The sequence below is a fragment of the Xenopus laevis genome, chromosome 1S (genome assembly GCF_017654675.1).
Source record: "Xenopus laevis strain J_2021 chromosome 1S, Xenopus_laevis_v10.1, whole genome shotgun sequence".
Taxonomy (NCBI): domain Eukaryota; kingdom Metazoa; phylum Chordata; class Amphibia; order Anura; family Pipidae; genus Xenopus; species Xenopus laevis.
In genome coordinates this window covers 173,919,289-173,980,236 of record NC_054372.1, presented here as the reverse complement: position 1 = coordinate 173,980,236, position 60,948 = coordinate 173,919,289, and the positions used below count along the sequence as shown (strand labels likewise).

At 40.6% G+C, this 60,948-nt stretch overlaps 2 protein-coding genes across 3 annotated transcripts in view; one reads left to right on the top strand and one right to left on the bottom strand.

The window, feature by feature from the left end:
• Positions 1-1,742: 1,742 nt before the first annotated feature.
• Positions 1,743-40,908, bottom strand: scamp1.S (secretory carrier membrane protein 1 S homeolog). Its single transcript, XM_018244454.2, has 9 exons — positions 40,616-40,908; positions 19,959-20,036; positions 14,693-14,794; positions 13,716-13,827; positions 11,476-11,604; positions 9,350-9,509; positions 8,027-8,128; positions 5,774-5,891; positions 1,743-4,276 (listed from the first exon to the last, which is right to left on the bottom strand). The coding sequence occupies exons 1-9, from the start codon at positions 40,670-40,672 to the stop codon at positions 4,124-4,126; spliced, it is 1,011 nt and encodes a 336-aa protein (XP_018099943.1). The 5' UTR covers positions 40,673-40,908; the 3' UTR covers positions 1,743-4,123.
• An 11,571-nt stretch (positions 40,909-52,479) lies between these two features.
• The window catches only part of ap3b2.S (adaptor related protein complex 3 subunit beta 2 S homeolog), a 146,437-nt gene continuing 137,968 nt past the window's right edge, over positions 52,480-60,948 (top strand). The window contains exon 1 of one of the 2 annotated variants that reach the window (XR_005965106.1): positions 52,480-52,816. Coding sequence is in view for 1 of the 2 variants with exons in the window: in XM_018244452.2 (XP_018099941.1) it covers positions 52,650-52,816 (167 nt within the window). In the remaining variant the exon portion in view is untranslated. The remainder of the gene's footprint in view (positions 52,817-60,948) is intronic. The other variant, XM_018244452.2, reaches the window with a different exon arrangement.

The following is a 60,948-nucleotide window of genomic DNA, read 5'->3' as shown; positions in this document are numbered from 1 at the left end:
TCCCTAATATGCATTAATAGGAATACGGAACAAATGTATGTCGTGCGTTCAGAAGCTACAGAAGCTGAAGGTGGAATTTTGGAATTTAGTGAATGGCCCCTGCTGTGGGGTGTGATGTTCTTCTGCAGGACACTGCCAGCCGCACATGTAGATTATAGGGCAGTCAGAACTGCCAGTTCATTTTGCACCATATTTAGCATTGCATTACTGATGTTATTGCACCGTATAAGTCAGTTGTAGAATATAACACAGAGGGATGTTATATTTATTGCACAAGTGTTGAAATACACATATAAATGAAATAATAGGAATAAAAACTGTCAGTTGAGAATGAGCTGGATGGAAATTAGCCTGGTCAGTATAAGCATCGATCTGATTGGCAGAGAGCATTTACTGAGATTCATAATCAATGGCATGCGGCAAATCCACTGAATTCCACAGCTTCAGCCTATGGCTTTGCACGTATTGCAGAACTACAACTCTAAGCTCAGCCACAGCTGGAGAGCCACAAGCACATGGTCTGTACATCACAGGTGCGGCTTCCGATTCGCTTTGCTAAAGGCATTTTGCATAGTAATTAACCATTTAGTGACACCTGTTAAGAAGGTAATGAAGTCTCTCCGGAGTGGGAGTTTGGGCTGAGAAATGGCCAGAGAACGTTGTGTCGCGCACGCCCCATACACGGGGGGATCTTTCTGTCCAGGAGAGGCCATTGTCCTGTAGCACAAATCCAAAATAAAACACTTCATCAGGTAGTGTTAAAGGAAAAGTTCTACTCATGCCCACAGGTGTTTCACGCTACAGCTGTGCCATGTGAGTGAGGTAAGTGAGGTTGGATGGTGGTTGCAGCCCAGGCCTGGCAGTTGTGACTAACCGCCAGCCTGTATGTGAGGCAGCCATACTGTATGTACTAGGTCTGTAGGTCTGTATGGCAGCTGTAATTAGGCAACAGTTTCACCATCATCCTTCACTTTTGGACATTTATAGTCAGTTTTAAATAAATTGTTCAGTATAAAAATAAAAACTGGGTAAATAGATTGGCTGTGCAAATTAAAATGTTTCTAATATAGTTAGTTAGCCAAAAATGTAATGTATAAAGGCTGGAGTGACCGGATGTCTAACATAATAGCCAGAACACTACTTCCTTCTTTGCAGCTCTCTTGGTTTCCACTGATTGGTTACCAGGCAGTAACCAATCAGTAACTTGTCCCATGTGCCCCCCCCCTTAAAGTCACTGGGGCTCATTTATCAACACTGGGCAAATTTGCTCATGGGCAGTTACCTATAGCAACCAATCAGTGATTAGCTTTTTGAAGTCAGCTGCAAGTAGAATGAATGCAGCAATTTGATTGGTTGCCATAAGTTACTGCCCATGGGCAAATTTGCCCAGTGTTGATAAATGACCCCCACTGACTAACTCAGAGTTAGAGAGCTGAAAAGCAGGAAGTAGTGTTCTGGCTATTATGTTAGACATCCAGTCACTCCAGCCTTTATACATTACATTTTTGGCTAACTAACTATATTAGAAACATTTTTTTATTTTGCACAGCCTATTTATTTATCTAGTTTTTATTTTTACACTGAACTGTTCCTTTAATAGGAAACCTGCTGCCAGCCGTAGATTGTGATACCCATGGGTACGATGCCATGATAAGAAAGCACAAATCAATCTGTAACATTCCACATTTGTGTTGGGATTTCCAATGTGTAACTATATAATGGCAATCTAAGTAAAGAAAAGAAATAAACTGTCTTATTGGTAAATACTGTGTCTTCCTCCTACGAAGGCTTCACTTGTATGCACCTAACTGTCATATTTATATTTTACATAAATGCCAGCAGCTTCTATTGAAGTGACCACTAGGAGTGCTGTTCTAATGAAACCTACAGACACCGCCCCTGCTGGAGAAGGTTAGAGATCAGAGGAATTGTTCCATACACATAATGGAAAACAGGCCATTGTGAGTAAGATGTGCAGCACAATTCAATCCTTTGCAGCAGCAGCAGCAGCAAGGACATGGTGTTTCATCTGCAAGGATTGGCTGATTCGATTATTATTTTAATCAGATAGGGTCTGGAAACCCTGTCTGAATTGCCAAAGAATGAAAGTCACTGAACCCCTCCTTCACCTTGTTCCATTGTCAATTAACGGGTTCTTCAACATGAAACAAGTTGAGGGAGAGGTTAAATGACTCTGCTAGCCTAAGGTGGGGTGGAAAATGATCCATGTAAGTCAGAGGCAGACTAACTAACTAATGGAGCCCAATGAAATGAGCTCATGTCAGAATGGGGGTTATATATCACTTAAAACAAACAGTAAAACCAAAAAAAGTGTTTTAAAGTTATTGCAATATATTGCAGTGTTGCCCTGCACTGGTACAACTGGTGTGTTTGCTTCAGAAACACTATTATTGTTTATATTAAACACTCAAAGTCAAAAAAGGATTGGGCCGCTCCAAACTCACCCCTTGTGTGTGTTCTCCTTAGTGCAGCTCCATTTATATCCCAGGTGCTCCACCACCAGCGTTCCCACTGTAATTAGACTTGCTCAGAGAAAAAGAAGGCGGCACTCTGGATTAAAAGGATGGCGGTTTATTGCAACAGATCCCAGACCGTCACCTGACGCGTTTTGGGAGCAACTCCCTTAATCATAGACTGTGTAGCCATGGAGGCAGTCATTCAAAGGAGAAAAGGCTCAGGTCACATGACAGAAGCTCTGTAGGATATAATGGTGTTCTACAGAGCTTATCTGGTATCTGCTATTTAACCTGTGCCATTTGCCCTATTTCAATTGCCCGCGTGGCTACACAGCAGCTTATTTATATAAACTATAGTAGCTTTTCTGATGCAAACACACTAGTTTTACCAAAGTGGCCAACACTTTTATTTTCATTCATTTAAACCACTTTCATTTGTTGGTGTCATGGCCTGGGCTATTGAATTTAGAAGAAGGTGCTCAGTGGAGAAATGAGTATTGGTTTACAGAAGAGAACAGGTTCCCTTGATTATTGGATCTTACTGGCCCATGGATGAGGTCTGACTGATATCTGGCCCAAAACTGGGCAGGTTTGAATATCCCATAGAGGAGGAATTCATTAACTCGTCGGTTGATACAGGACTCCATAGGCTTATATATGATTTGATTGTTGGCCCCTGGGCCAGTGTATTTGGCATTAGTTTAATACACGGGCAACCTCAGCAAGCGGGCAGAAGCCAACGTGTGTGGGCAGCTTTAGTGTCTTCACTGCTGTAACAGACAAGCACAGGGCAAAGAACAATTGACCAGCGGAAAACAAAAAGTGCATCATGTGAAAACAAGTTTCTAAGCACACAAAGATTAATAACACTGCATTAAATAAACCGGCAAATAGGACGTGTGCAAAGAAAGAGCACAAACACACAGGCAAAGAGAAAAGAAATCAGCAAATACAATGCCACGGGTTCCCTTTCAGAAGCTCTAGTGAAACTGTACATTGCATTAGACATTCTACAGAATGTACCAACAATTCTATCCACACACACACACAGGGATCAGGCTAAATGCAATAAGGAGCAAACCCCATTGAAAGTACAAGCCGTGCTCGTATCCTGACGAGGAGTCTGTTAAATTATGCACAACTAAAAATATAATAATTATAAAAAAAAACAAAAAACAATTGTAACGTAACGAAAGTGACTAAAAATTCACAGAGCATTTCATCAGCTGCTGGAACGGAAAAAAACATAAGAATCCCACTACAATCTACCAGTAAATTTAAAATGGATGTAGCGCTAACAAAACCACTTCTCTGAAAAATAGAAAATGCCTGCTCGTTATGGGGGGAAATAGGCAAATACTGTCACAATTTAAAAAATCTTTTTAGTTAAAACCCCTGTAGCCTACAGTTCGGATCAATGCAAATTAGTGGGTCGATGGAGTTTGTAGTGGCTTTAGGGATTCAGCCCATGCACAATTAACAACCCCTTTAAGTACCTGGGGGTCTTTGGGAAACTAACTTGTTGTTGGGCATAATGTAGCAAATACACAAGGCAAGTGCAATTTATAAGTCCTTTGTCGGAAGTGTAAAAACAAATGAAAGAAGAGAGCATGACAGTAATAGGGGTTGCTTGCCGATGGATTCTCCTACATCTGGTTGCCCTTAAAGGCATTCTGGGCAGCTGAAGAGGCGGCATTTGCTGCGGCAGTCTGCACGGTCTTGTTGGACATCACTCCCGTAGCGAACTCTTGCTGAGCTTTCTCAAAGCTAGCCCCCGTTGTCCTGTACAGCCCATGCACCTGGATAACATCAAGCACAAGTTAAAACCCCAGAGCTATGTCTTTTGGGTCTAGTAGATGAGCTAATCCCCCAAAACTGCTCCAGGAACTTAAAGGGATTCTGTCATGATTTTTATGATGTCGTTTTTATTTCTAAATGACACTGTTTACACTGCAAATAATTCACTCTACAATATAAAATTTCATTCCTGAACCAGCAAGTGTATTATTTTTAGTTGTAATATTGGTGTGTAGGTGCATCTCAGGTCATTTTGTCTGGTCATGTGCTTTCAGAAAGTGCAGTTTTTGAATAAATGAATCACTGAACAAGAAATTGGTTCTTCAGAGTCAGATCTAAGATTTGTGAAAGTTTGAAGGTCTGGCGGTGCCTTACTCTGAGGGTGAACCACATACTACTGAATAACAAAAGGATCACATCATCCATAAGAATCAATCGCCTATTCTGCGGGGAGACTACTCTCCCCGAACTGCCGAATAGAATCTAAATCACCGGCAGGATGGCTCTCTGAGAGCTTCCTCGTGAGGCAACTTCGGAAAACGAAGCGCACCGATTGCCATCCCGCCAGCGATTTACATTTTAGCCGGCGGGAAGGCAGTTTGGGGAGATTAGTTGCCCCGAAGAAAAAGAGATTTGTCACTGGGCGACTGTCACTCACCGAATCTGCCTGTGTGCCCTAACCTAAAGATTAAGATCTTAGTGTGATAGAGATAAGAGGATGGAGGTCCCTGACCTGCAGAGCTAACAATCTAAACTTGCTGCTACTCTGCTGGCAGAGCAAACACCTGGTGTGCCACTGGCCTAAGACTTGGTCAGTTTAAATCTGGGTGCACAGAATATTCAGTGAATATTCTTTAGTGAATTCGTATCAGGAGAGATTTAGTCGCCGGCGATAAATCTCTCTTCATCGGGGAGACTACTCTCCCGAACTGCCAGATAGAATCTTAATCGCCGGTGGGATGGCACTCAGAGACCTTCCTCGTGAGGCGACTTCTGAAAACGAATCGCACCGATTGCCATCTCTCCAGCGATTTACATTCTAGCCGGCGGAGGCAGTTTGGGGAGATTAGTCGCCCGAACAAGAGGAGATTTGTCGCCTGGCAACTAATCTCCCTGAATCTGAGAGTGTGTCTCTGACCTAAGACACCACTTGCCTGTATGGGACAATAAAAAAATAGCTTCAGTCCTGGGAAAACAGGTACATAAAATTGGGGAACTACTGTGGGCTTCTAGTGTTCTAGTGTGTAGTAGAGTATGATGTATAGTTTAGACACGGGAGCTGGCACAAATACAGTAGAATCCCCATTTTACATCCCCTGATTTTAAGTTTTCCTTTATTTTACATTGTTATTTTGTGGTCCCACCTACAGTATACATTATGCAGAATACATTTCCCTGATTTTACACCATTTTTTTCAGGTCCCCTCAAAAACGTAAAATGGGGGTTGTACTGTATATTAATTATGTAACAACTAAATGTACATTTCAGAATCACATACCTTTTTAAACATCACTAGTGAGATGACAGCAGAGGCAGTGAAGAGTGCAGCTATTATGACCATCATTATTCCAACTGGAATGCTCTGGTTCAGCCCAGTCAGTGCAGAAATCCACCCGCTGGAAGAAATGAACAGCATGAAATGAAGCAATTGTTTTACCACTCATCATCATCACACACACACAACACTTGCCCTATAGTCAGCCATATTGGTCATAACAGGTTACAGTAACACCAAGTATATGTCAATTTATGTTATAACATATAATTCAAATGTGTAAAGATAGAGGGTACAGATTTTCAATTATCTGTACTACTTTTAGCAGCTATCGGCTTCTGATACATTTATAAGTATACAATAAAAGGGTAACTTAGAGGGGTGGTTCACCTTTAAAGGGATACTGTGATGGGAAAACATTTTTTTTTCAAAACGCATCAGTTAATAGTGCTGCTCCAGCAGAATTCTGCACTGAAATCCATTTCTCAAAAGAGCAAACAGATTTTTTTATATTCAATTTTGATATCTGACATGGGGCTAGACATTTTGTCAATTTCCCAGCTGCCCCTGGTCATGTGACTTGTGGCTGCACTTTAGGAGAGAAATGCTTTCTGGCAGGCTGCTGTTTTTCCTTCTCAATGTAACTGAATGTGTCTCAGTGAGACATGGGTTTTTACTATTGAGTGTTGTTCTTAGATCTACCAGGCAGCTGTTATCTTGTGTTAGGGAGCGGTTATCTGGTTACCTTCCCATTGTTCTTTTGTTTGGCTGCTGGGGGGAAAAGGGAGGGGTGATATCACTCCAACTTGCAGTACAGCAGTAAAGAGTGATTGAAGTTTACCAGAGCACAAGTCACATGACCAGGGGCAGCTGGGAAATTGACAATATATCTAGCCCCATGTCAGATTTCAAAATTGAATATAAAAAAATCTGTTTGCTCTTTTGAGAAATGGATACAGTGCAGAATTCTGCTGGAGCAGCACTATTAACTGATTCATTTTGGAAAAAAAGTTTTTTCCCATGACAGTATCCCTTTAAGGTAACGTTTAGTGTATGGCCAATTCTAAGCAACTTTTAAATTGGGTTTTCATTATTTATTTTATGTAGTTTTATAGTTATTGGCTTTTTCTTCTGACTCTTTGCAGCTTTCAAATGACCAGTAATTTCTACCTTCTGATTGGTTGCTATGTGTTACTGCTCCTGGGCAAACGTAGTGCCTTTTATTACATAACCCCCTAAGAGCCTATTTATCCCCCTTTGTTTGGATTATTTTTTGTTATAATGCACAGTACCTAGAGCAAATCACCAGAACAGTGTCCTCCTTTGCCAAGGAAAATGTTTCTTTAAGAAGAATTTTAAAAACACTGAAAATCAACTGTAGTTAATACATTAAAGGGATACTGTCATGGGAAAAAAAATTTTTTTCAAAATGAATCAGTTAATAGTGCTGCTCCAGCAGAATTCTGCACTGAAATCCATTTCTCAAAAGAGCAAACAGATTTTTTTATATTCAATTTTGAAATCTGACACGGGGCTAGACATTTTGTCAATTTCCCAGCTGCCCCATGTCATGTGACTTGTGCCTGCACTTCAGGAGAGTAATGCTTTTTGGCAGGCTGCTGTTTCTCCTTCTCAATGTAACTGAAGGAGTCTCAGTGGGACATGGGTTTTTACGATTGAGTGTTGTTCTTAGATCTACCAGGCAGCTGTTATCTTGTGTTAGGGAGCTGTTATCTGGTTACCTTCCCATTGTTCTTTTGTTTGGCTGCTGGGGGGGAAAAGGGAGGGGAGTGATATCACTCCAACTTGCAGTACAGCAGTAAAGAGTGATTGAAGTTTATCAGAGCACAAGTCACATGACATGGGGCAGCTGGGAAATTGACAAAATGTCTAGCCCCATGTCAGATTTCAAAATTGAATATAAAAAAATCTGTTTGCTCTTTTGAGAAATGGATTTCAGTGCAGAATTCTGCTGGAGCAGCACTATTAACTGATTCATTTTGAAAAAAATTTTTTTTCCCATGACAGTATCCCTTTAAAGAAAGTTGGATACCCTTCAAAATATGGTTAGAGCACATGGGGAACAGGAGTACCCACATACATATTTGAAGGCTTGTGTAGGGCTTAGGTCAAATGCACTGAAGACCATGCGGAGGCCTGGGTAGGTAATACATCAGCTTTCAAGCATACGGCTTTAGGCCCAATTATTTACAGCAGCAATAGCCTGGGTTTTGTTTTTAATACAGTCTGACTCACCAGTTTCCCCATCCCTGAAAACCTGCAGCCTGGAGCACATGCACGCCAAACTGGCAGATATAGACAAAGAAGAATACAAAGAACCTGAAGGAACTGTCACTCCTGGAAAGAAACAGAATGTTAATTGAGTGGATTTGCTTTTCTAATTGTGTATTAAAAGGTAAAGAGAAGCATGCACGGCTACTGAATGGTCAGGGGTATAAGGCCAGGAATCTATAGTAACAGTTCCATTTACTAAAGGTATTTTAAAGCTACAGTTTGACACTGTAAGAGAGGCTGAGACATGCTCAGTTCTCTGCACAAGCCAAGGCTGTATTAGAAAGGCTGATAGTTATAGAGTTATAGCCCTGCAGCACAGAGGGTCGGCTATGCCTGTTCTGAGACCCACAATGTTTCCAGCCATTTTAATAGAGCATATCGACATTTGTTTTCCGAAGTTGCCCGAAGTTTCCTCGTGAGGCAACTTTGGAAAACGAAGTGCCGCATGTGCCTTAGATTATCGCTGGGGCGACTAATCTCCCCGAATCTGCTCGTGTGGCCAGACCCTAAAGGGGAACTATCGCAAAAATAAAAAATTTTATATAAGCTTCAGCATACTAAAATAAGATACTTTCTAAATACAATCAATTAAAAGTTCTGCATTGTTTCTAAAATAATCAAGTTTATCTTCACTATTCCTCTCTCAGCATCTGTTTCTCCTCATTCTGTCTTCATGCAGGAGTTGGGCGTCAGATATTTATTGACAGTTAGATCCAATATATCTTATAGGGGGGCTCCTTTAGCCTAGGAGATGTATTAGAGCTCACTCTATTAAAATCACCAGACATCATGTCTCTCTACATGCAGATTTTGTGCAAAAGGCAGTTATTTTGTTAGATTTTGTTTGTACTGGAATCAGTTATTTGAATGAGCTCTAATTTATCTGCTAGGAAAGGGAACCCCCTGTAAGATATATTGGATCTAACTGTCAATGAATATCTGACACCCAACTGCTGCATGAAGTCAGAATGAAGAGAAACGGATGCTGAGAGAGGAATCGTGAATATAAACTTAATTATTTGGGAAACAGTACAGAATATTTAATTGATTGTATGGAGAAAGTTTCTTAGTTCAGTATGATAAAGCTTATATTAACTTTTCATTTTCGCGATAGTTCCCCCTAAATTTCTTGTCTTGGGCCAGTTTCGGTCCATCAGTGAACATATCTCTTCAAATTACATGTTCTATACAGACAAAGTGGTTGCTAAGCGCCTAGCTGCCCTTTATTTTTAACACAGGGCATCTTAAAGGGCTTTTATATACAATCAAATATTCCAAGCATACCTGAAGGCTCCATAGAGTGGTCTGTACCAGCAAACAAACGAACATGGCGTGAAGAGCAGAAACCACAGGATTGCCAATCCAAAATCAACTCCTCGTCCTGTATCAACGCAGAACCAGGCCAAGCAGCCAAAGATATTTACAAACAAGGTGATGGTATGGACTGTAGAAGAAAGGAGAAAAGCTTAAAAGCTGGGTAGGTGCTAGTCACATAGAGCCCATCAGTTTTAAAGGAACAGTTCAGTGTGAAAATAAAAACTGAGTAAATAAATAGGCTGTGCAAAATAAAAAATGTTCCTCATATAGTTAGTTAGGCAAAAATGTAATGTATAAAGGCTGGAGTGAACAGATGTCTAAAATAATAGCCAGAACACTACTTCCTGCTTTTCAGCTTTCTAACTCTGAGTTAGTCAGTGACTTGAAGGAGGGCCACATGGGACATAACTGTTCAGTGAGTTTGTAATTGATCCTCAGTATTCAGCCCAGATTTAAAAGCAAACAGTTATGGCCCATGTGCCCCCGTCAAGTCACTGATTGGTTACTTTCTAATAACCAATCAGTGGAAAGCAAGAGGGCTGCAAAGCAGGAAGTAGTTCTGTTCTGTTAGACATCCGCTCACTCCAGACTTTATATATTACATTTTTGGCTAACTAACTATATTAGAAACATTTATTTTGCACAGCCTATCAATTTACACAGTTTTTATTTTTATACTTAACACTTCCTTTAAAAGCATTAACAGCATATACTGGAAGCCTTTGTGTGACACCTTGTAAATACTCATTGTGCTTTTAAACCCAAGAGATGAGCATATTCTTAAAGGGCATTCCAGAATACTGTGATGTTGCTGAACCACTGAGAGCCACTAGTGGGAGCTGTTTATCATCAATTGAAAAGCCACGGGTTGGACAGAACACATCTTGTTATAGGTGTTTAATTTAGTCTTTGTGACAGTTTACTGTATGTAAGTTAACCATTCTTTATCGACATATCAGAATTTAATTAAAATAAACAGAATTACGACGCCGACTTCTCCAGGTCAGCAGGTTTGACATTTTTCATAAACTATTAAAAAACACAATACAGAATGCTTTCAGAAAAACAATGGAGGATGTCCGTGCCTATGAAAGCAGTACGGCATTTAATCTGCAGAACCACTGATTTTCGGTTTGCATTTCTTGCTATTTTTGTATATGAAACACAGCAAATAGGGGGCCTCCAAGTAAATCTGAGCTCTGCAGCCGGTGTCAGAATCCTGCAATCTTTTTATTTTTAACACATTCTTTAGTGCAGAAACAAAATCCTCATGTGTAAGCCGGTTTAATGAAATCCTAAGAGATACTTTTTACAGACAGAAATGTGTGTGCTGGGACCTCAGCATTAGCATTGAGCAAATGAGAAGTCCTACACTGACCAGAGCAGGATTAAAGGAACAGTAACACCAAAAAACAAAAGTTTTTTAAAGCAATGAAAATAAAATGTATTTTTGCCCTGCACTGGTAAATTTATTGCAAAGGTGAACAACCCCTTTAAAGTTGAATCAACACTTGTTTTACAGGTACCACAGGCAGTCTCAGGCTTGCATAAGTCACCTTCAGTCTAAGAGTCTCTGGCCTTCATTTATTTCTTAAGCTGGCCATAGACTCAAAGATTCGCTTGTCTGGCGACATCGCCAAATTAGCAGATCTTTCCCCGATATGCCACTAACGGCATGGCTGTATCGGGGGTAATTCAAACGTTTGGCCGTACGGCCGAACGATCGAATTATGATACGCCAAGGGGCTCCGACGGGTCGGTCGGTTAAAAATCCAACCTTCCCGATTGATATCGTGGTCAGATATCGATCGGGAAAACCCGTCGGAAGCCTCCATACATGGGCAGATAAGCTGTCAAATTGGTCTAAACGACCGATATCGTCAGCTTTATCTGCCCGTGTGTGGCCAACTTTAACCTGGAGTGTCATTACACATAAGTAGGCAGAGAGGCACTAAAATGAAGGTAATGGGATTATATAGACTTATTTGTAGCAGATGTTACCCCACACATTTGCTCACATCCATTACATCGTATGTTAACCAATGTATTTCCTGGACTAAAGCAGAGAATAGGTAATGTTTGCAGAAACTCACACATCCATAGGTAATACATAATCTTTACAGTCTTTTGAAATTCAACTGGGATATCCACTGAGAAATCTTGATAGAAACAAGGCCCAACGGGGAAGTTTCCAGGGAGGGGAGGCCAGTTATTCTTCCTTCCTGGAAAAACAAGTTCAGAAACAATCGTTTGAGAAAAAAGTGGAAGAGTATACAAGATGCAAACAAAAACATATTTTCTTCTTATTTTATCTCCCATCTGGTAAGGGCAATAGCACATGGATTATTTTTGAGAGCTTTGGAGCCCATGGGTTTTAGTAGCTACAGGTGGCAACAAACAGCTTTCTGGCATGATAGCCAACTGAAAGCACTAGTGTAAATGAATGTCAATTAAAGGGGAACTCCAAACCAAAATGTAATAAAGAGGCCCACATAACACAGCAACCCCTAATATACCCATCACAGTTACCGGTTTCTTAAAAAAATATGAATAAATGCCATTTTCTATGCTGAAATCCAGCTGTTTAACAGTTTTTCTCTTTCTGTATCATTTGAAATCCTGGCAGGGAAGGAGGGACTAAACACTGATGTTACAAATTGTAACAACTTCTCCACAGCTTACAGACAGCATGCAGGAACTACATAACCCACAATGCATTGCACTGTAATGTTCCTTTCCTTATTGAAATCATGTGTGCAGGGAATTGTGGGGTTTGGAGGATGCAGGGTAAGAACAGATATCTGTTGATACAAAGTAACAGTAGTCAGCCAGCTCAGCAAAGTAGTCAGAAAGATTAGGGGGGCTAGGCTTAGGGAACTGTCAGAAACCATTAAAAATCATGAAAAGTCTGCATATTTTTTAACTGATGTATATTGCAAAGTTGCTTGAAATTCTGTTTACTTTTCAAAAAGTTTAAGTTGGGTTTGTGTGGCGTTCCCCTTCAAAAACCATTGTTCGCGAGACTGCTCTATGTGCTACGTCACATGGCGAGATCTGTTCGTTTTGTGAGGTCACCATACAAGTAGATCTCTGACTGACACAAATTTGTCTGATCCAATCATTGGCCTGAGGACCACAATGGATCATACAGTTGGACATACCCAGAGGAGGGGGACCACATCAACATGTCAATGCAGTCCTTAAAGGGGAACTATCAAGAAAATTCAAATTTAATACAAGCTTCAGTATACTGATATATGAAACTTTCTAAATATAATCAATTAAATATTCTGCATTGTTTCTGGAATAATCAAGTTTATCTTCACTATTCCTCTCTCAGCCTCTGTTTCTCTTCATTCTGTCTTCATGCAGCTGTTGGGTGTCAGATATTCATTGATGGTTAGATCCAATATACCTTATAGGGGGAGCTTCCTTTCCTAGCAGATGTATTATAGCTCATTCAAATAACTGATTCTAGTAAAAACAAAATCTAACAAAACAACTGCCTTTTGCACAAATTCTGCATGCAGAGAAACATGATGTCTGGTGATTTTAATAGAGTGAGCTCTAATACATTGTCTAGGCAAAAGGAGCCCCCCTATAAGATATATTGGACCTAACTGTCAATGAATATCTGACACCCAACTGCTGCATGAAAAGAAATAGATGCTGATAGAGGGATAGTGAAAATAAACTTGATTATTTCAGAAACAAAACAAATTTAATTGATTATATTTAGAAAACGTCTTATTTCAGTATGCTGATGCTTATATAAAATTTTCATTTTCGCCATAGTTCCCTTTAAGCAATAGAATTTTTAAACATGCCCAATAGATAATAATAATAATTTTCAAACCTGCCCAATAAGCAATTATCAGACAGATATTGGTTGGGCAAGCCCTTAAAAAGGACCCTATAAGCAGCATCTGTGACTTCGTTATAAGGGGCCAATCCAGCAGCTATAACAGAAGGCCTTTGCAGAGAGATCTCCAGCAGGTGGCAGGGTAAAACAATAGTAACGGTAATGACATGGACGGGAAATTCCAATTGTTTTAATTACTAAGCTGGAAAAGGCTCTGTCATATACTTAACAGAGGAGCAGCACTGGGGTTTGTTCTACAGAGGGGTTTAAAGCAAGCAATGAACATGTACCCTCAGGACAGTCAGCCATACATCGGATTATAACTACATTTAATTGTCACAGGAAAGCACCTTGTCAACAGCATTAGAAAAACATCTCAGTCCAGATATTCAATGGATAATCTATTGGCCTTAATCAAATACAATTATTACTAGTCGCATTTGGCTTTGAAATAAACAATGATCTGCTTACCTCCAGCTTGGTTGAGACTTTGCATCTCTCGTTCCCTGCGATCAAGCTCTGCCGCTTTCTTCTCTAACTCTTCCTGCCGTCTCAGGAGCTCAGCCTGGGCTATAGCATGTTCCTGACAAAGAAATCCCAACAAATGATCAGGAGAAATAAAAATCACCATCCACCTAACCCTAAAGAACGACTATATGGGTGTGATTGTGACAGGGGCAGGAACTGATGTGAAGGATGTATAATCTCTGTATTGGTATACATAAATATGTTGGAACTACGTACATACCAAATAAAAAATACTCCTTTATTGACGTAACTTTTTTACCAATTCACGGGGAGGCCCATTTATCAAAGTCCGAATTTATCTCAATATTTTCTGAAAAGAACTCCGACCATATCCGCACAGGTTTTTTTCTCCTTATTGACTAATACACACACCTGAAAATTTTTTCAGACTTTTTTTCAGACTTTTCCCTGAAAACCACAAAATCTTATATTATATTATAATATAATATTGCACAACGACATGTTTGAAAAGATGTTTGAAAGAAGTGTGAATGAGGCCATTTATGCTAAAGTGGAAAAAACCATCCCTGAACAGAGAAGGGGGCCTGCAACACCGTTTGTCATCAACCTACTTGTTCCACCCCTCAATAAAAGGGAACTTTATCATACTTGTCATGATTTATTGTCAGATAATTGCTCTTCTGTTTTGACTCCGTTAGCATCCTTATTATACTTTTTGGGTTTTTTTGGCATTTGGAGTTTAATAAATAACCCCCATAGTGTAGCATCCAGTCAGGCCATTACAGCGTCTATTTCAAAAGTCATTGTCTGGTATATGAGATAATGGCGGTTTGGTAATATTTAAATGTGTATTGCAGCAACCTCAAGGTAATTGCATTTTTATCTAGAATAACAGCATTCTCTCTTTGTGTGATTTATTCCTGACTGCATTGAGTGGGGAAGAAAGAAAGGCTGCTCACTTTAGCTATTTCATTGTAGGCTGATGGCTCTTCTGTTGGGTTCATGATCGCTGGCTGTGTGCTTGGTGCTGCTGTCGGAGCTTTGACTTTTGCTGGTTGTGGCTGAGAAAATAGGAGAAAGGATCAGTACATTGAAATGCAATAGATGAAGGTGAAACACAAACAGGTCATGTGATTTAGAAAAAAGCCTTTTTCTTGAATGGTATACAGTTTTGATAACATCATGCCATTGTATCGAATGCAACACATTTTCTTCGTCTGCTTAACATTTGCTGTCATTCTGATTTCATTTGTTTAATATGAAAATCAAATGAAACATTTTAAAAATAAAATAAATAGAAAAAAGCCTTATAGATGAAGGGGGCTATCAGCAGGTGAGGGTGAAACTCACCCAAACTGTGTATGCGGGGGATGGGGCCTACATGAAACAAATTACATTAAATGAACAGTAATGCCAAAAGCTGAACGTGTATCAAATTAATTAAAATATAATGTACTGTTGCCCTGGTAAAACTGGTGTGTTTGCTTCAGAAAGACAACTATAATTATATAAATAAGCTGCTGTGTAGCCATGGGGGCAACCATTCAAGCTGGAAAAAAGGAGAAAAGGCACAGGTTATATAGCAGATACAGATCAGCCCTGTAGAATACAAAGTCAAATCAAAGTAAACTTTATTGTCATCTCAGCAGTATACGGATACACAGTGAGACGAGACGACGTGGCTCCAGCTAGTACATATCACAAAAAGGCACTTAAAAATACACAATAAATATGTTAACATGAAATGTGCAATATATTGGCAGAAATTGGATATATACATGTGTAAACCTTTAGAATTGTGCAAATAAATTAACAGTTCACAAAGTTAAGTTCACAGTTCAGGTGTGTCTGGAATGTAGTGGGAGGACAGGCAGTGAGTTGAGGAGTCTGATCGCTTGCGGAAAAAAGCGTCTGCCGGATGGGAGCAACGTGAACAGTCCGTGTGAGGGGTGTGTGGAATCCAGTGCAATGCGCCTTTCTTACACAGCGCTTGTTGAAGATGTCCTGCAGTGATGGAAGAGCCACTCCAATGATGTTGCCAGCTGTAGACAGCCCGCTGTAGACATTTCCGGTCAGCAGAGCTGGCACTACTGTACCAGATGGAGATGCAGCTCATCAGGACGCTCTCTATGGTGCCCCTGTAGAACACTGTGAGGGTGGCAGGCGGAAGGCTGGCCCGTTTCAGTCGTCTTAGGAAGTGAAGACGCTGCGGAGCCTTTTTGGTGATGGAGGCGGTGTTGGTGGTCCAGGTGAGGTCATCAGAGATGTGGACTCTACTATGATGCCGTTGATGTTGAGTGGTGTGTGAGTAGGGCGAGTTCTCCTGAAGTCAATGATCATCTCTTTCGTTTTATCCACATTCAGTGACCGGTTGTTCTCACTGCACCAGACTGCCAGCTGCTGAACCTCATCTCTGTACGCCGACTCGTCGTTGTGGCTGATGAGCCCCCACCACAGTTGTGTCATCCGCAAACTTGATGATGTGGTTTGAGCTGTGTCTAGCTATGCAGTCTTGTGTCAGCAATGTGTCAACGGGCTGAGAACACATCCTTGAGGAGTTTCCCACTCAGCTTTTGAGGGATGATGGTATTGAATGCTGAGCTAAAGTCTAGAAACAGCATTCTCACATAACTGTCTTTCTTGTCCAGATGAGTTAGTGAGGTGGAGTACAGAAGATATGGCATCCTCAGTTGACCTGTTTGGCCGTTATGCAAATTGTAGTGGGTCCAGTGAGCGGGGGAGGGTGCTCTTGATGTGTGCCATCACAAGTCTCTCAAAGCATTTCATGATGACCGGGGTGAGTGCAACAGGGCGGTAGTCATTCAGGCAGGTTACTGAAGATTTCTTTGGCACTGGAATGATGGTCGTGGACTTGAAGCATGTGGGGATGATCATCTGGCTTAGCGATGTGTTGAAAATGTCAGTGAAGACGTCATCCAGCTGATCAGCACAGTCTCTGAGCACACGACCAGGAATGTTGTCCGGTCCGGCAGCCTTTCGTGGATTGACCTTGGTTAAGGTTTGCCGCATGTCGGCCGTGGGTAGACAGATGACTTGGTCGGTGAGAGGCTGCGAGGCTTTCCTCACAGGCTCTTTGTTTAGCGCGTCAAACCGTGTGTAGAACTTGTTCACTTCCTCTGGGAATGTGGCGTCTTCGTCACTGCTGCTCCGCTTGTACTGTGCGACAGCCTGAATGCCTTGCCATAAGTCTTTTGAGTTGTCAAAATGATTTTGAATCTTCAGTGTGTACTCCTGCTTTGCTTGTCTGATGGTTCGAGAGTAGGGATGGGCGAATTTTTACCCGTTTCGTTAAAAATTTGCCGCAGACGAAATGTCGCAGACGCCCATTAAAGTCTATGGGCATCAAAAAAAAATGTTGTTGCGCGGCGAAATTGTTTTGATGCGCGTCTTTTCTTTTTTACACACGCCATACAAGTCTATGGGCGTAATTTTTTGGGCGAAACGAGGCGAAAAAATTCGCACATCCCTAGTCGAGAGAGGTTGGCCCTGACTATTTTAAGAGCAACTCTGTCCCCTGATCGGAAAGCGGCATCTCTCTCTCTTACAATGATGTTTTATCTGTTATCTGCTGTGTATCTTGTGTTTTTTTCCCAGCATGAATAGCTGCCCCCATGGCTACACAGCAGCTTATTTAAATAAACTATAGTAGGCTTTTTAATTAAGCAACACACAGCTTTTAGGGCAAGGGCACACGGCTGATTCAGGGAGATTTAGTCACCTGGCAACTAATCGCCTCTTCTTTGGGGCGACAATCTCCCTGAACTGCCTTCCGCCTGCTATAATGAGAAAACGTGAGCCAAGAAAACATGAGCCAATAAGCTGTCGACACAGCAGAGAATCAACACGAAAGCACAGCTTTAGGCTGCAAGTAGTAAAATTATCAAATGAGCCTTTTACTCTTTTCATTTCATGAAATGTATAATACTGATACCAGCATACATATTCTTCGGCACACCACTTACTTTTCCTTTTTTCTTTAGGGTGCATTCAACTCCTCCAGCTACTTCCAAGCCTGGTTTTCATACAACGATTCCCATAGAGAGGAAGCACACACTTCCTCTCTATGGGAATCGATGTATAATACTGAGCCATGGAGAACTAAAAAGGCTGTTAATAAGTCTAGCCCTCCAGGGGGAGTACAGCTAGCAGGTGGAATACCTTTATTAACTGTGGCGCTGGGCCTGGGGAGCTGGGGGAAAAGATTTTTTTAATCTATAACCCTAATGCTGCTGGACTTCAGTCCAAAAATTACTTAAAGGGGACATATAGCATTAAAAATATCACACTTTATGTAGGCAATTACAAGACAGGAGCTGCTTTATCACAAGAAAAAGTGACCCAGTACAATTAAATAGGTCACATCTCACTGCTCCATAAGATAAAGTCTGAGTGGAGTTGACAGAAAATGGTGAGCCCTAAATGAGTTCCTGCAAAGTAGTCAAAAAGAAGAAACCCAAAACTAAACCCAAAACTAAAATGGAGGCAAAGACAAGCTCATTACAGCCCCTTGCCAAAATCTGTATCAATTCCATTCCAAACCCATTACTGTTACTGCAGCAATCATGGTGATGTTCATTTATTGTATGAGGATTGTGGCTGCCATATGGGTGACTCAGTCGTATATTGTCCATAGGAATTTAGGGTCACTGAAGATGCTCACACCACCTGTACCCTACGTGCACACGATTTCTGATGAGGTACACAAGTAAGGTAAGTCTGACTGGGAGAGCAGCCTATAGCTGGATGTGACATTAGCCAAATCAAAAAGTTGGATTGCTGTAGTGCTGCTGGGAAAGTATGAGTATATGTGTCACATGGGTAAATCAGTATGCACACTGCTCCTTATACCCTAACACATGGCTAAGGATCATGCGGAGGGTTTCCATGTCCTTTAACCTCCTTCAGAGAGAACATTAATTGCCAATTCAGGGGAACAGCATCCTAGATTCATCTTCTGGATAGTGCAGTAAAGGCTTTATTACTAACATTCCATAGTTAGAGGAGAACTAACGAAGTAGGGTAGAAATGTTGTACATTATGTTTTGTGCTTCTGTACCAGCCCAAGGCAACCACAGCCCTTTAGCAGTAAAGATCTGCGTCTCCAAAGATGCCCCAGTAGCTCCCCATCTTCTTTTCTGCTGATTCACTGCACATGCTCTGTGCTGCTGTCACTTACTGAGCTTAGGGACCCACTCACAATATACAGTACATATACAATAGAAATGTCACAATATAAGGCTGATTAGTAATTAATACAGATAATTACTACATGGCAGCACAGAAACCAGTGCAATTAGCATCAGAATTTAATAATCAGTCTTGTAGCATCAGTTTATATTACAGGCCAACCTCATTTTCTGCTGGATAATTAGTGACGACCCCTAAGCTTAGCTTCTCAACAGCTGCTCAGAGTCCACTGAGCATGTGAGTGTCGCTGACACTTTCTAAGATGGTGACCCCCTGTGACAAGTTTGAAGTCCTGGATCATTGCTGCTATTGAAAAGCTGAAACTTTCGGCTGGTGCAATAAATTCAGTGTAAAAAATATGGCATTTTTTTTATGAACATATGTTCATAGTTAAGTTCCCCCTTAAAGTGGACCTGTCACCCAGACACAAAAATCTGTATAATAAAAGTCCTTTTCAAATTAAACATGAAATCCAATTTCTATTTTTCATTAAAGCATTCATAGCTGTTCTAAGCTCATTTAAAAGTCTCAGCTGTCAATCAAATATTGTCTGCCCCGCCTCTATGCCATGGGCATAGAGGCGGGGCAGACAATTACTTTCACTTTCCATTCAGCACTTCCTACATGTCACTGCTCTCCCCACATTCCCCCGTTCTCTTTACCATTTAATTGTGTAACCAGGACATGGGGATGGACATCAGGTCCCCCATTCTGGTGCACAAACAAGATTCTGAGATGATACAAGGCTTGTCTTAATAACAGTGTCCACAAAATGGCTGCTGCCGGCTTGTTATAATTATGAATTCCCAGACTGAAGGAAACAAGATTCAAATAATTTATATAGTGTAATTAAAGTTCATTTTGCTTGACTGATGTGATAAAATAGGATTTTGACTAATTTTTTTTGGGTGACGGGTCCCCTTTAAAGGCATTAACAGAATCTCTCACAACAACATGACCTCGCAGGGCATGCCATTACACAGCAATTCTGTACACTAACAATAAAACTGATCTTACCGTTTGGGAATCTGAAAAAGGATTATATTCTTCTAATCCAGATGGTACGTTCCTTGTAACCTGTGTGACTGAAGGATCCTGAAGAATACAAAAAGTATTGGTATTAAAAAACGTGGCAATAATGTTTGCAATGTCATATAGAGAAATAAGCTCTTTAAAAAAATAATAATGGACTGATCACTGCACCTAATACATGGACACGGAACAGAACCGGCGGAACAGAGAGGAATATGGCCCCACTCTCCAGCTTCTTCCATTTTTGGTCATTGTAACCAGGTCTCAGGACTAGGACTAAGGAGTAGAGTGATCAAAATCTGAGAAAGTGCTTTTTTGTTTTTGCACTTATTATTGCCAACATCCTTGGCATAAATATGCCCCTGAACACTCCTGGTGGATGGCACTTATTTCTATTTATGATTACCCAATGGCACATAGTTCTAAAAAAAAGTATATTATTAAGAAAAATGGTCCATTTACATTAAGCAGGGTTTTACATATGAGCTGTTTTATGCAATATATTTTTATAGACCTACATTGTTTGTTTTCCTTTAAAGGAACATTGACACCAAAAAATTAAAGTGTTTTAAAGTAATTAAAATATAATGTAGTGTTGCCCTGCACTGGTAAAACTGATGTGTTTGCTTCAGAAACACTACTATAGTTGATATAAACAAGCTGCTGAGTATCCATGGTGAAAATTGAAAAAAGTCTATATGGCACAGGTTAAATAGTGGATAACAGATAACACCAATTGTGGTCATATTTTAATCTAATGGGATCTTTCAATTAATTTAATTTCCAGCATTCTTTATATAAATACCAGCACTTGATTAATTTAATATAACTTCCCTATGTGTTTTTAATAATCCTCACTTAATTTAAGCATTTTTTCCCAATTAATTGCACTCCTTTGATGAACTTTGTCATTTTTTCTTTTTAGCTTTTTTTGGTTGAGTTCAACCATGAATTGTTATTTAATTTGAGAATGATAATTGATTAAACTACTCAATGGATATAATGCACTAATTGGCACTTTATAGTATTTATGTATTATTCTAAAATCAAGTAGTTGATCAATTAATTAATTAATTGGGCACTTTTTTCACCTTAACTTATTTATTTAATTAATTTATTTAAATCCTAAGAGATTTAACGTATGCTGGATATTGATTAGGTTGTTACCTACGGGGTACTTTTTTCTTTATAATTTTGAACAGATAACACCATTATGTTCTACAGAGCTTATCTGCTGTGTAACCCGAGCCTTTTCTCCCTTCAATGGCTGCCCCCATTGCTACACAGCAGCTTATTTATAAGCAATAGTAATGTTTCTGAAGCAAACACACCAGTTTTACCAGTGCAGGGCAACACTGCATTATATCATGTTTTTATGTTATTGTTCCTTTAAGCAACTTTCCAATATACACTAAACAGTTTTTTTGTATATGTAATTTCTATTATAAACAGTATCTGATTATATACTGCTGCCTCTGACTCCTGAAATGCTGGAATGTTGCAAGCCAGCTGATTAACAGACCCGAAGAAGCGCGGACTCCTGTTACATTGTATTTCGAGTCAGACACAAAGAACAGAAAGCAATAACCAAACACGACATAACTTTAAAACAACTGGAAATGTTTAATTACGGCCTATATTGATCAAGCCTCAAGGGAGAAGTGATGGAGCATGGGAGCTCGTTAATACAAATGAAATACAATACATCAAAAGTACCTTGTTTTGGATGCAAATAAAGCTCTTAAAATACATAATCAGCCTAGTACCTAGTCACTAACAATGCATGCAACAGATTATCCAGCATGTTTGTGAGCACGGTACCCCTTCTACACACTATACCTTCCGGATGGGTGTTTTTTTTCCCTGCTGTTTTTTATGCATTTAACACACTTTAAAATGCAGGTTTGAGCTCAAAAAAATTAATTCACTAAATGATTCCATTATATTCTGCATGGCTGTACTTATAAGCGTTCTGAATTGCGTTTTTACTTCATTTGCGTTCCAGTTTATTTAGACGCAGCATGCTGCATTTTCTTGCGCTTGATGAGTGTTCAGCTATCAATAGAATAGAGGGTTGCGTTTGAAATGGAAAACAAAAACGTGCTTAGCTGCGTTAAACAATGCATCCAAAGGAACAGTAACACCGAAAACTGGAAGTGTATCAAAGTAATTAAAATATAATATATGGCTGCTCTGCACTGGTAAAACTGGTGTGTTTGCTTCAGAAAGACAACTATAGTTTATATAAGCAAGTTGCTGAGTAGCCATGGGGGCAGCCATCCAAGATGGAAAAAATAAGAAAAGGCAAAGGTTACATAGCACTTAACAGATAGAACACCATTGTATTAGACAGGTCTGTTATGTGCTATGTAACCTGTGGCTTTTACCATTCTTTTCCAGCTTATATGGCTGTCCCCATGGCTACACAGCAGTTTATTTATATAAACCAGTGATCCCCAACCAGTAGCTCATGAGCAACACGTTGCTCTCCAACCCCTTGGATGTTGCTCTCCATGTCCTCAAAGCAGGAGCTTATTTTTGAATTCCAGGCTTGGAAGCGAGTTTTAATTGTATAAAAAAAGTATAGTGCCAAGTAGAGCCTCCAAATAGCCAATCTCCGCCCTAATCTGGCACCCAAGGGACTTTTTCAAGCTTGTGTTGCTCCTCAACTCTTTTTACATTTGAATGTGGCTCACAAGTAAAAAAAAAGGATATAAACTATAGCAGTCTTTCTGAACAAAACACAAAGCTTTCACCAGTACATGCTAACAGTATATTATATGCTGTAGTGTTTCTGGTCAGCTGGTCTCTAAGGCAGCACACAGACCATCACAAAATGCTGGCTCAATTTCAAGGTAAAAAATGTAAAAGGGCAATATTTATAGATATCTATATTCCAGTTTGGAAAGATGTGATCCTCCTGTATTGTTCACACTTGTGACACCTCTATTGTTCACACCCTAAAGACTGTTCACACCTGAGACCCAGACTGAAACTGCCCACATTATTCACACCTTATTCAAAATGCTAATGGAGCACCAGCACTGTATCACTGTATGTAGTACATATTAGAATGATAGTTTTCCCTGTCTCCTGCTCTGTTCCACCTTCCCTCCCTGTGTGTGCCATTCTCTGCTTGCCCAGTGCTGCTTGTGTGTGCCATTATCTGCTTAATCAGTGCTGCTTGGGTGTGCCATTATCTGCTTACTCAGTGCTGCTTGTGTGTGCCATTCTCTGCTTACTCAGTGCTGCTTGTGTGTGCCATTCTCTGCTTACTCAGTGCTGCTTGTATATGCTATTCTCTGCTTGCCCGGTGCTGCTTGTGTGTGCCATTCTCTGCTTACTCAGTGCTGCTTGTATATGCTATTCTCTGCTTGCCCAGTGCTGCTTGTGTGTGCCATTCTCTGCTTACTCAGTGCTGCTTGTGTGTGCCATTATCTGCTTGCCCAGTGCTGCTTGGGTGTGCCATTCTCTGCTTACTCAGTGCTGCTTGGGTGTGCCATTATCTGCTTACTCAGTGCTGCTTGTGTGTGCCATTCTCTGCTTACTCAGTGCTGCTTGTGTGTGCCATTCTCTGCTTACTCAGTGCTGCTTGTATATGCTATTCTCTGCTTGCCCAGTGCTGCTTGTGTGTGCCATTCTCTGCTTACTCAGTGCTGCTTGTATATGCTATTCTCTGCTTGCCCAGTGCTGCTTGTGTGTGCCATTCTCTGCTTACTCAGTGCTGCTTGTGTGTGCCATTATCTGCTTGCCCAGTGCTGCTTGGGTGTGCCATTCTCTGCTTACTCAGTGCTGCTTGGGTGTGCCATTATCTGCTTACTCAGTGCTGCTTGTGTGTGCCATTCTCTGCTTACTCAGTGCTGCTTGTGTGTGCCATTCTCTGCTTACTCAGTGCTGCTTGTATATGCTATTCTCTGCTTGCCCAGTGCTGCTTGTGTGTGCCATTCTCTGCTTACTCAGTGCTGCTTGTATATGCTATTCTCTGCTTGCCCAGTGCTGCTTGTGTGTGCCATTCTCTGCTTACTCAGTGCTGCTTGTGTGTGCCATTATCTGCTTGCCCAGTGCTGCTTGGGTGTGCCATTCTCTGCTTACTCAGTGCTGCTTGGGTGTGCCATTATCTGCTTAATCAGTGCTGCTTGTGTGTGCCATTCTCTGCTTACTCAGTGCTGCTTGGGTGTGCCATTATCTGCTTACTCAGTGCTGCTTGTGTGTGCCATTCTCTGCTTACTCAGTGCTGCTTGTGTGTGCCATTCTCTGCTTACTCAGTGCTGCTTGTATATGCTATTCTCTGCTTGCCCAGTGCTGCTTGTGTGTGCCATTCTCTGCTTACTCAGTGCTGCTTGTATATGCTATTCTCTGCTTGCCCAGTGCTGCTTGTGTGTGCCATTCTCTGCTTACTCAGTGCTGCTTGTGTGTGCCATTATCTGCTTGCCCAGTGCTGCTTGTGTGTGCCATTCTCTGCTTACTCAGTGCTGCTTGTGTGTGCCATTATCTGCTTGCCCAGTGCTGCTTGGGTGTGCCATTCTCTGCTTACTCAGTGCTGCTTGGGTGTGCCATTATCTGCTTACTCAGTGCTGCTTGTGTGTGCCATTCTCTGCTTACTCAGTGCTGCTTGTGTGTGCCATTCTCTGCTTTCCCAGTGCTGCTTGTGTGTGCCATTCTCTGCTTGTCCTATGCTACCTGTGGAATGTAAGCCTGTTAGGGGTTTGTTCTTGGGGTTTGTTAGCATTTGGAAATTGTTGTCACATATGAGTGATGAGGGATTTCCCTGCAGTGAGCACCAACCATTTGGTTTTTTGGTGTGCTACCACTGTTAATGTGGATATGATCTTAAAAGTTATTGTGGCAACATAGGTGTTGTTTACTGTGGGTGTGGTTTAAAAGGGGGAGTGGCCAACACTGACTTCTATTATAGGCCCTCCACCACATAGGCCAGTAAAATTTCGGCCCGCAGTACCACAGAAGTTGGACAGCACTGGTCTAGTGCATATGAACGGGACTATCCAAACAGCTCCAGGGCCTGAGGGTTTCAGTTGTAACAAAGGACAAAGCTGGGCAGTCAAAGGGAAGTACATGATGGAAGAACCTTTGGAAGAAAAAGCCTTTTCCTTAAGTCAGCACATCAGGTCCATGTGTGATCATTTAGAGGTCCTGTTATTTCACATATGGAAGATTCAGCTGTGCTGAGCTAGAATGCTGCTTCCCACCTGTGGTCATTAAACATTTAAAAGGTAAGGGCCCTTACACATGGGCTTTCCGGGCTGCCCACCCCTGTTTTCCGTTTAAAGATTCAGTCTAAGTGTATTTTTTAGTTATAATATTGGTGTGTAGGCAGCCATCTCAGGTCATTTTTCCTGGTCACTTATTTACTAACCCAGGTTAAGTATGAGGCCAGTGCAGCAATCATAACAAGCAGTCAATGAACTGCTGAACCTGAAGTAGCACAATTCCAGCTAATTGCTGAGTGCTGGATATGGATTACTGCACTGGGACAATTAATCACTTCTATCAGTAAATGAGCCCAACTCTTTTATTTTTCATAGGTGAACATTAGCAATATATTCTACTTTGTGGATACCACGGGAACCTGCCTCAGGCACCAAATACAAATTGTAAGCCCTATAAGCAAAGTCCCCAAATTACAGACTAACGGATATATTTAAACTAGGCCTGTGCCTAGGAAATCAAATGCTCCACTAATTTGGTAAACATTATAAGAAAGTGCACACAATACCATAAAATGAACAAGTATAATGATGAACACACTAAAATTGAAAGAAATAGAGACAACCTACCAAAGTCTTGCTGCTATGAGAATTCTGTTCATTATTATCTCTAATAGAAGAGTTTGAGCAGACGTCTTTGTGTATGGCACCAGGCAGCTCCAGTGTACCCAAGAGCCAAGCTAACTGGCCTCACATTCGTGATCTCCAATAAGATTATGGGCAGATGACACCTAATCCAACAGCATCAAGTGCAGCCTGATAACAGCTCTGCCTTTTAGGAAGAAGATCTGAGGGGAGATTTGCATTATGAGCATCTTGGCTGCAGCACATTTCTCTCAAAGGGTACACTAGTAACTGGACAACAATGAACTAGAATGTTTTGCCTCCTGAAGTTTTTTTTCGAGGTACCCCAGACGGAGTAAAATACCCCTCTTGCTGCTCTCTAAGGGCAGAGAAACGCTCATATTCAGGGAGATTAGGCGCCCAGCAACAAATCTTCTTCTACTTAGGGGCAACTAATCCCCCAAACTGCCTCCCGCCGGCTAGAATGTAAATCGCAGGCAGGATGGTAATCGGTGCGCTTCGTTTTCCGAAGTCGTCTCATGAGGAAACTTCGGCCAACTTCGGAAAGCTAATCGCTCTGAGTGCCATCCTGCCGACAATTTACATTCTAGCCGACGGGAAGCCAGGGGAAGGCAGTTTGGGGAGATTAGTCACCCAAAGAAGAGGCGATTAATCGACGGGTGACTAAATCTCCCCGAATCTGAGTGTGTGTCTCTGCCCTAAATCATTGGCTTTTAGTAAAGTAACATCTTCAAGTACTAGCACCTCAACTTAAGAGTCCTGTGCAGAATTTTTCAAACCCAAACTTGCAACCTGTATTTTGTACCTGACTGGACCCGCTACCTGACCTGATCCGCCTTTTCCACAACCAGATCTGTAAACCACTTTTAAACAGTCACACACTTGAGAAAGGGCCTTTGGAGCCCGAAACATGTCGTTTGGACACAAAATAAAAGCCTATTAGCAGTTCTGCCTGCTGCAATTCTGCCTGCTGTGATTCCCAACCCTTATGATACATGTGGAAGTGTTGTTGCTGTAAATACCAGAAGTGACATCATCAATAGTGGACAGGGGCAGAAAAAAGTTCAAAACAATGTTTATAAAATATGGATAAAATAGATAGTATTAGATAAGAAATAAAGATGAGACATGTAACCCAAATCTATACTCACACCCAAAAATCCAACCTGTAGGGTAGCCACTTTTTTTAGGGTAACCCACAATTACCAGACACGCTGCAGGACTCTACCTCAACTGGTATGCTACCATGGAAACAAACTTTATTATGCTGCCCGCATTGCGTGTGGACAATGTTGTCACCACCACTTTGTAAGCGTCTCTGCTCTAAAATGAATCATCTTGAAGTGTTTAAAATTCTATGCATAAATGGCTAGTCACATGTTAAACATTACAATATTCAGAAGCCAAATGTACTCAATGCTGTAATAAAACATTGCTCCAGTAAGGCAGACAGGGCAAGTCCCCCTCTCCTTTCATATATAACCCATATAGACATCAGATAAAGTACAGGATCACAAAAAAAGAAGACAAAAGGCTCAATAAAGCCAATTGCTATTGCATCTGTGCCTATTAAGTACCGAGCCTCAGCAGCACTTCATTAATAATTAGGGATGCACCAAATCTAGTATTTCGGCCTAATCCTTCTGCCTGGCCGAACCAAATCCGAATCCTAATATGCATATGAAATTAGGGGCGGGGAGGGAAAGCTCATGACTTTTTGTCACAAAACAAGGAAGTAAAAAATGTTTTCCCTTCCCACCCCTAATTTGCATATGCAAATTAGGATTCGGTTCTGTATTCGGCTGAATCTTTCGCGAAGGATTCGGAATCCAAAATAGTGGATTCCGTGCATCCCTATCACGGCTCTTACTGACAAGCGTTTTTTCTGCGTTCAGCTGCAGGGGAGCGCAGGAATAGACGCATTAGGTTTTTTTCAATGGGGCTGTACTCACACAGGCGCGTGTAGGCGCCGAACGCAGGTTGAGATGCAACATGCTGCATTTTTCCTGCGTTCGGCGCATACACGCGCCTGTGTGAGTACAGCCCCATTGAAAAAACCTAAATGCGTCTATTCCTGCGCTCCCCTGCGGCTGAACGCAGAAAAACGGAACCCAGGGGAGCGCAGCTTCAACCGCTCGTCAGTAAGAGCCCTTAATAATATGTGATGCTGGGTCTGGCTGTAACCTGAGTGCTTCCTACCAAGGAGAATGCAAGTGATACCACAAAAGAGATGCACCAATATTAAGTTCTGTGCAAAATACTTACTCATTCAGCTAACGTCTGGAAATGCTGTGCTGTGTATAAACACTGATATTGTGATATTTCAGATTGGGCAAATGTGACTCATGCACCAATATAATCAGTACATGGTGTGAAACACAGCACATGCAACATATTGATTGCGGATACTTGGGAGGAATCCAGAGGGAGTTGGTGGCCTTTGGATTAAGCAGATCCCCCTTCCTTCAATAGCTGCATAACAAGCAGACTATTAACAGAGGAGAGAATGGAAATCAAACTGCAATGGGTCACAGAGAGATTTGGGCATGAGGTGAAGGGTCAGCTTAAAGTGTACATGGGTATTATAGACAAAGGGGAAGAACCAGGTATAGAACTGAAAAGGAATGTAAGGGAAAGGTTTTAAAGAATGTTTTTGATCAAAGCATATGATGAAGGAAATAAAAAGACAAATGAAAAATTGAGGCGAAAGCTGGGGCAAATATGATTGAAGGATTGAGCATGAGATGGGAAAAAGTAAATGCTATGCTTTTTTGCCATAAATTAATAGTCAGACCTAGGGGCTCTCACACAAAGTACAGGTATGGGACATGTTATCCAGAATGCTCAAGACCTGGGGTTGTCTGGGTAATTGATCTTTCCGTAATTTGGATATTCATACCTTAAGTATACCAGTAAATGACGTAAACATTAAATATACTCAGGGGGGCTGGTTCTGTTTCCAATAAGGATTAATTATATCTTGGTTGGGATCAAGTACAGAATACAGTTTTATTATTACAGAGAAAAAGGAAATCATTTTTAAAATTTGGATTATATGGATAAGAGTCCATGGGAGATGATCATTCCTAAATTGAGCTTTCTGGAGAACGGTTTCAAGATAACGGATCCCATACCTGTACTAAAAAGTAAACAACAACAATAAAACTGTAGCCTTATGGAGCAATTGATTTTAAGTCTACTAGAAAATCATGTAAGCATGAAATGAACCCAATAGGCTGGTTCTGCTTCCAATAAGGATTAATTATAGCTTAGTTACAAGCTACTGTTTTATTATTACAGTGAAAAAGAAAGTCATTTTTAAAAATCTGGATTATTCGATTATAAGGGAGTCTATGGGAGATGGCCTTTCCATATTTCGGAGCTTTCTGGTTAAAGGGTTTCCAGATAACCGATCCCATACCTGTATTGTCTTGAGGTGACCATACATGGAAAGATCCGCTGCTCTTTCCTGATAAGCAGCTTTTACTGGTCCATGATTGGCCAACTAGGGCAATGACACATGGGGAGATTTGTCACCCATGTGAAAAAAATCACTACCACCGACGGCAAATTTCCCTGAAAATGCCTTGCCATTCACTTATCTTGTAATCACCACGAGTAAAGGGAGACGCATTTACAGAGGGGTTGTTGCCCGCTGTAGCGATTTTCTATCAGTGGTCACAACACTCCCCGTGTCATGCTTTATGGCAGGGATTCATGATAAACAGTCATTATTGGAGCCCATTTAGCAAACAGAATTGGGTGTCCTTTATCTAAAAGGTTTACAACATTACTGTATGGAGATATAGTGACTAAGTCAACAGCGAGAGCAAAGAAGATAAGAATGCTGACCTGAAGCAGTGCACTGAATTTTTAAATGTATGAAATTTGAGTCTTAAATGCAAAGGAAAATAGCTCAAATAATTAGAATTATAAGTATGCAGTATTATAATAAATTTCCTGGCAGATTTTCTGCTGTTAAAGTCACGCTAGGGTGTTTTTCCCACTTAAAGGGGTGGCTCACCTTTAAAGGAATACAATTTATTGTACTATTGCCCTGCACTGGTACAACTGGTGTGTTTGATTCAGAAACACTACTATATTTTATATCAACAAGCTGCTGTGTAGTGATGGGGGCAGCCATTCAAGCACAGGGTACACAACAAATAACAGTTAAAGCGATTCTGACACGTTCCTATAAAAATCATAGGAACGTGTCAGTATGAAGAAAATGCTACACATAAAATATTTCCTGCAAAGTCCCCCCGCAAATCCGCCCCCAGCCCTGCGCACCTTTCTCAGCCGAATCGGTTCCTGCACTGACTGATCTTCCGGGTTGCTTCACTGATGCAGGGCTGGGGGCGGAGCGATCCTTCCATAGGCTGAAGTCCAGTTGTGATATGTAATCAACCAATGGAAGGATCGCGCCACCCCCAGCCCTGCATCAGTTAAGCAACCCGGAAGATGTAGGAAACAGTTGAAGAGATTTAGTCAGCATTTCAATTTAGTTGAAGAGATCTTTTATGTGGAGGAGGATCGGGTGAGTGCGGGTTTGCTGGGCTGGGGCGGCTTTGCGGGGGGCTTTAATGGGAAATATTTTGTGTGCAGCATTTTCTTCATACTGACACGTTCCTATGATTTTTATAGGAACGTGTCAGTATCACTTTAAGTTCAGAAGAATCCCATTGTATACTACAGAGCTTATCTGTATCTGCTGTGTAACCTGTGACTTTTCTTTTTTTTTAACTTGAATGGCTGCCCCCATGGCTACACAACAGCTTGTCATATATAAAACTGTAGTGTTTCTGAAGCAAACATGGCAGTTGTACCAATGCAGGGCATTGCATTTTCACTTCTTTAATACACTAATTTGTTGGTGTTACTTTTCCTTTAAGTTAAATTTTAGCTGGTCATATGATGGCTAATTCTAAGCAACTTTTCAATTAGATTTCATATTTTCTTACTGTTATCATTTTTGAATTATTTGTCTTTTTCTTCTGACTCTTTCCAGCTTTCAAATGGGGGTCACTGAACCCATCTAAAAACAAATGCTCTGTAAGGCTACATGTTAGATAATGCCACTTTTAATTACTCATCTTTCTATTCAGTCCCTCTCCTGTTCATATTACAGTCTCTTATTCAAATAAATACATGGTTGATAGGGTAACTTAGGCCCTAGCCTAGCCTAAAGATTGCTAAAATTGCAAACTGGAGAGCTGCTGAATAAAAAGCTAAATAACTTGAAAACCACAAATAATAAAAAAAAAAAAAAGAAAACCAATGGCAAATGGTCTCAGAATATCGCTCTGTACAGAAGAGGTCTGATGAAGTGCCAGAAAGAGGCATGAAACGCGTCAGGTGATTTAACATGTCATAGAGTAGGAGTACATCTGTAATAGATGCTTGTTTGTTGTTTTAACCATTCAAAATAAAGCTGTACAGTGATTTTTATCCCATGTGTGTGGAATGGCTTTCTCACCCACCAAACCCCCTACAACTCATAATTATAGCAAAGAGGCAGGAGCCATTTTGTAGACACTGTTATTAAGACAAGCCTTGCATCATCTCAGAATCTTGTTTGTGCACCCGAATGGGGAACCGGATGTCCATCCCCATGCCCTGGGGGAGAGCAGTGACATTTAGGAAGTGCTGAATGGAAAGTGAAAGTAATTGCTTGCCCCGCCTGACAGCTGAGATTTTTAAATGAGTTTACAACAGCTATGAATGCTTTAATAAAAACAAGAATTTGGATTTCATGTTTAATTTGAAAAGGACTTTTATTAAACAGCTTTTTATGTCTGAGTGACAGGTCCACTTTAAGTGCACTGACAGGTACTACTTTGTCCCTATGGATCTCCACAGGCCTCTATATGATTCAACTGTTAGCCTGGGGGCTCTAAAGTGGGCAAAGATCAACTTGCTTGGCAACCTCATGAGATGAGTGAATCTCTCTGTGTATGGTAACCTTAAAATGATCAGATCAGTGCAACTTGTCCATTGATGTGTGAAGCTAAATTGCATGAGATTCAAATGTCTGTGTCACTGCCAAATGATCCGATCGCCCAAATGTCAATGTGTGTGCAGTACTTTAATGATTATCTATGTTGTTAGCAGCAATTTAAGGTACCTGACCATACTCATTACTTTTACCAAAAGATAAAACCTGCTGGGTTCCAAACGCCCCAACACCTAAAAGGTGACTGAAAATCACCTCTTTCACATCTTATTCATTAATGCTATTTAGATTAAAAGCATAAAGTTTTAATTTTTAAAGTGAAAGGCTGATATTATTGCCACTATAAAGTCCTTTTATTCCATCTCTTAAAGTGGATAGTACTCTGGGATGGGCACAACGATGGGGAGGGGAGTAATATTTTTTAAATATATTTATTTAGTAGGCCTGTCCTGAAGAAAAAAATTAATTGGGGCCTTCATTTAACTCCAATTCTTCAGGAGTCACAATGGGATATTTTGTCGCCCACAATTTATCTTGGCTACTGCGGCAACAAAACAAAGGAACCCAGCAGTGCCTAGGAATTTAGATGTGAATGTTCTTATTGGAGTCACTGCAAGCAAGGGTGGGCCTTAGTGATGGTGCATGAGACATTTACATCACATCATTGCTGCGTACGGACAAGCTAGAGGCTGACTGACATTCTCAACAACTGTTGGAAGAGACAGCTTAAATGGGCTATATCACTCTAGTCCAAAAGTGGTGGACCCAGAAAAGCAGTGAACTGAAAGAAGGAAGGAGAACTTGTGCATTGCCTTAAGTCAAATACAACTCTTACAGACTATTAATATAGACTGTGTAAATTAGTTCCTTTTGCTTTCTGAGCACTCCTTCTCTCTGACTATGAAGGCATCAAAGAGGCTGTGCATGCCTAATTGAGTTCCACTATAGCAGAGGCAGTAAACATGCCCAGTAGGCAGTTCTTGGGGTCTTCATAGTCAAGAGAATGAGAGCTCAGAAAGCAAAAGGGCTTATTGAGCACTCGACAAGGAAGTAACTAAAAGAGCTGCAGTTGAACTGCCTGTAATAGAGAAATTAAATGCATTTGCATGCAGGGAGAAAGGTATGTTGTTCTTGGGGCTTTTTAAAATAATTTTGGGGGATTTTAAAACAAAAGGCTTACTTATCCTTTAATGCAATGTGGTTTCCCCTAGCGTTTTCTCTTGGCTACTTCCATGAGGGAAAGGAAGAAGCCAAAAACTGCATATGAGGAAATAAATGTCAATGCAAGGGGTTTTGGCACATAAAGGAGGTTATTGTCTCAAAATGCAGTCATTTGACTTTTTGAGGAAATAATTGCCTGCATGTGCTTGAACCAAAGCAAACGATGCATTAAACTTGTATGGTGAAAACTGTGAAGGCCCAGTATGTTTGCTTGGATTAACTGTAAAAGTTAACAAACATTTAAATCTCAGAGTGTCCCTCACATGCAAACTATATTTGTCAGTGGCAAGGTAAAAACCTACATAAAGGGAATGAATTTATCAAAATATGGTAATGCTGAGTTTTCATTTAAAAGTACAGTAACACCAAAAATGAAAGTGTTTTAAAGGAATAACAATATAATGTAGTGTCGACCTGCACTGGTAAAACTGGTGTATTTTCTTCAGAAACACTACTATAGTTGGGGGCAACGAATGTGTATAGAAAACACACACACTGGTTAATGCAGTTGGGGAGCAGCCCTTCAAGCACAGTATACGCAGTAGATAACAGGTAAGTACTACTATAGTTTATATAAACAAGCTGCTGTGTAGCCATGGGGGCAGCCATTCAAGTACAGGATACACAGTAGATAACAGGTAAGTACTACTATAGTTTATATAAACAAGCTGCTGTGTAGCCAGGGGGCAGCCATTCAAGCACAGGATACACAGTAGAAAACATTTTGAAAAATCCCATTGTATGCTACAGGGCATCTGTTATCTGCTGTGTATCCTGTGCCTTTTCTCCTTTTTCAGCTTTGAATGGCTGCACCATGGCTACACAGCAGCGTGTTTATATAAACTATAGTTGTGTTTCTAAAGCAAACACCCCTAATTTACTAGTGCAACATAAAAGTACTGTATATACTCGAGTATAAGCCGAGTTTTTCAGCATCCAAAATGTGCTGAAAAAGTCTACCTTGGCTTATACTCGGGTCAGCGGGCAGTAGCTGAGATTGCAGTCACTTTTAATCATTCCTATACCAACAGTTCACTTGGGGAGAGACTGCAATATCAAACAGCGCCCTCTGTTGGTTATATGAAAGAATAACTGTGCGCCCTCTGTTGGTTATATGAAAGAATAACAGTGACTGCAATAATACACAGCACCCTCTGTTGGTTATATGAAAGAATAACAGTGACTGCAATATCACACAGCGCCCTCTGTTGGTTATATGAAGGATTAACAGTGATGGCAATATCAAACAGAGCCCTCTGTTGGTTATATGAAAGATTAACACTGATGGCAATATCACACAGCACCCTCTGCACATGGTAGTGGGACAGTGGGACAATGCACACAGTAATCCGTTTGGCAATTCTCTGTCACCATCAACTTTGCAAAGAAGTCCGGTTGATCGCTGGGGGGGGGGTCACTTTGGCGGAATGTGCGCTGCTGGGAGACAGGGCTGTAGCTGTGTCTAGGCTTATACTATAGTCAATAAGTTTTCCCAGTTTTCGTAGGTAAAATTAGGTACCTTGGCTTATACTCGGGTCGGCTTATACTCGAGTATATACGGTACATTATATTTTCATTACTTTAATAGAATTTTATTTTTTGGTGCTACTGTTCCTTTAAAGTTCCAGGTGCAGGTCTTTCATGTTTTACAACATTTTGTACAGGTCCAGAGACCTACAGAAATAGGTCCATGACAGCTGGGGGCTGGAGTTTGATTCCTACAAGTGTTCTATCTGCAACCAGTTTGTATGTCACCCTGAGTCCATGTGGGTTTCCTCTGGGTACTTCTGTTTGCTCCCACGCTCTGAAAAACATACAGGCAGGCTAATTGGCCCCTGAAGACATGTAATGGCGTATTCTGGGTGTCTGGAACAGGAAAATTAGACTGTGAGCTCAACTGGGGCCGGCACGGATTTGGATAATGAACAGTGTGTAATGCGCTGCAAAATATGTGCCATTAAATAATAGGATAAAAAAAAAACATTTTTGTGAAACACAGTATGGAGCTAGGACAAGCCCTTGTCTCTCAACAACATAAAAACACTTTATATTTAGCCTCACATGAACTGTATTAATCCCACCACAAGGAATAGTACAGGTGGTACAAGTTTTAGTTGCCTTTTACCAACCGTTTATAGTTATGTCATTGGGGCTTAAGTCCTGATTTCAAAAGCAACCATTTATTGCCAATTACCAAGTTAAACAGCCCAAAATTCTTAAGCTGATCATAGATATAGAGATAATCATATACTCAACAGAGTCACAAGAGCGATTGTTTGGGATATGCTTTGATGTGCCATTAACATAAAGACTGATATTGATCAGAGCGGCCATGCGCGCAGACATCGGTCCGATTTTCAATCTGCATTATCAGCTGGAAACATCATGCTATTTTTACAAGAAGTTTTATAGATATTACTGTAGAAATGGTAGCACACAACCATAATATTCTAACTTCAGAGTGCAGAAATGGCTGATAATCATGGTATTATAATATCTGTCCCAATCCACACAATTAAAGCTAATACCAACAAATGAATGTAATGAAAATATAATGTACTGTTATGCTGCACTGGTACAACTGGTATGTTTGATTCAGAAACTCTACTAAATAAACTGCTGTGTAGCTATGGGGGCAGCCATTCAAAGCTGAGAAGGGAGAAAACGCACAGGATACACAGCAGATAACAAGCTCTGTAGTATACAATGGTATTCTTCTGAACTTATCGGTTATCTACCGTGTATCCTGTGCTTGAATGCCTGTCCCTATGGCTACAAAGCAGATTGTTTATATAAAATATAGTAACGTTTCTGAAGCAAATATAGTAGTTCTACCAGTGCAGGGCACCAGTACACTATATTGTCATTTCTTTCAAATACTTTCATTTTTTTGTTTTACTGTTCCTTCAAAGAATTAAGTCTCAAAGTGTATCTCTGGCCACTGGACCTTGTGTTTAGCAGCAATGTTTTCATGAGGGGATGGCAGAAATAGGGATGCCACATAGGAACCCCACCATAACCTAACTTTCATCTCATTCAGATGCACAATTTAGAAAACGTCAGCAGACTAAGAAGCCTTTTATATAATGAGCTGCTCCTTACCACTCAAACTTACAAAAGCTCCAGATTATGGGGTTTTTTTATACAGAGAAGGGAAAGTTGTGCTCACCCCTAATTTTTAAAACCATTAGGCGGGGGTGCAATGAGGCTGTGACCACAAAATACATGTAGTCAAATACAAGAGGTCCTCTGCACTCAACCCATTATCAATATATTTAAGACAGAGACATTTTGTGCATACTGCTACTGAAAAATGCCTTACCCTTTAAACAAAACAGGGATTGTTTGTCCATATATTGCAATATATTTAAGCTGGCCAACTACGTCAAAGTCATCCCATATCTGGCCAGTCCTACGCTTAATTTTCATCTGACTCATTAAGAATTCAATTGCTTTATTATACATTTTACAAAGGGACTAAGTTTTACCTGCAACTTACTTGCTGCTTTCAAAGTAAAACTCCCAAACTTGGCTGCCCTTTTATTAGACACCAGTGGGATCACCTGACTATAGCTGGGAAGGGTGGGAGCTACAACATGGAGCTGAAAGCAGCTAGTAAGCTGCAGGTAAAACTTAGTCCCTTTGTAAAATGTATAATGAAGCAATAGAATTCTTAATGAATCAGATGAAAATTAAGCGTAGGACTGGCCAGATATGGGATGACTTTGACGTAGTTGGCCAGCTTAAATATATTGTAATATATGAACAAACAATCCCTGTTTTGTTTAAAGGGTAAGGCATTTTTCAGTAGCTGTATGCACAAAATGTCGCTGTCTTAAATATATTGATAATGGGTTGAGTGCAGAGGACTCTTGTATTTGTCTATTTGTTTATACAGAGGGCTTCTCAGTTGACTGCCGATTTCTTTTGATTGCACAAACCTAAAGCGTGGCTTTACATTCAGTATCAGATTATAACATCTTTAGTGCAAACAATAACAAACCATACATATTTCCTATTTAGAACAATAGGCAAAAAGTATGTTTGGCATAAGCCCTATCATCAATTTGCTTTGTCATTCATTCAGTCTCTGCCATAAGGTGGGACTGTTGCCACAGTTCTGTTAACTGAATTTGCCAAAGGTAGGTAATGATTCTATAGATTTAAACAAGCCATAAAAGAAGCAATAGGATGGTGAACATTAGGGATTCAATTATTCTGGTGTAGAGGTCGGGGGAACTGTTAATGTCAATATGGAATCTGAACATTCACAAAGGTGCCCAACATTGCATGCAGACCATAAGAATATTAATATATGTATAAGTCCACATGATAGCAACAAAGTTGCAGTTTACAGCAATTCGGGTGGTACCGTGCGAGATGAAACAAATTTCAAATTGCATGCACCTTGAAGAAAATTCTATTCCAAGGTACCCATGTGACTGTTCTGATCCATTTATTATACGTTAAGTTATCCCGACAACACCTACACAAAAACACAGCCTTCTATACAAGGTTTTAACATACAATAAAAAGTGTAGAAGAAGAACGGATATTCGCATTCAACTGAAACCATATCCTATTTATAGGAAGCATTTACAGAAATTACTTGATACCAAGTCATATAATATTTGTACGGGTTATTTTATCCACAGAGCCTGTTTAATTCAGCAATATATAAAAAGTTGTTTCCAAAGGACATAACGGATTATTATTTTGCCCTCTGTGATATTACAGGATATGTCCACTTCTACATATATGTGAAAACCGAGCTTGAGATGAGATTTGGGATGAAAAACGTTATTTGCGGTCCTAAATATTCTTGGAACTATGGCTGAATGTGATACATCATTGTTTTCCTATACCTTGTTTTGAGCTAATGTGGACCTCCAAAGGGGGATAATTATTCAGCCAAGAGGAAGTTTCAACCGTTATTTTTTACGGTTTCCAAATGTGTAAAATGTGGACTGTAAAGGTGGCTATATACGGGCCGATAAAAGCTGCCGACAGACCGAGTCGGCAGCTTATTAGCCCGTGTATGGGGCCCCCCGACGGGCTTCCCCGATCGAGATGTGGCCAAAAGTTGGCCAGATCTCGATCGGATGAGACAAAAAATCCCATCGGATCGCGGCCGCATCTGTTCGTTGATGCGGTCCCACGATCCAACCACCCGTTCCCATTCGTTAGGATCCGATCGTTGGGCCCTAGGGCCCACAATCGGATCAGCCCGATATTGCCCATCTCAAGGTGGGCATATCGGAGAGAGATCCGCTCGTTTGGCGACATCGCCAAACGAGCGGATCTCTCCATCTATGGCCACCTTAACCCTTCGACTCTGCATTCTTCTGGGGTGCTGTGTTCAGATGTCAGCTCCATGTACACAGAAGCAATTAATGGCTAGTCTCTGCCAAAAGGCTAATTGCTTATTACATGCAATGAAGCAGCGCACTCACTTCACAACTATAAGCTGCATTGGAGCTTGTCACCAGTGTTTATCCTTGTGTTTGATATGGTCTGCAATTGTGACATCAGTGCATGTAGCTAGCACTTATTCTACTGGCAAAAGATAACGACATATAATACACAAAAGCCATTAATATCTTGTAAATTATATCCTTATAAACGGTGAGTTCTGATGTCATCAGTTATAAATGGTGAGTTCTGATGTCATTTCTGTCACCATGACTCACTAAAATTTGTGTATTATAATAAATAAAGTACCCCCAGTTGCAAAATATAAGGATATTAGAAGTTACCTCGGAGTTTCATGACCTGTATAAAAACACTCGGCCTTCGGCCTTGTGTTTTTATATGGTCATGAAACTCCTCGGTAACTTATTATATCCTTATATTTTACAAGAGGGGGTACTTTATTCACTATATATTTGATCTGTGTATGGTAGACTTTAGAAACCCCACACACAGAAAAGCATTCCAGATTTAGTACAACTGGATTAAAACAACCATAAAAAAGTGGGGAAAAAATTACTGAGCAAAATCTTCTTTATTGAAAATGTATCTAGATGGGCATGCCGGTTATGCCTACAAATAGGGATATTTACTAATCAATATTTGCAAATGTTTTTTTTTTTCCATTTTACTGGATCAACTAGACGTTAGGCAGGTTATATACAGACTTAAAGGAGAACTAACCCCTAAAAATTAATATGGCCATATTTTACATACTGAATTTATTGCACCAGCTTAAAGTTTCAGCTTGTCAATATCAGCAAATTTGTCACGGGGGGCATCATCTTGGAAAGTGTCTGTGACACTCAAATGCTCAGTGGGCTCTGAGCAGCTGTTGAGAAGCTAAGCTTAGGGGTCGTCACTAATTATCCAGCAGAAAATTAGGTTCCCCTGTAATATAAGTTGATGCTACAGGGCTGATTATTAAATTCTGATGCTAATTGCACTGGTTTCTGTGCTGCCATGTAGTAATTATCTGTATTAATTACTAATCAGCCTTATAGTGTGACATTTCTATTCTATGTGTACTGTATATTGTGAGTGGATCCCTAAGCTCAGTAAGTGACAGCAGCACAGAGCATGTGCAGTGAATCAGCAGAAAAGAAGATGGGGAGCTACTGGGGCATCTTTGGAGACAAAGATCTTTACTGCTAAAGGGCCATTGTTGCCTCGGGCTGGTACAGAAGAACAAAAAATAATGTACAACATTTATAGCCTATTTCTTTAAAAGGTTGAACTTGATGGATGTGTGTCTTTTTTTCAACCTAACTTACCATGTATCTATGTATTTACTAAAACACGCATCTGATGATGTTTGTAGTTCAAGGTAAGTGCACATTAGCCAAACTGGTTGGATTTAGAAATGGATTTGGATTTAGGCAATGTGGGATGCCCGTAGAAAAGCCAATTTTTCAGGTTTGTGCTGTATTAAGTTGGCAGTAAACGCACAGAGTTGACCGGCCAGTTTGGCCAGTCAAATCTGTCTACCTGGAAATTAAGATATCACCTGCTGATGCCTCTTATAGTAGGATTGTGGGACAGATAATACATGAGTAGGCTATAACTACTACAGGAGCATTTAAATCCCTTAGGGTGAGGACACACTGAGCCACTAGTAGCAGCTACTAGTTATGACTACAAAAATAGACAATGCCACTAATTTACTGATAACTGTCTCTACCTGTGTTTTAGCAGAGACAATTCTTAGTAGTGTCTATGGCAGGGTATGTTCTATTGTTTTGTAGCCTTGACAAGTAGCTGCTACTAGTAGCTCTGTGTGTTTTCATCTTTACTGCCAAGAAGCAGAATACTGTTTGTTGACATTACTCGTAATTAGGTGCCCATATAATGGCATAGCCAGCAATCACAGCATGTTTACACCTGAGAAACAGATGCTGCAGCAGAAAGAACAGAATTGCAGCCTGTGAGTGTGACCTGTCTCATAGAACTAGAGCCTAGCTATCGCAAGTAGCTCAGACTCCCCCAGTAGACGCAGAATTGCTGCGAATTGTCCAGTTGACCAATAACAAGGGAGACGTGTATTCCCAGCAACAGCTGCAGTAGCACATAAGAGCCCTGTACATAGAGGCAGCCGCAAGCACACAGCTACCTGCAATGCAATACTGAGCAGCTACAGTGCCGAGCGCACGGCCGCTACAGATCCGCACGGTAGTCACATTTATTACCTTGAATGGGTTGTTTAGGTCCGGGTCCGCAAACGGATTTCTATCGAAGTCGGACATGGCGGAAGCGGGTCCGAGCACCCCCGGTAGATGCTAGAATGGAGCAGCTTGCAGGAAGTCGTGATGTCACAATCATGTGACCGAGAAATGGGTGGTTCCGACGGATGTCAGATAGGGGAGGGTTTCCCGGCTAAAGGACGAGGCCACGTTGCAGAGGCAGCTGACAGGCTAAGGCTCAGGGACTGACTGAGCACAGAGAGCAGGGGGAGGGGGGATTCCAGTGTGGAATGGAGCTGGCACCTGGGCCCAAGGGAGGGTTTACAAGAGGTCAGGCTTGTTGCGAGGGGGACGAAATGGAGGTGTGGAAAATAGAGGGGATATACAGAGGGCTGCTGGGGGAGTGCAGGGGGATATACAGAGGGCTGCTGGGGGAGTGCAGGGGGATATACAGAGGGCTGCTGGGGGGAGTGCAGGGGGATATACAGAGGGCTGCTGGGGGAGTGCAGGGGGATATACACAGGGCTGCTGGGGGAGTGCAGTGGGATATACAGAGGGCTGCTGGGGGAGTGCAGGGAGATATACACAGGGCTGCTGGGGGAGTGCAGTGGGATATACAGAGGGCTGCTGGGGGAGTGCAGGGAGATATACACAGGGCTGCTGGGGGAGTGCAGGGAGATATACACAGGGCTGCTGGGGGAGTGCAGGGAGATATACACAGGGCTGCTGGGGGAGTGCAGTGGAATTTACACAGGGCTGCTGGAAGTGCTCGTTGGAATCATATTTCATTGCTGCGGGGCCTGCTAGTGTGAAGTGACGGCTGCAGGAGTACAGTGTAGCTCTGCATCGTCCAGAATGCTGGAGGAGTGCAGTCTCACCGAGTGCTGGCAGGCTGCCGAATGAGCATAGTGTAAGGCCGGTACAGCTGGTGACCCAGTCTGTATTCTGCTAAAGGGAACACTCTAGTTAAAAACGTATTTGTCTATATGTATTTTGTGGTCACACCCTCATTGCACCCCCGCCTAATGGTTTTAAAAATTAGTGGTGAGCACAACTTTCCCTTGTTTGTTATAGTTATACAGGAGCAGTGACCAGCTCCATGTTGTAGCTCCCACCCTTCCCAGCTATAGTCAGGTGATCCCACTGGTGTCTAATAAAAGGGCAGCCAAGTTTGGGAGTTTTACTTTGAAAGCAGCAAGTAAGTTGCAGGTAAAACTTAGTCCCTGTGTAAAATGTATAATGAAGCAATATAATTCTTAATGAATCAGATAAAATTGAGCATAGGACTGGCCAGATATGGGATGACTTTGACGTAGTTGGCCAGCTTAAATATATTGCAATATATGGACAAACAATCCCTGTTTTGTTTAAAGGGTAAGGCATTTTTCAGTAGCTGTATGCACAAAATGTCTCACTGCCTTAAATAAAGTGATAATGGGTTCAGTGCAGAGGACTCTTGTATTTACCATTGGGCGAGACCATTAGTCTCAAACAAGGAGGGGGTCTGGGTTGACAGGGTCCACCAGGTTTTCTTTGGGTGTCCTGCCAGCCCAGTCCAACCTTGCTTCTCATCCTGCCAGAGTTTTATTGCTAAAGCGCTATTGCTGCACAAATGTGGCAGCCCCCTCATAAAGGAACACGGGGGATCTGATCGATAATATAAAAGCATCGGGCAAATACTTTTAAAGCAAAATTCTAAATAGCATGCAAAAGCAATATTATGATAGATGTGAAAAAAATGCTGGTGTCAGTTTTTCACTGCCCCCTAATGAATTGACTGAGTTATTGGCACATTAATCATTTTAACTATTTATATAAACAGATTTTTATAGATTAACACCAACTGTTCATAATAATAATAATTTACTTAATTATCTGAGTGTCCCCTACTTTTTTCAGCAGTGGAATGGCTAGTTATTGGGCCCCACAGCAAGATCATTCGGACCCCCTATACGTATGTAACTTATGGAAAAACTTGTTACGTTTGTTAAGTTGTTATTTGTTAAGTTGAAAAACGTAGGTATCAAGCAGTGTCTGCACCAGTGTGATGGGACAGATAGGTGTGCAGATTTAAACTTAGGGAAATCTCCACTGACCACCAAGGGATTGAGACAATTTGCATTTGGTTTTCATTTCTTATTATTTGTGTTTTTTGAATTATCTAGTTTTTTATTCACCAACTCTCAAGTTTGCAGTTTCAACAATCTGGTTGCTATGGTCCAAATTACCCTAGCAACCTTGCACTGATTTGAATGAGAGACTGTACTATGACTTGGAGAGGCCTGAATAGAAAGATGAATAATTAACAATACATTTGCAGCCTTACAGAGCATTTGTTTGTTTTATGGGGTCAGTGACCCCTATTTGAAAGCTGGAAAGAATCAGAAGAAAAAGGTAAATAATTAAAAAACTATAAAACAAATGAAGGCCAATTAAAAAGTTGCTTAGAATGAGCCATTTTAACTTATAGGTGAACCACCCTTTAAGGTAAATAACACTGACCCCCAACTGACTTTATTAGCACATTAATTATTTTTCTATTTATATGAACTATTACTGACTAGTTATTGGGCTCACAGCAAGATCATTGCACAATTTATGTAACTTAAGCCAGCCATAGATGTGCATGTCAGACAACCTATCGTACGTTGCAATCTTCCGGCCTACAACTAACCATTCAGATTACATAAAGTAGTAAAAATAACAAATCAGATGATGTCCTGGCCATGAATTGGCAGACAGCAAATCGTACGAAAGATATATCCGACAAATAGTAGTGACAATCACCCATCAATATAGTCAATAAGTGCAGAGATATTATCATTAGTCAACAGAAATTTTTTAACCTGACTAATCGACTGATCACCATGGTACGAAAAATGTCGGGACAATCCAAGCCTGAAAATTGTACAGAACTCATTTCGTATGACATCTATGGCCAGCTTTATGCAAAAACTGTTGTATAAAGCAATTACAACACAGAGTAGTGACAGGAAGGAATGTAGGTTTTAAACAGAATTGCACTGCCCCCCAATTAACTGACTTATTAGCACAATTAATTGAACTGTTACTTATTATAGAGTAACAACTGTTTATATTGGAATCTATATAAACTTTATTATATGATCTGTGGCCTACATGCTTGTATCAGTGGAATGACTAGTTATTGAGCCCACTGCAAGATTATTAGGTCCCTAAATGTATGCAATTGATGTAACTTATGGAAAAATGTGCATTCTTTTTGTTGAAACTAACCTTTGTATTAAGCAAAAACAGTGCAAAGCAGCGTGACAATGGTAGAAAGGTGCATAGAGTTAAACCTAGGTAGGTCTGGGCCGGCGTGAGTGCACACATGCACGACGGGGGGAGGGTTGCAGGACAGGAGGCAGTGAGGCAACAGCCCTCAGAGTCCGGAGGGGGGCCCTGAGGCAGAACCCCCGGGGGGCCGGGCCCCCCAGTCTGACCCAGAACCTAGGGCAAATGCCACTGACCCCCCCCCCATGAACTTAATGATTATTAGCAAAATACGGAAAGTTGTGTTCACCACTAAATTTTAAACCATTAGGCGTGGGTTTCTAGTAGCTTAATGCACAAAATGTTTCGATGTCTTTAATATATTGATAATGGATTGAGAGCAGAGGACCTCTTTTATTTGCCTGACTCATTATTAGCACATAAATCAATGGAACTATTTATATAAACTATTTATAGGAACTGCTTATTAAATAGTAACATCAACTGTTTATATTGGGATCTATTTACTGAATGATATGTGCATGTCCTACATGAGCTTTTCAATAGTGGAATGACTGATCATTGGCCCCCTAAAATGAAGAAACAAGACATTTTCCCTAAACATATATTGTAACTGCTTATCAGTCCCATAGCTCCCCCCCCATAGTTAGTTTCTGAGCTCCAGTAATTGCAGTTTCTGTTTTCTCTATAGTTCAACCTTTTATCCCAGTATTGTGCATGGGTGTCCACAGATAGGAGAATGGGGGGACACTTGTCCCTCCCTGTACTTGTACTTCATAATAAAGGATATTCTCTTGCCATATGCAGTGGCGGAACTACCGGTCCGCGCGCCGATGTGCGGCGCATATTCCTGGCCAGTTCCGGGTGTACGGAGGGGGCGGGGGCCCGGCTGCGCGTCCTGCACCAGGCCCGCCCCCCTCCAGTTACGCTTCTGGCCATATGTATACATATATTGTTTTTTTTTAAATTAACGCATTTCTTAAAATTACCATTAAGAACCTGCAAGAAGTTTATAAAAGGCTTACATCTTATGGGCAGCACCCCTTCAAATAATGGACCATCCCAATACCTATTCTACTGATAAAAGCAGCAGTCTGGTTTAGCGTTGCCCCTGCCCTCTGTGAGAAGCTTCCTGCTCCTCAACTGAGGAGCGAGGAATGAGAGAATCACAGTAGAGAATTTCCTCCTGATGAAGCAGCTTCTTTCCCAGGGCAGAGGAGTGTGAATCTGTTGTTTTAAGATAAGAGTGTGAATGCCAGTGTATGTCTGTGCCTGTGTGTAAATTAACTGTTAGTGTTAATCTGTGTAAGAATGTCTGACAAACCCTGTGTGAGTTATAGACTATAAATGAGCCTGTGTACAGTTGTGTAACGCAATGTGTTGTAGCCCGCTCGCACAACCCTGGCCTTCAGCAGTTCAGCGCCTGGTGCACGGTGTTGGAGGGATCGGCACCCTCCTCAGCAGACTATCCAAGAAAAGACTGGCACTCAAAGGCAAGTTACAGCAGGGTTATACCCTTGCGTATTTATTTTGCAAACGTGCAACGTTTCGGGGTCAGACTGACCCCAAAACGTTGCACGTTTGCAGAATAAATACGCAAGGGTATAACCCTGCTGTTACTTGCCTTTGAGTGCCAGTGTTTTCTTGGATACAGCTGTGTAACTACATTCATTATTAAATCTTATAGAGACAGGTTGGCACATTCACCCCTACATTTCCTTGCCCTGCTGCTCCATTGTATCCCCACCTATCCATGGCCTCACTCTATTCACTGTCCTCTTTTACCCTTTCCCTTCTTATTCTGCTGAATTACCCCCACACTCACCTCTCCGTCACTAATAACCATCTGCCTCACTCACTATGTATCTTTATAGATAGAAATATCTATAATATATAAAATAATATATATTTTTGCAACTCACCCCCTCTCCTGCTCTTGTCCTGTATTCACCTCATTGTTTATTTTTGGATGACTCTTATCTTTTAACTCTTATGCTACTTTGGGAACAAAGCAGCTTTCCCCTAGATTGAAATAGAATGTATAAACATAGATTCTATACTAGTGACATTTCGTTTTTTGCACAACCTCTCCCTGCTGTTGCTACTCATTTATGAACAGTAGAACCCCCATTTTACATTTTTCAGGGAAGTCAGGGAAATGTATTATGCATTATACATGGGTGGGACAACAAAAAATGGTATAAAGTATGGAAAAACTTGAAATGAGGGTATGTAAAATGGAGGCTTCACTGTATGTATCCAGTTGTAACTAGAACTCTAGAGGGAATAACATTCTACAAACCTCTGGCTAGTAATTGTGTTAAGAAAGTAGAAAATACCAAGTGGGATCTTGGCAAACAATAAGTTTGTGTCACTAATAGAATGACAATGCTATTCATGTGCAACAGTTAATACTTTATATATTTATAGAAAAGCTGTTGTTAGGTTTGTGTGGAAACCAAAATATGGGTACAACTAATTTGTGTAATATGTTTTCTTCCTTGATCCCCCTTGAAAATTTTCTGTGGACGCACATGGTACTATACTTATGTGTTCATGGGACCCCATATAAATAACATGTACAGGGCCCCAAAGTTTCTGACCATGGCTCTGCATCAGTCACAGCAAAAATTTGTTAGATTCGGACACCCCAGTGAATGCCATGCAGGAGTAGCACTTTCCAGTGTGGTCCCTGCAATAAGCCTGGGGAGTGATGTACCCACCCCCACTGTTACTCCTCAATTGGGGCACTAAACTGCCCTTGCTCACTAACCCTGCCTGCCTGGGGTGTACTATGACTAGTAACTAATCCTCATTCACGAGATCCTGGTATTTTGGGCACAGTCCTAACCTCTGGACCCTCAGCTTACAGTAGATTTCTAGTGAAGAAAAAATCCAAAAAACCTCAAAGTCTGAATTTATTTAAATTAGAAATAAAGCTTAATTAAAGAAGTAGGTACATTGTACATTGTGTTTTGGGCTTCTGTACCAGCCCAAGGCAACCACATCCCTTAAGCAGTGAAGATCTGTGTCTCTAAAGATGCCCCAGTAGCTCCCCATCTTCTTTTCTGTTGATTCACTGCACATGCTCTGTGCTGCTGTCACTTACTGAGCTTAGGGACCCACTCACAATATACTGTACACATAGAATAGAGATGTCACAATATGTAAAATATTGCATTTTTAGCCACATCCATTTTCAGGAGTTAGTAGGGCGCAGCTCACATTGACTTCTATAGCACCTCAACAACTTATACTTGGCAGTTTTGCCTTAGTGGTTTTTGTGGTTTTTAAAGTTAATAAATCTTGAATTTTTTGAGATTTTAGAAATATAGGAAAACCAGCAAAAGCAATATTTGATTATATCTGTGTTATGTTATCTGTTATTTTTTGTTTCTTTATTTCTTAAATAAAAATGCATACTGTATTTATGACTTGATATTTTATGATACAATTAATGTTTCTAACATACTCCCTCTAGTGGATAAAAAGAAGAAAGTTATTTTCTGTAGTTGCGTCTTACTGTAAGTATAATGGTAAGCACTCAGAAGAAAATGGGAACATATAGAGAAAGTAAAGTCTGAAAATAAGCCTCCACATAAATATCATCATAACTTTTAAGTCACAGACAAGTCAGAGCTAGGGCTGCCTGGTGGTAGTGCTGGTAGTCTATAGGTATCTATGTTTAGAGTCAGATATATTAAAACGGTTGTTCACCTTCCAAACACTTATTTCAGTTCAGTGGTTTTCAGATTGTTCACCATAAACAGACTTTTTCCAATTGCTTTCCATCTTTTATATTTTACTATATTCCCAAAATTTAAGTTTAACCTTCATTGTTCCTGTCTCTAGTGTTTCAGCCTGGCAGTTCAGAGATTCAGGAGCAGCTGAACTGTTACAATTTACTACATTTAGTTGATACAATTAGTTGATACAGTTCTCAGCAGTATCTGTGGAATGTTATCAAATATTGTATCAATTCTAACAGCTGCCTTTAATGAAGCTCAGGGATTTTCTTGGGCAGGGCTAAAGATAACAAATGTAGCAACTAAATGTAGCAATTTAGAACAATTAAAGAGTCGGCAACCCCACTTCCCAGAGCTGCTTTAGAAGGTGACAAATAAGACTTTACACTTCAATATTAGAAAAACGGTCACAAATAGAAAGTAGCTGGAAAAAGTCTTTATTGCTGGTGAACTATCTGAAACCAACTGAACTGAAAAAAATGTTTGAAGGTGAACAACCTACTCAGGAGGTGCTTGCAACCCAGGGCAGGAAGAGGAACATTTTCTACAGCTTGATATCCCGGGTCAGTGCTACTGTTAAAGGAAAACTGCACCGGCTCCGGATACTTCTGAGAAACCACAATGGATTGATCCTCGTCTTCCGTTTCTTTGTTCTTCAATGGCCACCCACTCTGATCCGCTCTGATCTTCATGGCGATCTTCAATGGGGACTGGGTGGGTGAGAGATTATATGTGATTATAATTTAACTTTTCTGTTACTTTAAAACCATCTGATCCCTGCTCCAAGTGTTTGCATTAATTATATATTCAGAAAATTAGGATGAGTTCACAGATTCCATTAGATTCATCATAAAATTTACTCTAACAGCTCAATTGCAGGAAATATAATATGACTACCACTGACACCCCCTCAATATAGACAAATTATTTTAATATATAGACCCTCTTCTGTAAAATATGAGAAAATAAAAGTAATCAAGAGGTAAGTGCCTTACATGGGTTATGGGTCATCTAACTTGAAACTGGCTATTAAATTCCTTATATTTTTTTAAGCAAAGGGGTGGATTATTAATAACATGTTTCAATGAGTCATGTGCAATAGGTACATCTGAGAAGTAAAATGGGAATATGACACTGCACAAAGTAAATACGATGTAGGAGCAACTGGAGAGACAATATTTAGCAGTGGAAGAAACCTTGTATGTGGAAAAACAAAGCCGTTTGATCTTTTAAATGAAGACGGCAGCTCTGAGAAGTAATTTCTTAATAAAAAGACTCTAAGCGGCCGATTCACTAACTTCGAGTGAAGGATTCGAAGGTAAAAAACTTTGAATTTCGAAGTTATTTTTGGGCTACTTCGACCTTCGACTTCGTATCGAAGGATTCGAAGTAAAAATCGTTCGACTATCCGACCATTCAATAGCCATTCAATAGAAGTACTGTCTCTTTAAAAAAAACTTCGACCCCCTAGTTCGCCATCTAAAAGCTACCGAAGTCAATGTTAGCCTATGGGGAAGTTCCGCATAGGTTTGGCTAACTTTTTTTGATCGAAGGATATTCCTTCGATCGTTGGATTAAAATCCTTCGAATTGCCAATTCGAAGGATTTTATCGTTCGATCGAAGGAATTATCCTTCGATCGTTCGATCGAACTATCTGCCAGAAATTTGGCTCTTCTAGCGCAGAGAGTGCAAGTGCAAGTGATACATGGTTGCTATGATAATTTGTACCCTAGCAATCACATGGTTGAAATTGCAAACAGCAGAGCTGCTGAATAAAAAGCTGAATAACTCAAAAACCACAAATAATAAAAAATGAAAACCAATTGCAAATCATACTAAAATTTAATCAATGGTAAACAACCCTTTTAAGAGTTTAGATATAAGTCCCTACCTCAATGGAGGTTACATTCTGAAGTTGGCCATACACACACCAAGATTATTGTACAAAACAATATTTCATACAATATATACATATATATATATATATATATATATACAGTATATATATATATATATATATATATATATATATATATATATATATATGAGGTGTTGGTAATATCAGTAAAAGCCTAGGATGGTTGTGTCATCGATCGGACGGAGCTGAAAATTGGCAAAATTTTAATGCTGACACATCAGATAGAAGCAGAATTCTTTTGTCTCTACCTGCATCTCTGATGAACTAAGAACATGTCGTAAGGTAAATGGCAAACATGGCGATTGCTGTCATTTTGCCACCGGCCCGATTTTTAGATCTTCGGGTGGCAAAACGCTTGCAATTACCGGTGCACTTGAATTCCATTTACCAAATGGCACCATGGAGTAAGGTCTTGCAAAACCCAGGACTTCATCATTGTCTTCTAAGTAATATTGATTCAACAGACATCTCTGTGGGGCCACAAAGGCCTGGGCCTAGGGCTGCACAAATTAAGGGGTGACATGCCGCCCTGCTGCACCTTAAATCTGATTCTTGTTAGCGCTGGGGTCAGAGATCTCCCACTCTGTGCTCCGGTTGTAAATAAAAGAATGCACTTGGGGACCATTGGAGGATGCAGGCCTCTGGGCCAATGTGTAGGGTTGCCTACCTTTCAAAAAGATTTCCACCGGCCGTGGTATGGGCGGGTAGAAAGGGTGTGTGTCCTGATGTCACAGGGTGTGTGTCATGATGTCAAAGGGGGCGGGGCCACGACACGCAATTGGACAGACGCTGGAAAAGAAGGTGAGTTTTCAGCAAATTGGGGGCAGGCCAAGGGCTTTTCTGATAGGGGTATACAAATACAAACAAATAGACCGGCAGCTACATTGCCGGTAAATTTGTAATACTGGCCCCGGCCTTGGCAGGTGTTTTACCAGCTAGGCCGGTAAAATACCAGCCGGGTGGCAACCCTAGCCCTGTGTGGAAGGCCCCACCACAACACTGTGGGCTTTGATTTGTACAGAAAACTAGAATGAGGTAAAAAAATGTGGTAAAATAAGGTACATACCTCCCAACATTTTCTGTGGGACAGTCCTGATTTTAAAAGCCCTATGATGAAAACCAATGCCCAGGTCGGGAGACCTTATTTTTCAGGTAATGCTCTTATGCCGGGAGGCTTTAGCATTTGAAATTATGACCAGAGGTAAATAGTTAGGGACCGCCATATGGGTTTTACCTTGACGTGGTATGGCGGCTTATCAATCTTATGATCATAATTTTGTAACTAAAAAACCCCCTGTCTTTGTAAATACATGCATCTGCATAGATTACTGATATGACAGGGGACCAGGGAATGTGCATTGATCAATTTTTCTTCTTTTTTTCTGATTTTAAAAGCTCAGCTCGCAGTCACAGATTTTTATTAAAATGTCCTGAGTTTCTCTTTGATCTCTTGCAGTGATGCCAGAAAAATATACAAAGTTTCTGAAACTTAATTAAAATAGAGGCTTTTGGCAGAGAGCTGAGAACACTCAGCACCTGCACTTAGATACATTTGCAACAATTTAAGATAAGCATAGATACAATTGTAACTATTTAAGATAAGCAGGTCTCTTAATGGAAAATTTCACCTTCATTAGCAAAACTGTTATAACACATAAACCATGGTCCTAAAACTCCCAGAAATGTGTTCAAACTTTAATAACCTGTCAATTTTTGTAAACTGGACATGATAATTAGAGGGTGTGGCCATAAATTGGAGGTTGTCCAAAAATTTTTGGCACAGCAGATCTTTTTGTTCCTCTTGTTTTCAAATGTTGGGAAGGTATAAGGTATAAGGTAAAATAATGATGTAAAATAATTATGTAAAATAAGGTATAAGTTAAAACAAGGTAAGTTTAAGGTAAAATGATGTAAAATAAGGTATAAGGTAAAACAAGGTGAGTTTAAGGTAAAATAATGATTTAAAATAGGATATAAGGTAAAACAAGGTAAGTTTAAGGTAAAATAATGATGTAAAATAAGGTATAAGGTAAAAACAAGGTAAGTTTAAGGTAAAATAATGATGTAAAATAAGGTATAAGGTAAAAACAAGGTAAGTTTAAGGTAAAATAATGATGTAAAATAAGGTATAAGGTAAAACAAAGTGAGTTTAAGGTAAAATAATGATTTAAAATAGGATATAAGGTAAAACAAGGTAAGTTTAAGGTAAAATAATGATGTAAAATAAGGTATAAGGTAAAAACAAGCTACGTTTAAGGTAAAATAATGATGTAAAATAAGGTATAAGGTAAAACAAGGTGAGTTTAAGGTAAAATAATGATGTAAAATAAGGTATAAGGTAAAACAAGGTGAGTTTAAGGTAAAATAATGATGTAAAATAGGATATAAGTTAAAACGAGGCAAGTTTAAGGTAAAATAATGATGTAAAATAAGGTATAAGGTAAAAACAAGGTAAGTTTAAGGTAAAATGATGATGTAAAATAAGGTATAAGGTAAAACAAGGTGAGTTTAAGGTAAAATAATGATGTAAAATAAGGTATAAGGTAAAACAAGGTGAGTTTAAGGTAAAATAATGATGTAAAATAAGGTATAAGGTAAAACAAGGTAAGTTTAAGGTAAAATAATGATGTAAAATAAGGTATAAGGTAAAACAAGGTGAGTTTAAGGTAAAATAATGAGGTGATTGAAAAACAGCAGCAGCTTTACTGAAATTGACACTCAGGGATTAATAAATAAAAATCTTTTTGTCAGTAGGTTTAAAACTAAATTAACAAACTAAATTCTCTAACAGCATCCTATTGTCTTTTATTTGACCCAGATCAGGCAATGAAGGCAACACCGGTCACATGACACATAACTATTGGCATGTGACACTCAAACTATACTAAGCGACATGTTCCGCCCACCAGCAGCTGATTGGCTAAAGCGAAGTCATGAATGGTATACCCGGAATTCCGAGCCGGTTCAAGCCACGCCTACACTCGATGTGTGTTCGGCGCCGTGTCAGTGCCTGAAGCTTTCTGGCCATCACGTGACTGAGCTGCTGCTGACTCTCTGGCCCTTCTTCCGGAGCTGGAATAACTAAACTACGGCTTTACTTCTTGGACTGACGTTACCAACATGTCCGGTTTGAGTGGAGCTCCGTCCACTTCCAGCACCAGTTTGACTTACAACCATAACCATAGTGGCGGAGGAGGGGCAGAGTCCCATGAAGGGGCACAAGAGGCGACCCCAGGTGGCAACTCCACATCAAGTGTCTTCGGGTTGTTCAGCACCGACCTGAAAAAGTAAGAAATGGGGAAAGGGTTTCAGGGGAACAGGACCCAGGCATCTGCAACCTGTGGCTCTCCATCTGTTGCTGGACTACGATTCCCAGCATTCCCTGAGGGATCCTGAGCAATAGCTGGAGAGACATACTGCATGTTCTTGGCACAGTTGCTGCATGTTTATCCCAGTTTTCTTGTACAGTTCTGGTAAACCAAGTCTCCCACCTTGATACTGTTATTGTTTGCATGGAGTGCAGTGGCTTTCTGGGCATCCCTGATGTTCTCTATAATGGCCAGCATGGGCATCACTGTCAGAAACATTACCCACATGCTGCCTTCTTCTGCACCATCATTTTTATCTCCCCTTCCCCAAAATGAGTTTTTATTTTAGGCCTACTTCACACTAGGCGCTGGTACTATGCACTGGCACTTGTATGATTTTGGATTGTGCACATAATACATTACATTTTAAGATTAAAAGAGCTTGTTCAACTTTAAATTAACTTTTACTATGACATAGAGAGGGATATTTGCAGTTGTTTTTAATTTTTATTATTTGTGTTTTGAGTGATGGGAGTTAGTTAGCTTTTTATTCAGCAGCTCTCCAGTCCAGCGATATCAGCCCTCGGGTTGCTAGGGTCCTAATTACTCTAGCAACCAGGCATTGATTGGAATAAGAGACTGGACTATGAATAGGAGAGGCCTGAATAGATGGATATTAAAAGTTAGCAATAACAATAAATGTGTAGCTTTAAAGAGCATTTGCTTTTTAAATGGGGTCAGTGACCCCCTATTTGAAAGCAAGAAGAAGGCAAATAATTCAGAAACTATAAAGAAGAAAAATTGGCTTAGAATTAGCCATTTTACAACATACTAAAAGTGACCCACCCCTTTAAGTTCATCCAGTTACCCACTTGTGGGTCTGACTCTTGTGTGAGCCCCATGCCAGCCATGTAATATAGGGAGATTGGGGGTGAAACTGTATGTAGGAATTATTCTCCTGCACAAGTGTCCATCTGGGTACTTTTTTTGGTGTAAACACAGTAAGGTCCTTATATGCTGCAATTCAGAACTGACTAATTGTTTTGTACATGCCATGGTGGTCACATGGTTGGCATGCTGCAGATTTGCCTCAATCAGTTGCATTAGCCAATCAAAGCACATAACATCAAGTAAACTAGTGATGTGGCACTGATTGTTTTTACAGGATAAGGAAAGGTCTAATCAATGGGGGGTGCCAAATTTTGGGGCACACCCCAAACATTGTGATCACTTAACTGATACCCTGGGCCAGTGCTCCTGTTAGCAGAAAACTGCACAAGCCTAGGGTCCTTGCGATCGAGTGATCCTCTTCCTGATTCTTTCTTCACGCGAATGCACATGAAAAGCTGAAGCTAAACAAAAAAATCCATCTTCTTCACTCTACTGCTCATGCGTTGGCCACAGGATTTGGAAGCAAGAAGAAGGGAATAAGATGATCGCTCACTCGCAAGAGCACAGGCTCAGGGTATCCGGTAAGTCATTGCAATCCTTGGGAGGGCGACGTAACATTTGGCAATGTTAGGTTAGGATTTTCTAACAGTGACCCTAGTTGTAGGGATGCACCGAATCCAGGATTCGGTTCGGGATTTGGCCTTATTCGGCAGGATACGGATTCTGCCGAATCCTTCTGCCCGGCTGAACAGAATCCGAACCCTAATTTACATATGCAAATTAGGGGCGGGGAGGGAACTCGTGTGACTTTTTGTCACAAAACAAGGAAGTAAAAAATGTTTTCCCATTCCCACCCCTAATTTACATATGCAAATTAGGGCTCAGATTCGGTTCGGTATTCGGCCAATCTAAAATAGTGGATTCAGTGCATCCCTACCTAGTTGTTTATATAATTCTATTCTGCAAGTACCCATATCTTAAAACACTGTAACCAAGTAACTTCAGTATTCTTTTATTAGACACCTTTTTATTTTGGGGTTGACTTGCCCTTTAAAACAATTTCGAAACCACTGAACAGTTAATGAATGAATGAATTTGACACTTACTTAGAATTGCATTGGATTTTATAATGCAAAAAAAAAAGGCTTATGGGTGGAGATCCTCATAAAAATTGAAGTCTCTGTTCCTGTTGAGCTTACAGTCTAAACCCCCTATCACATTCAAACACGCTATGGGCAGTTTTATCAGAAGGCAATTAAACTGCCAGACAATCTCGCAAAACTTTGGGAAACTTTGCATCCGGATGCGATTCACATGTTAGCCTGAGGAAAGCATTTGGAGGTGATAAGTTGCATACACTAGAGGTGATTAATCACAGGGCAACCAATCTGTTCATGTGTCATCGCCCTAAGGGTCATGGCAAACAGGGTGATTGGAAGCATTTTGCCTGGCACCCAATTTCCACATTTTGGGTTGCAAACTGTTCACAATTGCACCTCCACTGACCTAAACGGTAAATAATGCACAACTACTGGTGCAAAGTAGAGGACTATCGCTCAAAAACATGAGTGTTTCCCTAAGGGCTGTAGCTTTGACTGACGCAAGTAAATCCAAATTTTCGGTTCTTTTTTTTAGACAAATCTTTTTGTCAGAAAATGAAAGTTGAGGTTTTTTTTTTACTTTCTTCTTTATCCCTCCTGCGGGAATTTTTAATCCACAAGCACTGTTCTGTTGCAACTTTTTTCCTGCACAGTCAGCTTTTCTTTGGCGGCTTGGCTTTTTAGTCTTTCACCAGTGGCTTCTTAGTCTTTCTTCAGTGGCTTCTTAGTGTTTCTCCGGTGGCTTCTTAGTTTTTCTCCGGTGGCTTCTTATTCCTTCTCTAACAGGTTCTTCGTCTTTCTCCTTCGGCTTCTTCGTCTTTCTCCTTCGGCTTCTTCGTCTTTCTCCTGCGGTGGCTTTGTCTTTCTCTGGCTGCTTCTTAGTCATTTTTCTCCGGCTGCTTCTTAGTCATTTTTCTCTGGCGGCTTCTTCCCGGTAAACTCGCAAAACTTTGGGAAACTTTGCATTCCGTATGTGATTTCCATGTTAGCCTCTGGGAAAGCATGTGGAGGTGTTTAGTTGCCCACACTAGAGGAGATTAATTAAAACTCATAGGCCTTATCTACTAACATTTAGTTACAATAAGTGATTTTTACTCAGAAAAAAAAAAAATATTCTGTTGCAACTTTTTCCTGCACAGTGAGCTTTCCTTCTTAGGCAGGTTCTTAGTCTTTCTCTAGTGGCTTCTTAGTCTTTCTCCGGGGGCTTCTTGGTCTTTTTTCCGGTGGCTTCTTAGTCCTTTTCCGGTGGCTTCTTAGTCCTTCTCCGGCGGTTTCTTAGTCCTTCTCTGGCGGCTTCTTCATCCTTCGCCGGTGGCATCTTCGTCTTTCTCTGGCGGCATCTTTGTCTTTCTCCTGCGGCATCTTTGTCTTTATCCGGCGGCATCTTTGTCTTTCTCCGGCGGCTTCTTATTCCTTTTTTGGTGGCTTCTTAGTCCTTTTCCCGGTGGCTTCTTAGTCCTTCTCCGGAGGCTTCTTAGTCCTTCTCCGGTGGCTTCTATGCTCTTCTCCGGCGGCTTCTTCATCCTTCGCCGGCGGCATCTTCGTCTTTCTCTGGCGGCATCTTCGTCTTTCTCCTGCGGCATCTTTGTCTTTCTCCGGCGGCTTCTTTGTCTTTCTCCGGCGGCTTCTTTGTCTTTCTCTGGCGGCTTCTTAGCCGTTTTTCTCCGGAGGCTTAACTTTTCTCTGATGGCATATTTGTCACTCTCTGCTAGTGGCTGTGACAGCAGCAGATTCTTCTTTGCCACACACCCTGTGCCCCCCTGATTGCATAGTGATTTAAATGCAACCTGTTAGTTAGCCACCTGCCGCCCCATCCATCAATGAAAACAAGCTGGTTTGATTAAAATACATACTGTCTAGCTAGCACCTTATTCAAGGCTTCGCACACATCTATTCCTTTAGCACTGCACAGTCTTTTAACTGCTTTTCATTTTATTTTGGGCTTTTTCCCCTTATGATAAATTGTAAAAAGGGTTCAGTATCAGAACAGTATAGTCTTTGGTATCCCATCCCTTCACTATCTGCCTCGCAAGAACATAACATGGAGTAGCTGTTTGCCCTGTTTAACTGAAAAAGAAAAAGCAATTTTTTTGTGATTAAAACAAAATAGGCAAAAAGTATGTTCAGCAAAAGTCATTACTTTCATGTTTAGAAGATATTATACTGCCCCTTTAAGATATTTAGTTGTTGGGAATACCAGATTGGCATGTGATAGTAAGTAAATGTTTAGTTTCAGGCTGTGGGACAGTCTCAGCCCCAGTGTTTTCTCTGCTTGTGAATTAGGGAACATCACCATATTTGCTCTGTGCCTTGAGAACTGGCTGCTGGTTGTATGTGTTTTTCCCTGACGCCATTACCTGTTAGCCCCACATGGGCCATTATGCATTGTACAGTTATTTTCAGAAGAAACTGCCTTATTATTGCTGGGTATGTGACCCCCTGACAAAGTAACTAGCACCACAGAAATATTCTCCCCATATGTATAGGGTTATTAGCAGGCCATTGTATCCCATAACAGTCCTCGGTTAGTGTACTGGAGTTTGAGTATGACCACATACTACAGTGTAATACTTAAAGGGGTTGTTCACCTTTAAGTTAACTTTTAGAATCACGTAGAAAGTGATATTCTGAGAAAACTTGCAATAGGTTTTCATTTTTTTTAAATTATTTGAGTTATTTAGCTTTTTATTCAGCAGCTCTCCAGTTTGTAATTTCAGCAATCTGGTTGCAAAGGTCCAAACTTAAAGATAAACCACCCCATTAAAAAACTTTCAAACATTAAAGGGACAGTTCACCTTTAATGTTACTTTTACAATGCTATTAAATGGCCTGTACACTTCAACTAACCTTTTGTTCTTCATTTGTTTTGTATTTTTCTTTTGTAGGATTTGAATTATTGTCTTTGACCCCAGCAGCCAAATCTATTTCTCTGTGAGATAATTTTATTGGTTACTATTTTTTATTACTTATCTGTCTGTTTAGGCCCTCTTACTGTCAGTATATATGCACTTGCAAGTATTCTGGTACCCAGAGGCCTATTCCTGCCATGTAAGTGTCGCTTAGTCTTGCCTGATGCAGAGCTTGTTTGTCAGTCACTTGCATATGATTAGGCTGATGGCAGTGGCATAACTATAGAGGAAGCCTATAGCAGGATGCTGACACTTTGCAGAGTTGGGAAACTAGGCAGCAAACTGGAAAATGAGGTTCAATGTTGATAAATGCAGGTTATGCACTTTGGCAAAAATAATATAAATGCAAATTATACACTAAATGGCAGTGTGTTGGAAGTTTCCTTAAATGAGAAGGATCTAGGGGTTTTTGTAGATAACACATTGTCTAATTCTGGGCAGTGTCATTCTGTGGCTACTAAAGCAAATAAAGTTCTGTCTTGCATAAAAAAAGGCATTAACTCAAGTGATGAAAACATAATTCTGCCTCTTTATAGGTCCCTGGTGAGGCCTCATCTGGAGTATGCAGTGCAGTTTTGGACTCCAGTCCTTAAGAGGGATATAAATGAGCTGGAGAGAGTGCAGAGACTAAGTGCAACTAAACTGGTTAGAGGGACGGAAGACTTAAATTATGAGGGGAGACTGTCAAGGTTGGGGTTGTTTTCTCTGGAAAAAAGGTGCTTGCGAGGGGACATGATTACACTTTACAAGTACATTAGAGGACATTTTAGACAAATAGCAGGGGAACTTTTTACCCATAAAGTGGATCACCGTACCAGAGACCACCCCTTTAGACTAGAAGAAAAGAACTTTCATTTGAAGCAACGTAGAGGGTTCTTCACAGTCAGGACAGTGAGGTTGTGGAATGCACTGCCGGGTGATGTTGTGATGCTGATTCAGTTAATGCCTTTAAGAATGGCTTGGATGATTTTTTGGACAGACAGAATATCAAAGTCTATTGTGATACTAAACTCTATAGTTAGTACAGATATGGGTATATAGAATTTATGTGAAAGTATGGAGGGGTGTGTGTATGGATACTGAGTTTTCATTTGGAGGGGTTGAACTTTATGTACTTTTTTCAACCTGATTTAGCTATGTATGTAATAAGAAAACCTCCTCCTCCCAGCTCCTTACCTGCGGTGAGGAAGGGGGACTCAAGTCTGCACTGAGTGGGCGGAGTCGGTGTGGGGAAGTGGGTAGAGTCAGGCGGGGCAGAGTCGGGACGGGAAGTGGGCGGGAGGATGGGGATCAGAGTGTGCCGGGCCCCTCTGAAGATTTTTTTGCAGGGCACTCTAGTTACTGTGCACTATAGTCACTTTTCTGGCTAATGGCACATGGGCTGTACACAGTGGACCAAACCACTCCTTCCATTCACTTTATAAGGAGACTGCCCGATCATTAGTGGATCTCATCAATACCATTGGTGCCACCCATGCCGTGTGCCATTCTATTCAGTGGCATCTGCCAGACACTTAGCACATAGGACACATTTTGTACAAATAATGCACAATTGAGCATGCAAAATCAAGTCTTCCCAGGAACCCTAAGCATCATCAAACATGTTACAAGATGTTCTAAATTAAAGGTGGTTCACTAAAGTTAACTTTTACTATGGTACAGAATGGCCAATTATGAGCAACTTTTCAAATGACCTTCATTTTTTTCTTTTTTTTTAATATAGTTTTTGAATTATTTGCCTTTTTCTTCTGACTCTTTCCAGCTTTCAAATGGGGGGTCACTGACCCTGTCTAAAAACAAATGCTCTGTAAGGCTACAAATCTATTGTCATTGCTGCTTTTTATTACTGGTCTTTCTATTCAGGCCTTTTCTATTCATATTCCAGTCTTTTACTCAAACCATTGCATGGTTGCCGGGGTAAATGCTCACATTGCTGTGTCTCATCTAGGTGGTTTTCTTGTCATGTCACTCTTTGTTCAATTAGAAACAGGCATGCCTAGCAGCAGTGCTGTAAATGTCAATAAAGAGTAAGTGACCCTGAGTTTTACCCGCTGCTTTTGCTTGCCATGGCTGCAACTGCTGTGCTTTTAGGAAGTTTCAGGACAACTATAGTGATTTTATAAAGAGATCATCATTGTGCCTTGGCTGGTTTTGCTTTTTTTCTGATATGTTGTCCCTTCTGGTTAGATACACTTCTCTGTATGAGGCCCCTACGTTATTCTGGAGTATAAATAAATTAGGGATGCACTGAATCCACTATTTGGATTAGGCCGAACCCCCGAATCCTTTGCAAAAGATTCAGCCGAATACTGAACCTAAGCGGAATCCTAATTTGCATAAGCAAATTAGTGGTGGGAAGGGGAAAACATTTTTTACTTCCTTGTTTTGTGACAAAAAGTCATGCTATTTCCCTCCCGCCCCTAATTTGCATATGCAAATTAGGATTCAGATTGTTAGGTAGGGAAGAAGGATTCGCCCCAATCTGAATCCTGCTGGATTCGGCGCATACCTAATATAAATGCTGTTGGTCTGTGCCCAGTATTAGCTTTTCACTCACACGCAGCATTTGTATATGCCTCAAAATAGTATACGATCAGTTGTCTGGAAACCCGTTATCCAGAAAGTTCCGAATTACAAAAAGGCTCTCTCTCATAGACTCCATTTTATTCAGATAATCCAAATAAAAAATGATTTCCTTTTTCTCTGTAATAATAAAACCGCACCTTGTATAATTAATCCTTACTGGAAGCAAAACCAGCCTATTGGGTTTATTTAATGTTTACATGATTTTCTAGTAGACTTAAGGTATGAAGATCCAAATTACTGAAAGATCCATTTTCCTGAAAACCCCAGGTCCTTCTCGTTCTGGATAACAGGTCCCATACCTGTAATGTAAAAATTGCTGATACGATGCGTTGTAGAAAGAATGTAATGATTAAAATAAATAAAATGTAAAAACTTCTGTGTATGAAACCCCTACACCTACATTATTCTGGAATATATATAAATGCTGCCTGTGTGTGCCCAGTATTAACCTTTCACCCACAGGCAGCATTGAAATACCGGTATACCTCAAAATGGTATGGGATTCATTATTCAGAAAGTTCCAAATTACGAAAAGGCTGTTTCCCATTTACTCCATTTTATCCAAATAATCCAAATCAATTTTTTTTTTATCCTTTTTCTCTGTAATAATATAACAGAACATTGT

Coding starts and splice junctions, on each gene's coding strand:
- scamp1.S (XM_018244454.2), bottom strand. CDS start 40,672: ATGTCCGACTTCGATAGAAATCCGTTTGCGGACCCGGACCTAAACAAC. Junction 13,828..14,692: donor CCTACAATGAAATAGCTAAA/GTGAGCAGCCTT, acceptor TTTCTTTGTCAG/GAACATGCTATAGCCCAGGC. Junction 9,510..11,475: donor TATGTATTACCTATGGATGT/GTGAGTTTCTGC, acceptor TTTCTTCTACAG/TCCATACCATCACCTTGTTT.